Consider the following 72,089-nt stretch of genomic DNA (forward strand, 5'->3'; position numbering starts at 1 on the left):
TCAATATTAAACTGTTTTTTAAGATTCCTTTCGCATTGGTCAATCATACAGATGAAGTTACTTCTCTCCCTTGTTGAAATATCACTAAAAATGAGCTTAGAACAAGCCCATCACAACTAAACTGAACATGCCCAGTATTACAATCTTTCAAGCCATTCTCTTTCACTATCTTTCACTTTAACGCTATGATTTTTGCAATTCTATGCTTTACAATAAATTTTATCTCTTTAATAATATGCTATATAGTATGCACACTATCCTCCCAGTATGCTAAATTTCGAATCTTTCAAACCATATATACAGTGGCCATGATAGCAGTCATGCCCACCTGCCTCCTGAAACCAAACCTAGTATATGTATCTTTCAACCATCTGCACAACTGCATCAAATTCTTCCCATATCGCTTTATACAAATCCATGCCAATATCTGGATGCACCTCCTACTTAAAATACTCTCAAATAATAAGTCGTTTAAGTCTTCAGTCTGATGCATAGAGATGTAGCAGATATCATCATCACAAACTCCAATCTGCTTCAGCCTTTTCTTGGTTTTCAGTCTATCTTGAGCTGCTAACCAAATGATAGAACGATACTTAGGAATAGAGTATATGTTCCATACATATCTGCACCATTGAAGTTGTGCATTATATGCACATGAACTCTTATACACCTTTTTTATGCTAAAATTCAATTCATGCATTCACTGTTTGCTTTTGCAAATTCGGGCTCATTTTCATTCTTGTTGTTTTGCCATTTCAGGCTCATTTCATTATGGGCCTTGCATACAAACTTCCAAGCCCAAATAATTGTATTAAGAGCTTCATATGTACTCCAGTTTCTACATTTAATGTAGATACGGTTAACCCACATGTTTTCTTACTCTTGAACAGAATGCCAAGCTAAGCTAGCTTACAAACAACAGCAATATTCCACTTTTCAAGTTCCTGAAACCTAGACCCCTTATGTTTTTTTGCTTTGCAAATATTTGCCCAGGCAACAGCTCCTGGTTTGTTTTCATTATGAGTTCCATTTCACAAGTAGTGTAACACTCCGTTCATAGGTAAGACAAAATAGAGAAAATGTAGACATTTTATTAAAGAAAAGACGATAGCGGAAATATCGTCGAGACGGATATGTCACTCTATGATTCATAATAAACTGATCAAAATTGAAATTTAAATCCCAAATTTAATTTAAACCAAATATCCAAAAGGAGGCAATTAGGCAAAACGACCTCATAAACCCAATCTAACAAAAATAAGAAATAGAATATGATGTCTTATAAGTTTAGTAAGTCTTTCCCTCACAACCTACACCCCAAAAGAGCTACTCTTCATTTTTACCTACAAAATATAACATTCACAATCAGTGGGGAGTAACTAACTGCTCTCCCAACCCAATTAGGATTCCTATAAGAATTATAAAAGACTTAATAGTCACACAAAAGCATCTCAATAGTAAAATTCAGATAATCAAATAAAATACTTGACAAAGATAATATTGCATGCTTATTAACATAAATAGGGCAAAAAGAACCAAATAAACAAACTGGATAAATAACTATACATATAACTCCAGTATCAAAAACACATGACCATCAAAATTTAAAGTAATAAAATAATATAATTAGTTTGAGAGAGAAAACGTTAGTGGATCACAACCCACTTCCTGTGGTAATGTCAGATCGGAACCTCCAGGTTAGCCTATGGGTTACGTTCCCTACTGCCTGTGTCTACGAATGGCCATACTCCCGATGCGGTGTAGGATTCCGTCCCCACCGACATCTCGACCGACAAAAAAACCAAGGTATACCTAGGATTCCACCTTGTGGTTTGCATATTCTTCACCTTGGGATTCCGTCCCTCCAAGTATCTTGCTCTCAAACAAAAATATAATTAAAATAATACTGATAATCATCAACAAATCATTATAAACTCAAGTGAATACCCTTAAGGCCTTACACCAAAATCAGCAGAAATCTAAAATTGCAACCCAATAATTTCATTTAAAAATAACATTCTTTTCATAATAATAATAGTATTATTATCTCTGAAATATAACTTAGTTCTTCATGAAATTAGAAAATAAATGAAAATATTTGACTTAAAAATATTTCCAAAAACTCAAATTATAGCAACTCACCAATAATTTAGCCAAAAAAAAAAAATACCGCAAACAACATATAGACAAGTCTAGTTTATAACTTAGGCTATGTTTAGTTCACCTGAAATTTTCTGATCTGAACTTATCTGATCTGATCTGATCTGATCTGAACTTTTTTTCTTCTAATCTGATCTGATCTGATCTGATCTGAACTGACCTGATCTAATTACAAGATTTTATCTTTTAGATTTTTCTCAATATATAAGAAAAAATATAGTCATGTGGGGTCTTGTTTGATTCGTCTCAATGAGTACTTTATTAATATATAATTATTATAATTTTTACTAATATGTAATGAAAGATATTTAATGGTATTATGATTTTTAAATATAAGCATGATCTGATCTGATCTGATTAGATCTAAAATAAGCAAAAATAAGGTGAACTGAACATAGCCTTAGACAATCATGGAGATATAACCTTACTACTTCCTCCGTAACAAAAAGAATGCAACATTTGCCATTTTGGGTCGTATCAGAAAAAATGCAACATTTTAAAACTTACTACTTTTAGTTAAAAAAGTTCTACATATTTACAGAAATGCCATTACTAAAAAGTTCTAAATTATTATTATCACTCCCTAACCCACATTACATTACTAATCTAAACATACCTAACCCTTAATGATTCCCACCAAAATTACACCTATATCTACCTATACCATCCCATTTCAGAAATAAAACCCCAATCTCTTCAACTCCCCCCATTCATGAACTGCATTCAACTCCCCCCCCCCCATTTATTATCTTCCATAACTACTCTCAACTCCCAATTCAGAACTTCCCCCAACCCTAAAATCCGCCCCCTTTAAATTCTTTTACAAACCGAAAATGAGAAACCCTAGATCTAATTCCCTCTTCTTTTCTCCCTCACGCCACTTTCTCTCTCCTGTTCTTCATCTCTCACTGTTCTTCTTTCTCACTTTCCTTCATTGAAAATGGTTAATCTTGAGCCCTTAAGATCGGTCCTAGCAAAGGAAACTGATCCTGATAGAAAATTTCAGTTGAATCTCTACGCTCAACTTTTCGAAGAATCTCATTTTACTCACTTCACTCGCCTTTACAAAAGTGGGGAGGTTGTTAAGCGCATGAGTCCGATTGGCGGCTTTAGGGGTTGCAGTTGAAAGCATAAAAGAGGCGAAGAAATTTGAGTGGAGTGGAGTGTCGTTTGTGGGTTTCCAACGGTAGGTCAATTTGAATTTCAGTTCAGGGAACTTAGATCTGTGGAGAAAGGGAATAAACCAAAACTTGAGTCCCCAAAACCAACGCCTAGTCGGTTTTCTAGGTGTTCTTACTTTTGCAAAACCAGGGGGTTGGGGTGAAAATTGCAGATCCATCTTCACCATTGAAGGAGAAGGAGACGGTTAAAATGTGGGAATCCAGTGATGATTCCTCCATTCAAATTCTGGGACTTAGGGCTAATTCAGACTCTGCGGGTTCTGATTCTTATGGGTATGGTGGGCATGAACCTGTTTTTATTCTGTCATCATCTGATGATGAGTCCCCCAACAATTTAGACACCATCTGATTTTCTTTGGCAGAGGAACTCAGATAAGTTTAATATTGATCTCTAACTATCATCCTATTTTTAGTTGATTTTCTTTTTTTTTCCTGCTTTTTTGTTTGTGAAAATTGCATGTGGTTTTCATGTGTTTTGGTGTTGTTAATTGTGTATGATGGGTCGGCTAAAGAGGAATTTGCATGTGGGATTTGGTTGTTGGAATATCATTTTTTGTTGATGTTGGCTATTTGTGTGGGATTAGAACTTTTTGTGATGATCTTCGTTATTTGTGTTGGATTACAAATTCTATTATGCATGTTGGTGATGGATTAAGTTTGATTTTCATGAGTGAGATGGTTTTTTGTGATGATCTTAGTTATGCATGTGGAATTATCAATTCTGTCATGATGTTGGTGATGAATAAAGTTGGTTATGCATGTGGGATTATTAACTCTGTGTTCATGTTGGTGATGGCTAGAGTTGGATTATCAATTCTGTGGTTCATGAGTGAGATGATTTTTTGTGATGACCTTGGTTATGTGTGTTGGATTATAAATTATGTTATGCAAGTTGGTGATGGATTAAGTTTTATTTCATGAGAGATGGTTTTTTGTGATGATCTTGGTTATGCTTGAGAAATTGTCAATTTTGTATTTATTTGGGTGTTGGATTAAATTGTGGTTGTTCTGTTGAATTAAAAATTGGTCTGTTGGATAAAAAAAATGCTCTGCCTATGTTGGTTTGAGTCCTTCCTTTTGAGTTGGAGAAGCCCATTTTTGGATGATGAGTTTATGTGCATATAATAAAATAATAGACCCTCAATGACCATAGAGAGAGGTTATGCACTTTGGTGTCTCTGTTCCTTTTGTCTTAATATGAGTCTTGTATGTGTTAATGTCCATATAATGAATGGACTCAACACACTTGGTCATGATGTTTAATTTTCTTTGTTTGCAACAATGGACATTTACTGGTGCTACACCATTAATAATAGTCCTTGTTGTGGACGTTGAGGTAACAAACATCATTACTTTATTTGTGCAAAACCCTAAACCTGATGGACCTAAAGCTGTCAAATGATGAGACTTATGAGAACAATAAGCATGCATTCAATAGGATAATAAGATATCGTACTTTCCAACCATTGAGTCCCATTAACAATAGGCAAACAAACACATAACATACCTTCCATAAAAGTTGAGTTTCTTCAATTAGGATCAACAAAATAAGTGTGAGTAGTGGATGCCATCACATAATTACAAAAAGGACCTTCTAACCACTATAGTTAACCTAACAAAAAGAAGTGTTTGACTTGAAGGCTTAAAGTCTAAGTAAGTGAACAAAAAGGAGCTGACATTCTCATTCCATTTCTACACTCGCCCCAAGAAGATCTACTAGATCTCATACTCAGCAACATGGTTGAATGACTATGCCTGCACTATTATATCATCACATTGGTGCAACCTGGTTAGCTATGATGCATTACCTAAAACTTCTCAAGCCTTCATTTCTCGACTTTCTAAACTTACAGAACCTATTAGTTATCTTGAAGCCTCACAACACCAAGAATGGAGAGATGTTATGGCTAAATAATTAGAAGCATTAGCTTCTAACCACACTTGGCTTGTTACTAATCTTCCAAAGGGTAAAAAAGCAATTGGATGCAAGTGGGTTTTTAAAGTCAAGTTGAAGAAAGATGGATCATTGGAGAGGTACAAAGCTATGATGGTAGCTAAGGGATATACTAAGAGAGATGGATTAGACTATGCAGAAACTTTCTCTCTAGTGGTGAAGATGCCCACAGTTAGGTGTATTTTGGCTTTGGCAGCAAGCTTTATTGGGAAATACATCAACTTGACATCAACTACGCTTTCCTTCATGGAACATTGGATGAAAAAGTGTATATGCAGATGCCTGAGGGAGTTTCTAACCCAGATAAGAAGGTATGCAAGCTTGTCAAGTTCGTATATGGCTTGAAACAAGCAAACAGGCAGTGGTTTGCTAAGTTACACATTTAACTTGAATTGCAAGGTTTTGTTCAAAGTAACATATGACTATTCTCTTTTTCTCAACAAGAGTGGTCCCAACATTTGCATAGTAGTTGTTTCTGAGGATGATATCATCCTTACTGGGACAGATCTTACACTCATTTGTCACGTCAAAACTCGCATCCAGTTTTTAGCATCAAGGATTTAGGCCAATTGAGCTACTTTCTTGGCATTGAGGTGTCTAGGCTCTCTCATGGGATTGTGTTGAGTCAAAGGAAGTTCACCAAAGAGTTAATCTTATGCAGTGGAATCTTAAATTATTAGCAGAAGATGGAGCTTTTTATGCAGATCTATGTCAATACAGGTGTTTAGTAGGAAAACTGAACTTCCTAACATACACCAAGCCAGATATCTCATTTGTTGTTCAGACACTTAACCAGATCCTTCATGTTCTAAAGACTCATCATTTTCATGCTTTGCAACATCTACTGAGCTACATAGTTAGGACAGTTGGTCAAGGTATTTTGCTTCAAGCTTCCAGACAAATAGCCTTGCAAGGTTACTCTGACTCAAATTAGACAGCATGTCCACGAGGTTCATTACTGGCTATATCATGTTACTAGGGAATAGTCCTATTTCATGGAAATCTAAAAAGCAAACTACTTTGTCTAAGTACAGAGCTATGGCAGCTGCTGCATCAAAATTGACATAGTTGGTCAGATTACTCAATGAGTTGGGTGTAACTGATCTTACACTTGTCAAACTTAGCTGTGATTATCAATCAACTATTCACTTGGGTAAAAACCCTATTTAGCGTGAAAGAACCGAGCAAATAAAGCTTGATATTCATTTCACTACAGATAAAGTATTGGAAGGATTCTTGGAACTTGCTTACATTCCTACTAGTGAGTAGATTGCAGATTTGTTAACCAAGACATTTCCTTCACCTCAGCTCACTAAGTTGATGACCAAGCTAGGGATATCTAGCACACCCACCCCTAGCTTGAAGGGGGGGGGGGGTCATTAAAGATATAGTTGTTGCATCATAAGTGCCAGAGGAAGCTCTAGCAGTAGCTCACACTTCCTTGTCTAGCTAACTGATGTATAATTAGTTAGCTGAGCTGTAATAACTACTAGGGAAGTTAGTTATCTTAGTTAGAGAGAATCATTACATCATTTGTAATTTTACACAAGGTCTATAAATACCTTATTATTTATGTAATTCATTCAAACACTCACAAAATTAAACGAAAACTCTCTATATTCTCTCTATACTTCTTGTTGTAAATGCTAAGAATTACTCCATTTGTTTTTTTTTATTTGTACATTGTTCTGCACGGGTTTTCAAGACATTATTTAACCCTTAATATCTCTTATTTTGTTTAAGTGAAAATTATAAAAATTTGATATTATGAATTTACATGTCGAAACGAATCTAACAAGACCACATGACTACATTTTTACTTATAAAATAATCAAAATAATCAATCAAAGTTAGTGGTTTCATCCCCAAAGCAACAATGTAGCAAATAAAAAAACGGAGGCAGTATTACAATATTTTCTTTTAATTTTTTTTTTCACTTTTCAATTTATCTCATACTTTTGTACTTTTTCATTGATTCTCCCCCAACATGAAGTGATTCTCCCCCAACATGAAGTGAGTAGTGACTAGTGAGTACACTAAAAAGAAATACAGGGAGTATGATTGGACAGTAAACTTTTGCAACAGTAATGATTTTCTGCGAAAAAAACAAAAGTAAACACAATTGTAAACTAAGTTTTCTTTGTTTATTTCTGGTTAGAAAAGCTTGAAAGAAACGTAAAATGAAGGTGAGTGGATGGATGAGCAAAAGAAAATTGAAGGTAAATACTAAATGAAGTACTAATCAGAAAATGTGACACTCCATTCCAGAAGGAAAGAAAAATGTTTTCCGTCTTCAAAGACCATTCTCCACCAGTAGGAAGAATAATTTTCATTATTTACAAACCAAACATAAGAAGACGGAAAAATCAATTTTCTCCCAATTAGATACTCACTTAAAAGAAGCTTCCCATGTCAAGTGTCAACCACCGTACAACGAAAAATGATCTAAATTCTTTGAGTAATCCGATAAATACACACTTTGACCTCTCAATTACAGAGAATATAGCCGAACTTATCTTTTATACAGTGATTCTACTTAGACAAATGAAATGATGTAGTGTGTTAACTAAAAGCCCTTCTTAACAGACTAAGAAATCACATTACATGCGTCATCAATGGAAAAAAGAGAAAAAGATTGGTATAAGATTTGTTGAAAAAAGAGCAGAATCTTCCCCTAATCTTGCTGTCAGATATTTTAAGCTGAGCCAAAGAAATACTAATCTAAGCTCTTATTTCAGCTATCTCCCTCACCAGATGCGTTATTTTCTCCCAAGCTTTGTAAGCTATCTGGTCCACATATCTGTGTTAGCTCATCCTGTTTCAATACCAAAGTTATTCACCATAAGTCTCGGTAATGAGGAAACCTCAGAAATTACGAGCATAGTTCATACTATTATAAGTCTCGGTAATGAGGAAACCTCAGAAATTACGAGCATAGTTCATGCTATAAGAAGAAATACGGAGTAAAGCTTTCGAGAATATCAGAACAAAAAACTATGTTTTATCGTAAGAAAGTTGTTGTACCAGTCATTCAGCGAAAACAAGTGTGTTTTGACAAACCTTAATAGAATTGTTTGCAGAGGCGAGCTTCTCGCATTCAGCAGATAACCTATTGAGCTCCTCCCTGAGGTTGCTATTTTCATTACTCAGAGACTCAACCCTTCTTTGCAATTCTTCACACTCGGCCTGTGGAGACAGAATTCTGAAGTCTTAAAAGCTTGCAGAAGTGATATGAAGCAAATAAGCAGCACATAGACAAAGCCTTTACCTGCTTGCGCAACCTTGATCTCCTAGCTGATTCCCTATTAGATTGTTTCCGTTTCTGCCTTTTAAGTTCACGTTCATCCTGTCAAAGAGAAAATATAATGAATATTTATATTTCACCAGTAAAGGGGATAACTATAATAGCAAATACATGAATCTATCATGCTAAACCTAAGTCGTACTACTTCCATTTCTAGGTGCAACCTAAGTTAATGTTACTTCAGCTTGTTTTTACTTATACCAGAAATAACAAATTCAGATAAGTTGAGATAGATTTAAGGGTTTTTTGTCCCAAACTACCTTTAACTTTCATGTTTTTGCGAGAAACTACCTTATAAAAAAATTGTTGTCCCAAACTACCTTACTTTTACCATTTTGTTGTTGACAACTACCTTAGGCCGGTTTCCGACGTTGACTTTTGTTTTTTCTGCTTTTTTAATGTCACGTTATATCACTTGACCTCTTCAAACCCTTTTTTTAATTTTCCCCTCCCTAGTTTCCTCATTTTCCGGTGTGCGCGCGCTCTCTCCCTCATATCTATGTGGCACTTTGTACCACCAATCCACCATCAAATTCCTCTTCTACTTAACCTAAAATTGAAACAATCACCCTCCTCAATTCCCACAAAGGTAATTTTGTTTTTCCCACAATTTTGAACTAAAAAAACAAAAGTCAATGCCGGAAAACGGCATAAGGTAGTTGTCAACAACAAAATTGTAAAGTAAGATAGTTTAGGACAACAATTTTTTTATAAGGTAGTTTCTCGCAAAAACTTGAACGTTAAAGGTAGTTTGGGACAAAAAATCCTAGATTTAATATAATTTTCAATAAGTTCTAAACATAAGTTCCAATAATTTCAGAAAAGTGCCGATAACTTCAAACGAGTCATAATTTATTGAATAGAACACACCCTCAAGTGAATCCACAAAATGTATCATATCCGCAACTCTGAAGGTTTGTCAATAGATGAAACAAAACCAATATTGAGGAGTCCATATCCTCTAGAGTTTTAGTGAAACCCTACAAGATAGAGTTGTATCTAAGCCATGCATTTTAAACTCAATGGCTCATATTGGTGGAAGGGAAGATTTAGGGGTGGATTTTGATGAGATAAAATAGAGGGGATTTTGGAAAGAGAATATATGAGCCATTGATTTTTTATTCAATGGTTGATATTGCTCAAACTCTACCATGTAGAGTAATTTTACAACTCTAGAGGATCCAAACACAATACTAATAGGACTAAGAGAAACCATGGTGACCATGGTGAGTAATGATGCTGACTTGGCAGAAATTACAGCCATCATAGCATTAAAATGGATAAACAAGAAAGGATGGGATGACTAAATCCTGCTATCCTACTTTATGATAGCAGTGACCAACATCAATGGGGAAGCAAAAATCAAAGACAGATACACTAATGCGACAAGATGCAAGACGCTATTGCAGGAGGGTCCGGTGAAGCTGGTGCAAAAAGTTGAGCTGGATCAGACAAGGGAAGCAGATGTTTTGGCTAAAAGCTAGTTCGGAAGGGGAGCATCGAAGTTAATGTATTTCTCCAATTCTATAAACCACCTTGGAAGGAATTACATGTTAGCTTAGAGGAGATTACTTTTGAACAGTTACGTAGGTGTTGTAATATTGGGGCAGATGACCCCCTTGGTAATTTTGGTAATGTGTAAGAACAAATTTTAGCTTATATTGCTCCCTTTAACCAAAAAAAAAAGGAAGAATAAACGGAAATATTTTTGACAAGTACTTTTGTACATTACACACTTGCTAGATGCTGGAGATCAAGTCCATCCAATTCTCTACTGATCCCTTGTTTTTAATAAAGACCATGTATAACAAGCTATATTTACTAAAAGAAATTACCTTTTCTGACCAGTTTTTGCCCAAAAGAGAGAGAAACAAAGAGAAATATTTACCCTTTATCCTATTTGTTTTAGAGCTTTTCTCATTCTTCAATTTGAGGTGAAAATTATACAAGTAATCTATTCCAGTCTCCAACCCAACCCCCTCAACCACCACACATTCCCCAAATAAAAAAGAATGTTTTTTATCCAAGCACCATTAAAAGGGCACAGAAGCCTATTATAAGACGCATATAGAAAACCTACCATTCTCCAGTGCTCTATGGTAGGTCGTGGAACTTAACAAGAAGCATATCAAATCCTATATAGAAAACCATTCTCCAGTGCTCTATGGTAGGTCGTGAAACTTAAAAAGAAGCATATCAAATCCTATATCAACTTGCATTAACTGCTCAAGGTTTAAACAAGAACTACTGATATAGCCAATGACCAATTGACCAGTCTCAAGCTAAGATGAAAGCAAGACCACAATACGTCATTTCAATAAAAGTATATTTAACACACTCAAATGACATTACTTAGCACAGGACAGAAAATGGAATATATAAATGCATTACAACTGAAATCGTACTTGGACCCATTGGTGGTCAGGCATAAGCCCTTCTCGTCCAACCATTCCTGGAGCAACTGTGGATGCTCCAGTACTTGGTCTCATCTTAACTGCACCAGCAGCAGAGGAGTTCCACAAATCCATGCCAATATTAAGATTAGTAGCAACAAGAACTTGGTCTCATCTATATCAACTTGCATTAACTGCTCAAGGTTTAAACAAGAACTACTGATATAGCCAATGACCAATTGACCAGTCTCAAGCTAAGATGAAAGCAAGACCACAATACGTCATTTCAATAAAAGTATATTTAACACACTCAAATGACATTACTTAGCACAGGACAGAAAATGGAATATATAAATGCATTACAACTGAAATCGTACTTGGACCCATTGGTGGTCAGGCATAAGCCCTTCTCGTCCAACCATTCCTGGAGCAACTGTGGATGCTCCAGTACTTGGTCTCATCTTAACTGCACCAGCAGCAGAGGAGTTCCACAAATCCATGCCAATATTAAGATTAGTAGCAGGTACTGCAACCACAGGTTTCCCAGGCACTGAACCCTGACCACTTACAGTACCCGAACTATTCTGTGCGTTAGCCCCTGCAGAAGTTACCCAAACTCACACAAATGAGAAGTCACACCAACATGACTCAGACGGACGCGGAAACTATAAAAGAGAAAGGATGTTAACTAAACAGATACTATTTCAAGATAAAGCACATACCATCTTCAAGCATCAGCTCAAAGCTTCCTTTTTTAGCTGCAGAAAGATCCTGAAGAGAAGAACACGCTAATTTTAGTCTAAATCCTAGGGAACAAAGTAACAAAGTAGCAAGTTGCAGCTCAAACTCATACTACAAGAATTGCAATACAACTTCTTGCTTTGAATTTTAGATGCCAATAGGGGATCTCTGAATGTGTGAAATTGGAGTGCAGCCAGAAAAGACAAACCTGTTGGTTGTTGTCATCACTAGCATCAGATGAACCCTCACTTCCACTTTCACCACTGTTTTACAATAATAATCAGAACATAATGATTCGAACAGAGAATTAAAGTTGCTTGACTGACTAGTCTTCGTAATAAAACATCGTCATCAAGTCCCAGAAATAGTAAAAAAGAAAAATGATACCCACCTCTGCGAAGCACCCTCATTTCCTGAGCCTGAAGTTGCTTTGCCAGTTTCAACAGCCTTCTCATTCCCCACACCTGAATTTCCCTTTGATTTTTTCCCGGAATTCTGATCTTTTACATCTGAGTTTTTCCCTTCTGTATCTGCAGCACTTGCAGCATTCTGAGTCTACAAGGGAATATATGGAACGATAAGTTCAACGTTTAACATTTATCAACCATCAACCTTCATTTTAATAACAAATATCACGAGTTCTACAATTAACTTTGAGTGTTGTTTATATGTCATAAATTACCATTGCCATATTAGGATGAGCATACACGCCACCAGGAGGATATAAAGCTGGGTAATGAACTGGAGTACCATAAGGTGGCATCATAGGGTGCTGCGGAAGGTCAAGTGTCCACAATCCATATTAATATTTGAATAAGTTGAGCATAACTAAAACAACCACAAAACCACAGGATTTTGGACCCATTTACCTGCCCTCCCCACATATAGGGATGAGGTGCTGGAGCTGCAACAGTTGAGGCGAAAAAAGGAGGTGTAGCACCAGTACCATAATATGCCTGGACATTACAAACAAAGATATTATACATTAGGAAGATCCAAACTTGCTGACTTTCTTTACTTAAAACCTCAAGAAATGAAAGGAAACAGATAAAAAGAGGGTAATAGGACTAGGGTGCATTAAATTGCTAAGTACAAATGATATATCTAGAACAGACATAAGGAACTTCATAATAGAAAATGCCCTACGATTTCCATTACCAAGTCAAAAATCAGAGGGGGAAGTTTGATCATGTCCTCAAAATTGAATACTGTTTTGTGGGATTTGAACTTTCAAAGTCAGGTATCTCATGAACCAAGTTATAGATAATTTTCCCCTCAAAAAAAAAGTTTTTGATAATTTCATAAACACCAGGATTGCGCCGTCAAACACAAAAGGACTCTTATGCACATATTCACTGTAAAGTCGCAGTAAAGAATCAACTTTACACTCTCGTTCCCCAGGAGTAGTTTCCGAGCTCGCATGAGCTAAGGCACTTGCAAACCAATACCGCCTTTTAGTTTCCAGCTTTTTTGTTGTCAATTATCAAGATAAAATTGGTTTATATAAGTATGACTAGCTTTAAGTTTATTAAGTTAGCTATAACATGCAATTTTTAAAATCATAAAAAGAAAAAACTGAAATATAGTGATTCCAAATGGGCCCTAAGCTTCTTGTAATCCAAGAGAAAGATTTGAATATCTCTCAATGATCATAACAAATAAAAGATGCTTAAGTACTTGTGCCAGACAAAGGCAGCTGGATCAGTTTTATTACGATCACAAACCTGCATGGAGCTTGACCAATCAGGATAAGCTGGCATTGCTGTCTGAGTCTCCTACAAGAGGAAAAATTAAAATAATAAATTGAAACTGACACCAGGCTACATAAATAAAGAAACAGGAACAGCAAGAGACAGGAGAAGAGAAATGGAACCTGCGCTGAGCTTGTTGCTTTTGAAGGTTTGGAAGGTGTCTGCTCCTCAGCTGCCCCCATTTACATAGGTTCAATCACCACCAAATCCGGAAAGGTCTCAGCAAATATTGTGAGATATGAAATCCTAATATCCAATGTGATATGAAGGATCAAAATCAAGCCGATGTGATGCAAGCATGAACTTAAGTAATCATCATATGCGAAAACAAACAAGATTTGTGTACTTTCCTTCGGGAGAAATTTTGAAATCATATAAACAGGAAAATTCAATATCCTCATTGAACCAAATGTGAAGTTGGAAGCCATGATCACCTTGAAATGGTTATAAACTGCTTTATTACTATTAATGTCATATTCAGTAGTTAATCCAAAAATTCTAGCAAGTCTACACATTAAAAATTACACAAAACAGCAAATTGTCTATCAGCTATTCGAGTTCCAAAACTAGGAAAACTTGAACTATATTGTATCATATATACTGATATACACTAATTTATATTCTCAGCCACAACACAATTACAAGTGATTAATGGTGTTAAAACTATGAAACAAGGCCAATCAGTCGAATTTCATAATGCACTTGTTAGACTACAAAATGCCATTTGTTCCTGAATGAACAATAAAGATGAGGGCCAAGGAAGAGAGAAATAAGTGGCAGCCCAGAAGGAGGAATGTTCATGTAACCCACAGTGAACCCAGTCAAAGTATCCCTTCAGCAGCCAATACTCGAAAAAGGGAGCAATGAACAGGGATACTCTACAATACTAGAGAAATTTGTAAATATATAGAGATTACACAAAATAACCACCAAAACAACTCCCATGCTAGTCAAATAAAAAGAAATCATGAGGCAAAAATGGCAGTGAATAAAAAAGATGCGAGACGCAAGAAAAGCCTGAAGATAGAAGTAAGCGGGCAGGAAAAAGCACTAGTTATGACGCCACAAGACCACCAGATCTGCTTTTCGGTGCAGCTTCATTTCAACTTTTCACTTCCCTTTTTAAAGCTTTCTCTAATTGCTTTAAGGACTAGATCCTTTGCTTCCTGTAAATTTTCACTCCTTAAGGTGTTGTTTGGTTGGAAGTTATTTCCCTTGGAAATACAAATTTCTAGGAAATACATTATGGGTGTTGTGTTTGGTAGGAGGGAAATGGGAGAAGCATAGGAAATACAAATTTCAAGGGAAATAGAATTCCCCATGAAACATGGGAAATCACTCACCAAGCCCCCCCTTGGTGAGTAATTTCCTAGGAAATACAATTTCCTATGGTGGCAACCAAACAGTTTTGTCTAATTCCTAGGAAATTAACAAGGGAAAGAATTTCCCATGAAATGTAAATTCCCATGGGAAATTACTTCCCATGTGAACCAAACGACGCCTAAGAGTTAAATTCAGATAAATGATTGCTATTTCCATCTAAAAGCACCAATGAATGTGATATTCTTTTCGGATCTTTTACTAATAAAGCTTATTTGGGAAAATTGTTTCTATACTAACGAATATGCATCTTTAGTTCTCAAAATGACCAAAACAAACACCATCATCGGTCAAGCCATAACTCCAATACCCCCCCCCCCTCTACACTTCGTACCTTTGACCCACCACCATCACTACCTCCAATCTTTTACCCTCTTGGGACTAAGTTCATGGGTATAGTATGACAGAGTGGACAGAGGTAATTGCTCAAACACCAGCAACCTTTATGATCTTCACACAGAAGCGCATATACTGAATTTACCTCATAAGGGTTGAGTAATTAATGACCTAGATATGTAATTCAGATTTTTCCGCTTCAATCACAAACAAAATCATGGTCACCATTGTCATGAGCCTAACATATTTTGTCTCCTTTGTGTCAATTTCACACCAAAGTTATCAGAAACCCCCAGTTGAAGTCATCTATCTCAGCCAGAAATAATGTTTTTCTTTCTCAGCATCGGGATCAAACTGAAATCATTGGAATTTGGAAACCTTCCCTTAAAGCCATGTGCATCAATGTCGAATAATAACAAGAAGGACGGCGTCATGCTGCTGCTGGCATTGGTTACACCGATCTTCTTGCTGCGGAAGAGGTAGATTACTGCGAGAAATTTCTAGGCTTCTAGTCCTTGATGTCTCTTTTGTTAATAGGAAGGAACGGAAGTAAAGAAGTAAAACAACCATTGTAGACTGCAGGAAAGTTCTGACCAAATAACGAGAACTGTGATTGCGTTTGTTTTGGTCATTTTGAGAATTGAAATTGCACTTATCCCGATTATAACTGATTATAAATGGGATGGACTTAGCCCAATTAGCTAGTTTGGAAAACAATATTTCCTTTTCTTCCGATTTAAAAATGCGTCCAGCTCTTTCAGCAAATATCTTTTTACACTAAGACACTTGTGTACCAAAGATTGGTCACCCTAAGCCAAACCTCCATTATAAAGGACTCAAGGAGGCCTAAATTACACCAACAGGTATCTAAGCCAAGCTAGAATACTACATTTGTGAAGACCTATATATCTGCTTGAGCAAATGGGAAACATTCTTGTGACCACAAACCATGACTACATACCAAAAAAGTTGTTCTCCAATGAGAGTGGTAAGCATTGGATGCATGTAACATAAGTTCACCGAAAGAAAGTTAAGGAGTAAAGTCAGAATCAAGACTCTAGACATGGCAGATCAGCAGGCCAAGGTGAATAATTCCACGCAGCCAACCTAGCCAAATATGCTTAGATACAGATCATCTAAGACCATAATTGTTGTTGCTGGCCACAGAGAGAAACAGAAACTGGAGAAAATACCATCTCCACCAAAGGACTAGAAATGGGACTGTATAATGTCAAGAGACACATGTTGAATTGCAGGGAGGATGGGTATCTAGCATAGAAGCTGATATCCAATCTCTAAATTATCTAGCCCAGTCTCCAAATATTCTAGCCCAAGATATTGAGGAGATTCTTAGACTTAATAATAAGAAATGGTGACAAGACTCATCTTATCAGTGTTAACTAAAGTTGGACACCCAAGATTTGAAAAAAGAAAAAAAGAAACCCACACTGCCAACAGGAACATTTATGGATGTCGAGACAGCACATCTACCAAATACAAGATCCAGGTCACAGAAGTCTCAGAAGTGTTGGTTCAACAAAAATGATTGAAAGGGGAGCTCAATTATTCCACCAATAGGATCTTTCAAGCAATATATAGAATAAAGACCATTGATCCAAGACTAATTAGGGAATATTGGAAAGATTAACTATCAGGAACCAAATTTCCCCTTCAGTAGGGAAACCTTATATTATGCCAGTCAAGTGGGAGACTAAAACTAAAGCAATCAATTCTTCCTATAAGACTGGGATAAGCATTAGTACTTCACCTGTGACGTCATTGACGAGCCCAACTGTAATGGTGGGACTTGGGAGTGTCACAATATCAACAACAAAGTACCTTGCCTATTATAAGAGGATTGAAGATCAAATACTAGGGATGTATAAACCTAAAGTGAATGCCAGTCACCTAGTCTTTGACAGTAGTTGAACTCCTCACATAGAAATGAGACAGGATTGCGATCCTCAATATGAGATATACACAAACAGGGAATTCAATCTCCATTATATACCCTCAAATAAAAACAACCATACTTATCTTTAACAATTTCTAAAAATACAAACAAAAAATACAGGCCAAATTACATAGCAGTTTTATCAAATTTCAAGGCAATTCAACAACTTACTTGGCATGTTTTTCTTCATCGGAACTTTGTAAGCAATTTTTCTTACATGTTATTTCAGGTTATTAGATGTAATTACGCAATTAGTTATACTTTCTTTGCTTTCGCATGCATTGCGTGCATATAAGACTAGTCTACATTAATGAACACAGGATTGCCTGAATTGGGAATTACTACTCAATATGGGCTTGTAAACTAAGGAGAGACGCCTACTTCAAGCTGGAACCTCACATCAATCCACATATGAGCTAACACCTTCAACTTTATTTGCCAATCTCATAGGTAAGGGAATGTAGGTATCCAACAGCCTCCTGTGGGTCCAGAAGGGATACTGGATTTCACCCATTAGTTCAAAAGGCACAGCTAGCCTAGGCATGGGCCAGCATGACGCGGTGCCGGTGGTGACCCCTTTGCATCAAAAACACCGCAGTCGCGGTGTGTCAGTCTCAAACATGGGGACATATTTGGGGAAAAGAAAGGTAAATACCCACATAAACCCAAATCCAGAAAAGCTATAGAGGACCTTTTTAATAAAGAAAAAAAAAAGGTATACAGGACCAATATCTTTAGAGCTTGTGGGGTGAAAAAACATAACACAAGGATAAGAAAGAGAAGAAAAAAGATAAAAAAGACACAGAGAAAATCTTTTCAGGCAGCTTTTAATTGTAAGAAGCAAAAACTGAACATGGTGTTTTAAATCACCATTGGATTCAACCCCAACATGTTTGTACTTGTCATCCTTAGTTGTCTAGCCTAAATAACACCATAAAGATTCAAAGTAACAGGTTCAAAATCGAGTTGAACGAAAACGAAACTCTTTTCTTCTTGGGTCATGATGAGACACAAAGGGCAATATGCAAAGACAGTTCTAAGAATTAAGATCTGTTACAAACATTGGATAACTTATTAGTGATTGGTAATGAATGAAATAATCAATATGTAAACAATTAACGCCTAATTACTATCAAATTACCTCTAAAATCTCTCACAAAACTAACTGTACAAAGCAAATTGTTCTTTCCCTTCCCTTGTTAAACCTCCACTCAAGCAAAACCCCTCAATAAGGGAAAGTAAAAGTCAAAGCAAATTTATATAACTACAATAAAAACTTTCCTTATTAAATAATTCACAAAAAAAAAAGAACTTAGATCTGTAAGCGTCAAGATACCAACTTTCACAAGCTTAAATTTTTTATAAGGTCTATTAATGGCTACAATATCAAATTAACCTAGATATATACCTAAATCAGCCAGATTTTATTTCCTTAGTTAAATTCAACAACAGAAAAAGCAAAATTCTCCATTCAAAACATAATATATTCACTAAAAAAAAACCCATCTCAACCGTCAATTTAATCAAAAACAAAACTTTCATAAACCAGCAAATCAAAACACGAATATTAAACAATTAAAACGCTACAAAAGATTGAAAGAAAAAAAAAAACAACCCCCTCAAATAATTTACAATACCCATAAAAGAAAAAGTGGAATTACATATCTTAATATAGAATTAAAATTACCAACATTAACAATTTAAGAAACAAAGAAAAAGCGCAATTTAAGAGGAAAAAATTAGAGAGGAGAGAGAAAGAGTAGTACCTGAGAGAGAAAGTAGGCGGGCAAAGAATTAAGAAAGAAAGTAAGTGAGGTGGAAGTCCAACTCGGATAGAAAAACCAGAAATGACTCACTTATTTTAATTATTTGCCTCTTCACAATTTATTTCTGTCTGATTTAGTTAAAATGAAAAATTGACAAATTTAATGTTTAGAAGAAAAACAAAGTTGAGTTTGAGAAATGAGAATGAGTGAGTTTGTTTTGTTATTTGTTAATTTTGGGGTTTCTGTTTCTGAGTGAAGTGAGAGAGTGTTGTGATGTGGTAGAAGAAGTTGGTTTAAGTTGTTGGAGTGAGAAAAAGGGAGAAGACTGAAGAGGGAAGAAAACGCAATGAGTAGGGTTTTTTGGGGTTGACACGTCGAAGATGAATAGGATTACAGGTGTTGATATGCGAGTGGAGAGGAATGTTGAAAGCTTTATTATGTCATGTGGCTTGGTGACTCGCCCATAGATAGTGGGTTTCTTTATTTGGTTGGTTGGATATATTTTTTATTATTACTCATATGGTCATATTCTTATCTTCTACATTTATTTCTCACGTAAGTTTAGCGCTAACTAGTTATAAATCTGGCTTATGCTTCGCGAAAGGAAATTTTTTCTTTTATTAATATTATATTTTAAAAAATCGTTTGGTTCATTATTTTTGGGTTTCAAGAAACAGAATTAATTACTGATTCTCTTTCTTTTTATTTAGTTCAACTCCACGTTAATTTCTTACCATTACTTGATGGTAATGGATTCCCCCAATTTGTTACATTCTCATCCCCCTCAATTAAAAAAAATCAATTACTTTTTTTTTAAAAAAAATAACATTAATTCATTGATTCAAAGTCATACGACATCTACAATAGAAGTAAAAACTAAACAAATACATATCAAAATGAAATAAATGAACACCCTCATCTTTTACATCGCTGTCTGATGCAGCCTTCTGCAAGGGGGTCTATCGATCTTTTGTAGTTTTGAAGTAGAACTGGATTTAATTCAATTGATTGTAAATGAAGTCTTGACATTTGTTGTAACTCCGCACAAATTTCGATCAAAATTAACATCTAGAATTACACAAAAACCCAAAAACAATGTCTCCAAACTCTCACATGGAAAGAGATAAAACCCAATATATGGGTAGATATAACCCAATATATGGGTAGAAAAACTCTCCATTAGAGAGAGACTAAAGTTTATTAGAAACATAAACCTAAAAAACTAGTAACAAAAGGAGAAAATGGGGCTTACCACCGCCCAAAAGGGTGGTGGTAGCCCCTAGATTGAAAATTAGGGTTTTGTGGGAGAGGAGAGAGAAGAGAGAAAAAAAGTGAAGGGAGACGGCGATAAAAAAAAATCCATGATTTAAAAAATCTATGTTGTGTGCCCCTAGGTTGAAAAAAAAAATCATTACTTGAAGGTAATGGTTACCCTTCATTTCCATTACTTGGTTTGAACCAAACACTCAATAAAAGGTAACCATTTTTGTTACCATTCCCCTCCTCTATTTGTACTCAGTCCCTTTCCATTTCATATATTGAACCAAACGACCCCTAAAATGTTAATACTAAATACAAGTTGGTCTAGTGGTTAAAACTTTAGTATATATGAACTTGATGTCACAGAATCAAATCCTATAGTATGCAATTTCTAATTTTTTATTGTATACGAATTACATAAAGTAAAACTCCCCTAGGGAGAGTGTCACGTGGCACCGTTCCTTGCTTAGGAACACCTTTTAATATATTTACTAGTTTTTAAGCCCGTGCTATACCTCGGGTACTTATATTTTTTATCTATTAATAATTTAATTTTAAAAAGATTACACACATATGTCACTTGGTGTAGTGGTAAATGTATCTTAATTCTTATTAATAGAGCATTTGATCGATTCAAGACATCATTATTTTTCCAAAAAATATAATGACGAGTTTATTGTTAGTTAATTGCACACGCGTCAAAATTCTATTGCAAGAGGAAAGGTTCCATATGGCACATAAAAGCACAACTGAATTAAATTATATCTGCAATCAAGGAATTCGTGTTGTGATTAACAATTTCACTGACCTTCTTTATGGGCGTTGCCCTCTAACCTTGGAACTTCATCTCCTGATTCGTATTCTCGAACAACAACAATAAGATTTGATTAGCATCAAGAATAATTTATAACGCAACCCCATTAATTAATTAGGATGTAGAGGACTCTAACGATCATGGTGAATTTCGAAAAGAGAAATGGAGCAAGAGGATGACTGCAAAAAAGAAATCAAATTAGAAAGTAAACTCTATGGTTGTAAGTAGGCATTAACCGCCACATTACTAATCACAGCACATATCTATAATTTTGTGGAAACGTAAAATACCTAAAAGATATTAGATTAGATGGTCAATCTTTGGAAATCCTTACCTGATGTGAGGGGTTCGAGCCCAAGTTTCTGCATATATATTTTTTTAAATAATGATCATCTGACTTATTGTTGGTTAATAAACACATGGCAAAATTCTAGTGGCGGATTGAGGGTGCTACGTGGTGCATAGACGTTGTCAAGCACGCCTTTTATATATATATAGAGAGAGAGATAGAGAGAGATTTTTTTCAATCTCTATTGGGAACCCCATGGTAAAATGAAGGATCCTGTTAGACAGGAACTTCTCGCAAATTAATATGGCCTGGTTTTGCGGACATACTTTGAGAGTGGGGGTTATAAGGGGAAACCCTCTCCCGAAATTCCCCTAGCAAGGATCGAACTCTCAACTTTGAGGTTAGAAGATTTTTACTTATTTCCTTACCAATAGGCTAAATTTAGTGGTTATTTGGTTGATATTAGAAAATATGGGAAATAGAAATTCATAGGAATTGAAAACTTAGTGAGTTGTTTGGTTGGAACATAATAACAAAATGAAGGAATTAGGAAAAACTAGGAATTTTTGAGTTCACGCAAAATAGAGGAATTTACTTACCTAGGTCCCCCTAGGTAAGTAGAAATTCCCATGGGAATTCAATTCCCCCATTGTCAACCAAACAATTTAACCAACTTTCCATGAATTTGATTAAGAAATTTATTTCCTATGAATTGCAATTTCATGGGAATTTTGACTTCCCATGTAAACCAAACAACCACTTAGTATGGAAATTCTTATTGCATGCTTCACAAGCAAGCCTTTATTAAAGGTAATAACATTTCTTATGCTGAGCCCCCCTCCACCTTTCGGTAGTTAGATGATGTCTTTCTTTTTCCAATATATTGGTTTTTGATATGTCTATTTTATATAGAATTTTTACCCCCGTCCCTTGTGAATTTTTGGTCTTAATTGCGCTCTTCGGAGCCATTTTTAGTACTAATGTGCTCCTTGTAGTGTGTGTGTAGTCTCAGGTTGATTATTGTAGGAATTAACATGTTTTTGGCGCATATTCTATTATTTTATACCACTACAAAAGATGATGTATTTTTTGGAACACGATCATTTTGCATGAGTTGGATTATGTAGTTCAAGAGCTTCCCAAAGAGTGGTCATTTGCTTAATTTCGACAATAACTCAGAAGTTATAACACTTTGAAGATTAGATTTAGGACGTCAAAGAGCTGATGAATGCCCGATCGGGCAAAATCCGCCCGGGTTGGTCGGGCGAGACGAAAGCACAGGAAAAGAGGAGCTAGAATCTGCTCGGTCGGGCGTGATGAAGCGAGCAGAATACCTGATGACCCCCCGATCGGGCCGCTCGGGTAGGTCGGGCGGGATTTTTTAAGGTGTTTTTAAGCGCGTGTTGCGCCAGTTTTTGATGGGAATATAAATGCTTATCATTTTAGGATTGAAAGGACGTTTTCTTATTAGAGTTTCAGTTTATAGTTTTCTAAGCACTCATTAATTACTTAAGAACCCTAGTATTATTTTTTCTCATTCTTACTTTGAAAATTTCAATAGAAGTGTTGATTTTACAAGATTGGTTCTACAATTGGTATTCCTTCTCTTCTCTTATTATTCTTATTTAACTCTTGATTATTTATTCATCATGTTCACTTGTTTCACCATGAGTATGTTTGCTTCAATTATGATTGAGTAGTCTATTTCTAGGGTTGAGGGAATCCATGATTAATTATGAAGGGATGTTTATAAAGTATTGATACTTAATGATGTATGTTGATTCCTATTTAATGTATTATTTCTATTCAATCTGATTTGCCCGGATTTGATTGTTATTGTATTGCAATATTAGGTTATGCACTAAGAGGTATAAACTTGATATTAAGGCTAGCTTCAATAGGTAGAATTGGTATTAATAAATTGCGAGAGCCTGTTAATATCATTCTATGGTTAATTTCGATTCGTGAGAGCAAACCAACCTGTTTTACTCTATTATTAATTATTGATTGGTGTGGTTCATCCTGGAATATTTTTCATTGGTGAACCCGCACCCTAGACTCTTTATTATTAATGTTTTTGATATAGTTATTGTCTGGTTTAGCATAATCACCAACAACACTCGTTCCTTATAATTTAAATTTGATCGACAACTAGGAAAAGAACACCGTTTTCCCTGTGGATTCGACCCTACTTCCATGACTACTATTTGTTAGAGGACTTTAGGATTACTTTTGATTAGGTGATACGACTTTAGCCTGTCAAAATTTGGCGCCGTTGCCGGGGAATAACGGTTTTGTTCCATTTTCTTTAATTGTTTTAGAGACTAGATTATATATTCTCATCTTAGGGAACACTTGTTCTTTGGGAAAAATTCTCTTAGTTGTTTGTTCTTTAGTTCGCCTATGCGCAGAAGATTAAGTTCGGGTGGTCTTCCATTTAATCTTGAAATTGAAAGATCCTTTTATAGACAAAAGAACTTCTTCAGACAATTGCGAGATAATTCAGGGGGAGATAAACCCTTGGATTCTGATTCTGATTCTAATTCTAGATGTTATATATGTTCCTACTACTCCAAGAGAATCAGAAATGGCTCATAGACTTGCTGACTTTTCCCAGCCCTCCTTGGCTGAACTTCTTAAGAGCAATCAAATGCTCGAAATTGAAGCTGAGAATTTTGAGATCAAACCTGCATTGCTGAATATGATAGAAAGGAAAAAATTTGTTGGTGGACCTAATGAAGACCCTACATTATCAGGACTTCTGCCAATATTGTTCTACTATTAAGCACCATGGAGTAACACAAGATCAAATTCGGGAGATTCTTTTTTCCATTTTCACTTCGAGATAAGGCAAAGATGTGGTACAATGGGATTAATCGCACCACTCTTGGGATCACAAACCGGAATACACTAGTGGAAAAAGGTTGATTTATGTCGGACCCGAGACCCCTATTTGCGCCGGACTTGGGTCCGATGACACAGGTCTCGACGCAGATGACCTATCACTGATCTGCGTCAAATGCAGAAACGACGCAGATCTTCATCTATTTGCATCGCACCTTGTATACGGTGCGACGCAGATGGCTATCCCAGCCTAATTCACAGAGCTTCAGAGGGTAATGTGCCTCGCACATTGCCTAGGGTGCGACACAGATGAGTGATTTGCGTCGCACCTTGGGCTACGTGTGACGCAAATTGCTATTTTAATATAAAAAAAATTATTTTTAGAACTAGGCTATACTGCATTCGAGGAAAAACAAAAACGATTCTCGAACAGTAGATGAAGCGAATTGAACACAACAGAATAAACCAACAAAATTCCATAATTTCATAATTTACAACTCGAACACAAAACAATAAACAGCCAAAATTCCATAATCATATATAATATTAAAGCAAGAAAAAATTAGCTTACGTGGCAGCCTCTTATTCTCTTAAGCCTCTCAATGCTCCAAGGTTTTTCAACCCCTCTCATTTACTTGCCACGTGTCATTGATTGAAGTGACAAAATAGCAAATCGTGGTGATTGAATTATGTAGGGCAACCATATATATTGCAATAAAATTTAAGGAAATAAATCATTGACTTCTACAAGCTAATCCGTAATTATAGTAAACTGAATATTGATATACATCTCACACATTCTTAAAAGTTAAAAATAATAAGCTATGCTGATTTGTAAATCAATTGTTTCTAATAATAACTATCCCTAATTTCAGCACCATATATTTCTATCTGTATTATAAACCGGTGGCAAGTTAATTGCATAATGAATTCTTTCCATAATACAAACCCTAATTTAAGGGCAATAATTTATACCTTTGTAGTATAAATATTTGCATCACAATCAACAACGCAATAACGTAACAATGGCGACTGTATTCTTCATGGATCATAAGGACAAAAAAATCGGAGGTAGGAGCCCAACAGCGAGGAGCAGCGAGCCACCGAGACAACCACCAAGACAACAAAGGAATCAACTTTGAGTCACGATCAACAACGCAACAACTAACAACCTCAACACTATAGCAGCTGCGACGACGACACAACGACAGTAGCACCGACGGAACAATGGCAGCAGCGCCGGAAAGTCAGAGGAGCAAGAAAGAATTGATCCAGTAAAATGGGGGTTCACTAAATAATTAATAATCACGTTATTTGAATGTTTTTTCTTTCTTTTGCTTATAGTAGTTGTCTTGAAAGATATTTCAGATCAATTAAAAATCTAAATTACAATTTTAGTTTTTTTTTTCTATTTCTTATTAATAAATACAATCATATAATCTCTTATTTGTAATTCTAAGAAACATACAGAGGTATTTTTAGGCCCGTTTTGTAGAAAAGGCCATGAAAAAAAACTCCATGATTCATCATATGCTTAATTTATATCAACATGCAGCTTAGAACAAATGCAACGAAACAAACTACCACTTTGTTCCTATTAAGACCAACTATTCTTATTATATGATGAAATTAGACAAATTTGTAGGTATTTATGGCGATATAGTCAAGGAAAAACATTGATCAAATGACCTATGAGAATCAAAGTTTTGGGTACTGAATATCCATTGGATATATACACAATTACACATGCAAATAGGATTAGTGATTGAAATACAAGTTTTAGATTAGAAACCTAAAATGCATTGGAAACCTGTGATCAAAGCTTACTTTTTGATCTTTTAGAATGAACTTAATAGTCAAGACTCAATAACTCATTTTTCTTTGTATTTCTATCAACACATTCAAACCGAAAGTAACTGATTTTCTTCTTGTCATAGAAATTATTTTTGTTAATATTTGGAGAGATGATAGAAATTTTCACCACAAAAAAGAGGGTTAGATATTAGAGAATTTTTTTGGGGAGATGATGAGAAGTTTTTACTTCAAACGAGTTTTACTTCAACTGAGCTGAGGGCTTGAGGAGAGGGAAGAAGAGAAGACAAATGGGGAAAAGGCTCATGAAATGATAGCAAAAAGAAGATGGATGGAATTAACTAGGCAAACCAAAGTTACTACTATACATGCCATATTAAAAAATCCTAACTACAAATATGAGGCAGACAAATGCAACTATTGATTTACATTTATTTTGTGCATCATCATACCTATAATTCCTTTAGGTTGTGTTTTGAATCTTTTTTCGAAAGATAAACAATGATACAACATGTGTTAGCAATTGTGTTATCAATTAGTCCTTTTTGCTACAGTCAATTAGTCCTTTTTACTACACTAATTGAGAGGTGAATCAACAAAATGAGTTAATTATATATCAAAAGAGGGATTTATAAGTATTCACTTTTAGTTGGTCTATAAGAAGTAAAATTGTTGTTGATAGATTAGAAGTTATCGAATTAGAAAAGTTGTTAATTTGTTTATGCACTTTGTTTTGACAGCTTCTTTTTTCTTTGATGTAAAAGATAATATTGAATGTAAATCATATGGAGAACTTATAAAAACACATACATTATACAAGTACTGTGTATTTATAATGTTTACTATACAAAATTATCATTTTCTAAATTATTTTTAATATTAATTAAATTGTGGTGGCTTAATATATTCTAAAATTGTTTTTAGGAAGAAGCTAATGAGTAAGGATTATTTCAAGTAGCAACGGGGAATAAGGTATTTAGGTAAAAAAAAGTAAAGTGGGAAACCCCGTATGATACTCATTATGTCAGATGGAACGGGGAATAAGGTATGATACAATATATCATCGAAATTGTGGTAATTTCAGGTAGCAACGGGGAATAAGATATATATACCCCATATGGTACTTATTTCGTCAGTTGGAACAAAAAAATTCTTATGATGTTTCAAAAAATACACACAACTCGGAATTAGGTATGATACAATATATCATCGAAATTGTGGTATTTCAGTAGCAATGGGGAATAAGGTATTTATACCCATATGATACTTATTCTGTCAGTTGGAACAAAATTTCGTATGATGTTTCAAAAAAGACAGTTTTTTGGCCTTGTGTTAAAAGTCAAGGACAATCCCTATTACATGGTAGGTTTATCTCCCGAAACCAGTTCTTAGTCATGGCTAATTTTACGTAGCCATTTCTCAATCACGAGTAAAAATTGCCTAATAGTACTAATGTATGAGAAAGAACATGGAAAGTCCAACACTTTAAGGCCATTTCGAGTAAAAAATGAAGATTGTAATGTGGAGAGGGTTTCTAAGACAATTGACCCCTAGGTGGTTACTGGGATAAGACCAAGTTCGTGCAAGTTCTCTCCCTTTTTGAAGCAGTTGAGATCATTAATTTACCTTTGTCATCTCAACCCTTAGATGATGGCTTTGTGGGGATACTCCAAAATTGGTATATTATATTAAATCATGTCATCACTTTATTAATTTTTCAAAAAATTCCCATACATAAGTTGTTAGCGGTTCAATTACATCGAAAGTGTGGAGAAAATATGGAATTCCAAAGTTCCTCTTAAGGTGTTGTTGACTTTGCTTATGACTATGTATACAACTTCCGTTCTTTTTCTACTGCAACAATTGAGCTTTCACGTTTGCCAATACACTATTTTAACTATTGATATCTTTAATTACTTTTTAGTAAAATTATACAAAATTGATATTATGAAAGTATATATCGAGACAAATCTAACAAGACCCCACATGACAATATTTTTCCTTATTATAGAAATAGAACGGAGGAAGTAACTTCTTAATAAATTTCGTTTTGCATTAAAAAGAAGTCTTCCAAAACATATGAGTATCATGTATATGTTAAACAACTTTATAATTAATATAAAGGTGTATATCTCTTAAACACAAAGTTTTTTTTTTTTTTATCAAGTTAACGTAAAAATCATTTACATGTTTTCATTGTAGCTGATATATAAACATTGTTATTATACTAAATAGTTCCCGTGCATTATGCACGGACCTAAAACCTAGTTTTATAATTTACAACTCGAACACAAAACAACAGTATGCCAACAAACTTCCTAAAATTAAAACAACAACTAAACTGATTATGGAATAAGCGAAACCGGGAAGATGTAGAGGAGAGAGACATGTGCGAAGTCGAAACAAAAAGTACCTAACTTCAATTTCCTTCAATTTTCGACGAAGCAGACTTCTAGAAAAACCAAAAACAGATCTGCAAATGAAAATAAGAGAAAAAAGTCAATAAAAGAATCAGATATAAAAAGTAAAAAAACAGAAGAACATAATTTTCAGATGCATAAAACTCGAAGACAATGAAAAAATGAAAAATGAACATATTTTTTTACCTGGATGGCCGTTATCTTCGCGGTTGGCTCTGCCTCAATCCACTTTGTGAAGTAATCAATACCCACAATTAAGAACTTTCTTCCCCTTGACGCCGGTGTGAAAGGTCCACTGAGCGAAGGGGATTGGGTTGAGGATTGGCTGCAGATCATTTGCCAGTTGATTTATCACCTGTAACAGCCCGCTCTTCCGAGCTGCTAGCGAAACACACTTAACCACCATAAACTAGAATCTAAATCTTAATGAATAAAATCGCAGCGGAAAAATATCCTTAAATACACCAATATCTCCAATAATATTCCCAAATATTATACACCGAAATATAAACAACTATCTAGAATATAAACTTAATCCTTAAGCCACGACGACATCTTAATCTTGCTTCACTTCCATTCTCGAGCTCTTGATACCAAACCTGCGAATTCAGAGAAGAAATACAAAACAAACAAAATTCCAAAATGAGTGGAAAACTCGTAATTTACTTCAGCCCGTTATAAACATTTTATTTCTCAAATCATTTCCTTTTCATTACAACGCTGGCATAGCTCATTCTCTTAAACAACCAGTGGCAAGTACAGGCTTTGGACAAAGAACAAACACTGCCTCCAAGGTTCGTTATGGAGCCCAGCAATACTACCCCCAAGGTTCGTTATGGAGCGTAGCCGCCCGTATCAGGTCAAAAGAGTAACCATCCTCCACCATACCTTGCCCACCTTCTATTTTTCAGTTCATAAACTATGCCAGCAAAACATTTGCATATTCATATTCATATTCAATCAATGACATTTCATCATCACATTCATAACTATGGCCATAGTACGAAGTTATTTACCGAAAACATAACACATAGATTCACACATATGGGTATGAGTAGATGATTTTACTGAACATAAAAGTTACCTGAATCGCAATCCAGATTTGAACAATACAACCTCCTTCATTAATTTTCATCTCCAAATGAGATTCAATTCCATAATCGTTCTCTAACAATTCACCTCATAACAATAACGATAATTAAAAACCATCCTTAAACTAATCTAAACTACAAAGTGAATCCATAACCAATTCTCAATTTAGAAGTTACCTCCACTTATCATTCTAATTTCCTTTATCCTCAATCAAGAACTATAACTCTTAACTTAATCAAACTAAACAAACTTAACTCTACTAATAACATAAAAAGAAGACAAAACTAACTTAGCTCATAAAGAATTCGCAGGAACTTAGTTCTAACTTGAATTCACAATACTTAACCCAATGAATTAACAACCACCACCAAACCATATCAACAGAACAACAACCCAACAATAAAACAATATCAACCCAACTACAACAACAAACGACAGAGCAACAACAGCAATAACAACATCTACTTGGGATTAATTAACAAATAGAAAATCAGAACTTAAAGAGGAAAACGAAGAATAACTAGTCTTTACCTCTGCTTCAAGAGCAGGGAAGACACGTACGGCAGGGGAAGGGACTCGGTTCCGGCAGCGGCGGATAGCAGCGACGAGGTTGACGACGACACAGGGAGTGGCGGCGGCGTTCGCGACAGCGAAACTCCAAGCAGCAGCAGCGAACAACACAACAGGAGAAGAAAGGAAGAACGAAAGAAGAGAGAGAGAAAACAGCGAGCTGTAGCAGGCTCCGACGAGCAGCAAGGTGGGGGGGGGGGGAAACTCCGGCAAACTCGGCGAATCGCCGGCGAATTGAAGGGAAGGTGTGGCGAGGTTGCAGCGAAGAACAGGGGAAAGGAATGGGTTTTTACGGGTTTTGGGGTTTCAACTTTGGGGGTTTTGGGTTTTGATATTTTTGGAACCCACGAGACAGTAGATGAAAGTTGGAAATGGTTTTGGTTTTTATTTTCCAAGTATAACCGACAACAAGAAGGGATGGGAGCCCGACTTTGGTTTCGTAATCGGGTAAATACAAATCCATAAATTGCTAACTAAAAGCGATATATAAAATAATATAATAATAACTCCATAAAAAAAATATAACGAATATATTACAACAAGACAAATAAAAATAACACGCCACAATTCAAATGAAAATAAGAATTTTCGGAACATAATCAACTTAATAAATGTATTTAACGTTTAAATAAACGCTCTTAAAAACAGGGCTATTACATACTACCACCCTTATTTAAAGTTTCGTCCTCGAAACTTGAAAATAATAATTTAAATAAAACCAAAATCTCAACTTGTAAGATATCAGACATCCAACCTCAATTCTACCATCAGCTTCTGTATCTTCACTTCAACTCAATATCAAAATCGAGGAGCAAAGAAAACAAAAGGGGCAAAATTTTCGGTTCTCAGTCGTAGAGATCTCGTTTGAAATTTAGTTAAGCAAATCATATAATTTTCTCAAAATACATACCATCATAAATAACACAAGACACTACACCTTTACATAAACGAAATCATATAGCACACGCAAAAGTGCAACACTTACACACTCAAACTTCAACATTCCTAATTTCTTATCATCAATTCTCAACCACTAATAATCTATCCCAAATTGATTTCAAACTATCCCAAAGATCTTTTACCCTCGCTAGGTAGCCAACTAGGTATACGGTCGCAAGGTTGCTCTGATACCATCTTGTAACAGCCCGCTCTTCCGAGCTGCTAGCGAAACACACTTAACCACCATAAACTAGAATCTAAATCTTAATGAAAAAAATCGCAGCGGAAAAATATCCTTAAATACACCAATATCCCCAATAATATTCCCAAATATTATACGTCGAAATATAAACAACTATCTAGAATATAAACTTAATCCTTAAGCCACGACGACATCTTAATCTTGCTTCACTTCCATTCTCGAGCTCTTGATACCAAACCTGCGAATTCAGAGAAGAAATACAAAACAAACAAAATTCCAAAATGAGTGGAAAACTCGTAGCCTTTACTTCAGCCCGTTATAAACATTTTATTTCTCAAATCATTTCCTTTTCATTACAACGCTGGCATAGCTCATTCTCTTAAACAACCAGTGGCAAGTACAGGCTTTGGACAAAGAACAAACACTGCCTCCAAGGTTCGTTATGGAGCCCAGCAATACTACCCCCAAGGTTCGTTATGGAGCGTAGCCGACCGTATCAGGTCAAAAGAGTAACCATCCTCCACCATACCTTGCCCACCTTCTATTTTCAGTTCATAAACTATGCCAGCAAAACATTTGCATATTCATATTCATATTCAATCAATGACATTTCATCATCACATTCATAACTATGGCCATAGTACGAAGTTATTTACCGAAAACATAACACATAGATTCACACATATGGTATGAGTAGATGATTTTACTGAACATAAAAGTTACCTGAATCGCAATCCAGATTTGAACAATACAACCTCCTTCATTAATTTTCATCTCCAAATGAGATTCAATTCCATAATCGTTCTCCAACAATTCACCTCATAACAATAACGATAATTAAAAACCATCCTTAAACTAATCTAAACTACAAAGTGAATCCATAACCAATTCTCAATTTAGAAGTTACCTCCACTTATCATTCTAATTTCCTTTATCCTCAATCAAGAACTATAACTCTTAACTTAATCAAACTAAACAAACTTAACTCTACTAATAACATAAAAAGAAGACAAAACTAACTTAGCTCATAAAGAATTCGCAGGAACTTAGTTCTAACTTGAATTCACAATACTTAACCCAATGAATTAACAACCACCACCAAACCATATCAACAGAACAACAACCCAACAATAAAACAATATCAACCCAACTACAACAACAAACGACAGAAGCAACAACAGCAATAACAACATCTACTTGGGATTAATTAACAAATAGAAAATCAGAACTTAAAGAGGAAAACGAAGAATAACTAGTCTTTACCTCTGCTTCAAGAGCAGGGAAGACACGTACGGCAGGGGAAGGGACTCGGTTCCGGCAGCGGCGATAGCAGCGACAGGTGGCGACGACACAGGGAGTGGCCGGCGGCGTTCGTCGACAGCGAAACTCCAAGCAGCAGCGAAACAACACAAACAGGAGAAGAAAGGAGAACGAAAGAAGAGAGAGAGAAAACAGCGAGCTGTAGCAGGCGGGCGACGAGGCTCCGACGAGCAGCAAGGGGGGGGGAAAACTCCGGCAAGCTCGGCGAATCGCCGGCGAATTGAAGGGAAGGTGTGGCGAGGTTGCAGCGAAAAACAGGGGAAAAGGAATGGGTTTTATGGGTTTTGAGGTTTCAACTTTGGGGGTTTTGGGTTTTGATATTTTTGGAACCCACGAGACAGTAGATGAAAGTTGGAAATGGTTTTGGTTTTTATTTTCCAAGTTTAACCGACAACAAGAAGGGATGGGAGCCCGACTTTGGTTTCGTAATCGGGTAAATACAAATCCATAAATTGCTAACTAAAAGCGATATATAATATAATATAATAATAAATACATAAAAAATATACGAATATATATACAACAAGCAAAAAACACCACAATTCAAATGAAATAAGAATTTTCGGAACATAATCACACTTAATAAATGTATTTAGCGTTTAAAAAACGCTCTTAAAAACAGGGCTATTACATACTACCACCCTTATTTAAAGTTTCGTCCTCGAAACTTGAAAATAATAATTTAAATAAAACCAAAATCTTAACTTGTAAGATATCAGACATCCAACCTCAATTCTACCATCAGCTTCTGTATCTTCACTTCAACTCAATATCAAAATCGAGGAGCAAAGAAAACAAAAGGGGCAAAATTTTCGGAATAGAATTCCAATCATCTCAGTCGTAGAGATCTCGTTTGAAATTTAGTTAAGCAATCATATAATATTCTCAAAATACATACCATCATAGAGAACACAGGACACTACACCTTTACATAAACGAAATCATATAGCACACGCAAAAGTGCAACACTTACACACTCAACTTCAACATTCCTAATTTCTTATCATCAATTCTCAACCACTAATAATCTATCCCAAATTGATTTCAAACTATCCAAAGATCTTTTACCCTCGCTAGGTAGCCAACTAGGCATACGGTCGCAAGGTTGCTCTGATACCATCGTGTAACAGCCCGTCTTCCGAGCTGCTAGCGAAACACACTTAACCACCATAAACTAGAATCTAAATCTTAATGAATAAAATCGCAGCGGAAAAATATCCTTAAATACACCAATATCTCCAATAATATTCCCAAATATTATACATCGAAATATAAACAACTATCTAGAATATAAACTTAATCCTTAAGCCACGACGACATCTTAATCTTGCTTCACTTCCATTCTCGAGCTCTTGATACCAAACCTGCGAATTCAGAGAAGAAATACAAAACAAATAAAATTCCAAAATGAGTGGAAAACTCGTAGCCTTTACTTCAGCCCGTTATAAACATTTTATTTCTCAAATCATTTCCTTTTCATTACAACGCTGGCATAGCTCATTCTCTTAAACAACCAGTGGCAAGTACAGGCTTGGACAAAGAACAAACACTGCCTCCAAGGTTCGTTATGGAGCCCAGCAATACTACCCCAAGGTTCGTTATGGAGCGTAGCCGACCGTATCAGGTCAAAAAGTAACCATCCTCCACCATACCTTGCCCACCTTCTATTTTTCAGTTCATAAACTATGCCAGCAAAACATTTGCATATTCATATTCATATTCAATCAATGACATTTCAATCACCATTCATAACTATGGCCATAGTACGAAGTTATTTACCGAAAACATAACACATAGATTCACACATATGGGTATGAGTAGATGATTTTACTGAACATAAAAGTTACAACCTCCTTCATTAATTTTCATCTCCAAATGAGATTCAATTCCATAATCGTTCTCCAGCAATTCACCTCATAACAATAACGATAATTAAAAACCATCCTTAAACTAATCTAAACTACAAAGTGAATCCATAACCAATTCTCAATTTAGAAGTTACCTCCACTTATCATTCTAATTTCCTTTATCCTCAATCAAAACTATAACTCTTAATTAATCAAACTAAACAAACTTAACTCTACTAATAACATAAAAAGAAGACAAACAACTTAGCTCATAAAGAATTCGCAGGAACTTAGTTCTAACTTGAATTCACAATACTTAACCCAATGAATTAACAACCACCACAAACCATTATCAACAGCAACAACCCAACAATAAAACAATATCAACCCAACTACAATAACAAACGACAGAGCAACAACAGCAATAACAACATCTACTTGGGATTAATTAACAAATAGAAAATCAGAACTTAAAGAGGAAAACGAAGAATAACTAGTCTTTACCTCTGCTTCAAGAGCAGGGAAGACACGTACGGCAGGGGAAGGGACTCGGTTTCCGGCAGCGGCGGATAGCAGCGACGAGGTTGGCGACGACACAGGGAGTGGCGGCGGCGTTCGTCGACAGCGAAACTCCAAGCAGCAGCAGCGAATAACACAACAGGAGAAGAAAGGAAGAAGGAAAGAAGAGAGAGAGAAAACAGCGAGCTGTAGCAGGCGGGCGACGAGGCTCCGACGAGCAGCAAGGGGGGGGGGGAAACTCCGGCAAGCTCGGCGAATCGCCGGCGAATTGAAGGGAAGGTGTGGCGAGGTTGCAGCGAAGAACAGGGGAAAGGAATGGGTTTTTACGGGTTTTGGGGTTTCAACTTTGGGGGTTTTTGATATTTTTGGAACCACGAGACAGTAGATGAAAGTTGGAAATGGTTTTGGTTTTTATTTTCCAAGTATAACCGACAACAAGAAGGGATGGGAGCCCGACTTTGGTTTCGTAATCGGGTAAATACAAATCCATAAATTGCTAACTAAAAGCGATATATAATATAATATAATAATAACTACATAAAAAATATAACGAATATATTACAACAAGACAAATAAAATAACACGCCACAATTCAAATGAAAATAAGAATTTTCGGAACATAATCAACTTAATAAATGTATTTACGTTTAATAAACGCTCTTAAAAACAGGGCTATTACATACTACCACCTTATTTAAAGTTTTCGTCCTCGAAACTTGAAAATAATAATTTAAATAAAACCAAAATCTTAACTTGTAAGATATCAGACATCCAACCTCAATTCTACCATCAGCTTCTGTATCTTCACTTCAACTCAATATCAAAATCGAGGAGCAAAGAAAAAAAAGGGGCAAAATTTTCGAATAGAATTCAATCATCTCAGTCGTAGAGATCTCGTTTGAAATTTAGTTAAGCAAATCATATAATATTCTCAAATACATACCATCATAAATAACACAAGACACTACACCTTTACATAAACGAATCATATAGCACACGCAAAAGTGCAACACTTCACACTCAAACTTCAAATTCCTAATTTCTTATCATCAATTCTCAACCACTAATAATCTATCCCAAATTGATTTCAAACTATCCCAAAGATCTTTTACCCTCGCTAGGTAGCCAACTAGGCATACGGTCGCAAGGTTGCTCTGATACCATCTTGTAACAGCCCGCTCTTCCGAGCTGCTAGCGAAACACACTTAACCACCATAACACTAGAATCTAAATCTTAATGAATAAAATCGCAGCGGAAAAATATCCTTAAATACACCAAATATCTCCAAATATTCCCAATATTATACATCGAAATATAAACAACTATCTAGAATATAAACTTAATCCTTAAGCCACGACGACATCTTAATCTTGCTTCACTTCATTCTCGAGCTCTTGATACCAAACCTGCGAATTCAGAGAAGAAATACAAAACAAACAAAATTCCAAAATGAGTGGAAAACTCGTACCTTTACTTCAGCCCTTATAAAATTTTATTTCTCAAATCATTTCCTTTTCATTACAACGCTGGCATAGCTCATCTCTTAAACAACAGTGGCAAGTACAGGCTTTGGACAAAGACAAACACTGCCTCCAAGGTTCGTTATGGAGCCCAGCAATACTACCCCAAGGTTCGTTATGGAGCGTAGCCGACCGTATCAGATCAAAAGAGTAACCATCCTCCACCCATACCTTGCCCATTTACTATTTTCAGTTCATAAACTAGCCAGCAAACATTTGCATATTCATATTCATATTCAATCAATGACATTTCATCATCACATTCATACTATGGCCATAGTACGAATTATTTACGAAAACAAACACATAGATTCACACAATGGGATGAGTAATGATTTTACTGAACATAAAAGTTACCTGAATCGCAATCCAGATTTGAACAATACAACCTCCTTCATTAATCTTTCATCTCCAAATGAGATTCAATTCCATAATCGTTCTCCAACAATTCACCTCATAACAATAACGATAATTAAAAACATCCTTAAACTAATCTAAACTACAAAGTGAATCCATAACCAATTCTCAATTTAGAAGTTACCTCCACTTATCATTCTAATTTCCTTTATCCTCATACTCAAGAACTATAACTCTTAACTTAATCAAACTAAACAAACTTAACTCTACTAATAACATAAAAAGAAGACAAAACTAACTTAGCTCATAAAGAATTCGCAGGAACTTAGTTCTAACTTGAATTCACAATACTTAACCCAATGAATTAACAACCACCACCAAACCATATCAACAGAACAACAACCCAACAATAAAACAATATCAACCCAACTACAACAACAAACGACAGAGCAACAACAAGCAATAACAACATCTACTTGGGATTAATTAACAAATAGAAAATCAGAACTTAAAGAGGAAAACGAAGAATAACTAGTCTTTACCTCTGCTTCAAGAGCAGGGAAGACACGTACGGCAGGGGAAGGGACTCGGTTCCGGCAGCGGCGATAGCAGCGACGACCACAGGGAGTGGCGCGGCGTTCGTCGACAGCGAAACTCCAAGCAGCAGCAGCGAACAACAAACAGGAGAAGAAAGAAGAACGAAAGAAGAGAGAGAGAAAACAGCGAGCTGTAGCAGGCGGGCGATGAGGCTCCGACGAGCAGCAAGGGGGGGGGAAACTCCGGCAAGCTCGGCGAATCGCCGGCGAATTGAAGGGAAGGTGTGGCGAGGTTGCAGCGAAGAACAGGGGAAAAGGAATGGGTTTTTACGGGTTTTGGGGTTCAACTTTGGGGGTTTGGGTTTTGATATTTTTGGAACCCACGAGACAGTAGATGAAAGTTGGAAATGGTTTTGGTTTTTATTTTCCAAGTATAACCGACAACAAGAAGGATGGAGCCCGACTTTGGTTTCGTAATCGGGTAAATAACAATCCATAAATTGCTAACTAAAAGCGATATATAAATAATATAATAATAACTACATTAAAAAAATATAACGAATATATTACAACAGACAAATAAAAATAACACGCCACAATTCAAATGAAAATAAGAATTTTCGGAACATAATCAACTTAATAAATGTATTTAGCGTTTAAATAAACGCTCTTAAAAACAGGGCTATTACATACTACCACCCTTATTTAAAGTTTCGTCCTCGAAACTTGAAAATAATAATTTAAATAAAACCAAAATCTTAACTTGTAAGATATCAGACATCCAACCTCAATTCTACCATCAGCTTCTGTATCTTCACTTCAACTCAATATCAAAATCGAGGAGCAAAGAAAACAAAAGGAGCAAAATTTTCGGAATAGAATTCCAATCATCTCAGTCGTAGAGACACTAGTACAGAATAGACGATTTGCGTCGGATGTGAGGCGCCTATTTGCGTCGGACATGGGTCCGACGCCACAGGCCTCGACGCAAATGACTCAGACCTGATCTGCGTCGTATGCTGAACGACGCAAATATATTAGCTATTTGCGTCGCACCTTGTATACGGTGCGACGCAAATCAGTAATATGCAACGCCCATGTCCCAACATACGACGCATATGGCCCATACAGCAGCCCATCCAACAGTAATTTGCGTCGCACCAAAAGCCACATGCGACGCAAATTACTGAAATTTGTTTTTATTTTTTATTTAAATTTCAGCCTTTATTTTTGCAAAATTGCACAGAAAATCCCAAAACTGATGTACACATATAGATCTTGTTCTTGCTAGAGATAAAACGCACAAAACAAATAATTCTTGGACATGATTCCCAAAAGCAAATACCACAATAGGACTTAAAATAGCAATCGAATTTTTGCATTAATATGTAAATATTAGATACAAGCAAATACAAACATATGTAAAACATATATACAATATATACAAAACAAATTACATTGTAAAAAAATTAAAACTGAATCTAAAAAGGAACATTGCAACGGTTCGATGTATTCGAGGGAGACGACTTCGAGAAGAACCAATTCCAGATCTGAAAATTAAAAAGTAAATTCTAAATCAGAAAATAAACCCTAAAAATGCTAAAAAGTACTATACATCGAACTAAATTTTTAATTTTCGTTTTTATTTCTGATTTATAAAGTTCATGCAAATGCTAAAAAGTAAACAAAAAAAATAGATATAAAAAATAAAAACGAAAGGATCAGAGTAATTTTCATTTGCATGAACTAAATTTTTATTTTTTAGATCTGAAAATGAAAAACGAATTTTCAGATTTGAAAACTAAAACGAAAATCAGATCTAAAAATGAAAAAATATATCAAATTTAAAAATTGAAACAACTTCGAACCTGTAAAAGCAAGAGAGTGGTTCGTTCGTTTCGTTCGCTGAAATCGTGTTCGCTGATGAAATCGTTCGCTGATGAAATCGTCTTCGCTGATGAAATCGTCTTCGCTGATGAAATCGTTCGCTGATGAAATCGTCCAATATGATAAGAATTTGAGAAGAAATGTCGCTAATATGAGTGATTTGTTCGCTAAAATCGGTGTTGATGTTCGACGGAGATGGAAGAGAATCGGTTGAGTAGAGAGAGAGAGAGAGAGAGAGGCGCTGAATTGAGAGGGCGCTGATAAGGGAGAGGCGCTGATAATGCTAGGGTTATGAAATAAAAAGGGTGGTAGTGGGTCTCGTGGACTATATGCGTCGCACACTATGTATGTGTGACGCAAATTACCTTTGTGCGTCGTACCCAGCTCTTAGTGCGACGCACATTATCCTCAATTTCTCCCTCTGAGACATAGAATATGCGTCGCACCAAAGCAGAATGCGACGCACAAATACAATATGCGTCGCACCCTCAGTATGTGCGACGCATATTAGTCGTATCCTGATATAGTTGTTGATGTTTTACGTCGAACGCTCTTTGGCATGCGACGCAAATAGGTTTCTTGCGTCACTTCCGTGTTTGTGCGACGCAAATCAGGGGACGCAAATCGTCGTTTTTCTACTAGTGAGATCTCGTTTGAAATTTAGTTAAGCAAATCATATAATATTCTCAAAATACATACCATCATAAATAACACAAGACACTACACCTTTACATAAACGAAATCATATAGCACACGCAAAAGTGCAACACTTACACACTCAAACTTCAACATTCCTAATTTCTTATCATCAATTCTCAACCACTAATAATCTATCCCAAATTGATTTCAAACTATCCCAAAGATCTTTTACCCTCGCTAGGTAGCCAACTAGGCATACGGTCGCAAGGTTGCTCTGATACCATCGTGTAACAGCCCGCTCTTCCGAGCTGCTAGCGAAACACACTTAACCACCATAAACTAGAATCTAAATCTTAATGAATAAAATCGCAGCGGAAAAATATCCTTAAATACACCAATATCTCCAATAATATTCCCAAATATTATACATCGAAATATAAACAACTATCTAGAATATAAACTTAATCCTTAAGCCACGACGACATTTAATCTTGCTTCACTTCCATTCTCGAGCTCTTGATACCAAACCTGCGAATTCAGAGAAGAAATACAAAACAAATAAAATTCCAAAAGGAGTGGAAAACTCGTAGCCTTTACTTCAGCCCGTTATAAACATTTTATTTCTCAAATCATTTCCTTTTCATTACAACGCTGGCATAGCTCATTCTCTTAAACAACCAGTGGCAAGTACAGGCTTTGGACAAAGAACAAACACTGCCTCCAAGGTTCGTTATGGAGCCCAGCAATACTACCCCCAAGGTTCGTTATGGAGCGTAGCCGACCGTATCAGGTCAAAAGAGTAACCATCCTCCACCATACCTTGCCCACCTTCTATTTTTCAGTTCATAAACTATGCCAGCAAAACATTTGCATATTCATATTCATATTCAATCAATGACATTTCATCATCACATTCATAACTATGGCCATAGTACGAAGTCATTTACCGAAAACATAACACATAGATTCACACATATGGGCATGAGTAGATGATTTTATTGAACATAAAAGTTACCTGAATCGCAATCCAGATTTGAACAATACAACCTCCTTCACTAATTTTCATCTCCAAATGAGATTCAATTCCATAATCGTTCTCTAACAATTCACCTCATAACAATAACGATAATTAAAAACCATCCTTAAACTAATCTAAACTACAAAGTGAATCCATAACGAATTCTCAATTTAGAAGTTACCTCCACTTATCATTCTAATTTCCTTTATCCTCAATCAAGAACTATAACTCTTAACTTAATCAAACTAAACAAACTTAACTCTACTAATAACATAAAAAGAAGACAAAACTAACTTAGCTCATAAAGAATTCGCAGGAACTTAGTTCTAACTTGAATTCACAATACTTAACCCAATGAATTAACAACCACCACCAAACCATATCAACAGAAAACAACCCAACAATAAAACAATATCAACCCAACTACAACAACAAACGACAGAGCAACAACAGCAATAACAACATCTACTTGGGATTAATTAACAAATAGAAAATCAGAACTTAAAGAGGAAAACGAAGAATAACTAGTCTTTACCTCTGCTTCAAGAGCAGGGAAGACACGTACGGCAGGGGAAGGGACTCGGTTCCGGCAGCGGCGGATAGCAGCGACGACACAGGGAGTGGCGGCGGCGTTCGTCGACAGCGAAACTCCAAGCAGCAGCAGCGAACAACACAACAGGAGAAGAAAGGAAGAACGAAAGAAGAGAGAGAGAAAACAGCAAGCTGTAGCAGGCGGGCGACGAGGCTCCGACGAGCAGCAAGGGGGGGGGGGAAACTCCGGCAAGCTCGGCGAATCGCCGGCGAATTGAAGGGAAGGTGTGGCGAGGTTGCAGCGAAGAACAGGGGAAAAGGAATGGGTTTTTACGGGTTTTGGGGTTTCAACTTTGGGGGTTTTGGGTTTTGATATTTTTGGAACCCACGAGACAGTAGATGAAAGTTGGAAATGGTTTTGGTTTTTATTTTCCAAGTATAACCGACAACAAGAAGGGATGGGAGCCCGACTTTGGTTTCGTAATCGGGTAAATACAAATCCATAAATTGCTAACTAAAAGCGATATATAAAATGATATAATAATAACTCCATAAAAAAAATATAACGAATATATTACAAGACAAATAAAAATAACACGCCACAATTCAAATGAAAATAAGAATTTTCGGAACATAATCAACTTAATAAATGTATTTAACGTTTAAATAAACGCTCTTAAAAACAGGGCTATTACATACTACCACCCTTATTTAAAGTTTCGTCCTCGAAACTTGAAAATAATAATTTAAATAAAACCAAAATCTCAACTTGTAAGATATCAGACATCCAACCTCAATTCTACCATCAGCTTCTGTATCTTCACTTCAACTCAATATCAAAATCGAGGAGCAAAGAAAACAAAAGGAGCAAAATTTTCGGAATAGAATTCCAATCATCTCAGTCGTAGAGATCTCGTTTGAAATTTAGTTAAGCAAATCATATAATATTCTCAAAATACATACCATCATAATAACAACAAGACACTACACCTTTACATAAACGAAATCATATAGCACACGCAAAAGTGCAACACTTACACACTCAAACTTCAACATTCCTAATTTCTTATCATCAATTCTCAACCACTAATAATCTATCCCAAATTGATTTCAAACTATCCCAAAGATCTTTTACCCTCGCTAGGTAGCCAACTAGGCATACGGTCGCAAGGTTGCTCTGATACCATCTTGTAACAGCCCGCTCTTCCGAGCTGCTAGCGAAACACACTTAACCACCATAAACTAGAATCTAAATCTTAATGAATAAAATCGCAGCGGAAAATATCCTTAAATACACCAATATCTCCAATAATATTCCCAAATATTATACATCGAAATATAAACAACTATCTAGAATATAAACTTAATCCTTAAGCCACGACGACATCTTAATCTTGCTTCACTTCCATTCTCGAGCTCTTGATACCAAACCTGCGAATTCAGAGAAGAAATACAAAACAAATAAAATTCCAAAAGGAGTGGAAAACTCGTAGCCTTTACTTCAGCCCGTTATAAACATTTTATTTCTCAAATCATTTCCTTTTCATTACAACGCTGGCATAGCTCATTCTCTTAAACAACCAGTGGCAAGTACAGGCTTTGGACAAAGAACAAACACTGCCTCCAAGGTTCGTTATGGAGCCCAGCAATACTACCCCCAAGGTTCGTTATGGAGCGTAGCCGACCGTATCAGGTCAAAAGAGTAACCATCCTCCACCCATACCTTGCCCACCTTCTATTTTCAGTTCATAAACTATGCCAGCAAAACATTTGCATATTCATATTCATATTCAATCAATGACATTTCATCATCACATTCATAACTATGGCCATAGTACGAAGTTATTTACCGAAAACATAACACATAGATTCACACATATGGGCATGAGTAAATGATTTTACTGAACATAAAAGCTACCTGAATCGCAATCCAGATTTGAACAATACAACCTCCTTCATTAATTTTCATCTCCAAATGAGATTCAATTCCATAATCGTTCTCCAACAATTCACCTCATAACAATAACGATAATTAAAAACTATCCTTAAACTAATCTAAACTACAAAGTGAATCCATAACCAATTCTCAATTTAGAAGTTACCTCCACTTATCATTCTAATTTCCTTTATCCTCAATCAAGAACTATAACTCTTAACTTAATCAAACTAAACAAACTTAACTCTACTAATAACATAAAAAGAAGACAAAACTAACTTAGCTCATAAAGAATTCGCAGGAACTTAGTTCTAACTTGAATTCACAATACTTAACCCAATGAATTAACAACCACCACCAAACCATATCAAACAGACAACAACCCAACAATAAAACAATATCAACCCAACTACAACAACAAACGACAGAGCAACAACAACAATAACAACATCTACTTGGGATTAATTAACAAATAGAAAATCAGAACTTAAAGAGGAAAACCAAGAATAACTAGTCTTTACCTCTGCTTCAAGAGCAGGGAAGACACGTACGGTAGGGGAAGGGACTCGGTTCCGGCAGCGGCGGATAGCAGCGACGAGGTTGGTGACGACACAGGGAGTGGCGGCGGCGTTCGCCGACAGCGAAACTCCAAGCAGCAGCAGCGAACAACACAACAGGAGAAGAAAGGAAGAACGAAAGAAGAGAGAGAGAAAACAGCGAGCTGTAGCAGGCGGGCGACGAGGCTCCGACGAGCAGCAAGGGGGGGGGGGAACTCCGGCAAGCTCGGCGAATCGCTGGCGAATCGAAGGGAAGGTGTGGCGAGGTTGCAGCGAAGAACAAGGGAAAAGGAATGGGTTTTTACGGGTTTTGGGGTTTCAACTTTGGGGGTTTTGGGTTATGATATTTTTGGAACCCACGAGACAGTAAATGAAAGTTGGAAATGGTTTTGGTTTTTATTTTCCAAATATAACCGACAACAAGAAGGGATGGGAGCCCGACTTTGGTTTCGTAATCGGGTAAATACAAATCCATAAATTGCTAACTAAAAGCGATATATAAATAATATAATAATAACTCCATAAAAAAAAATAACGAATATATTACAACAAGACAAATAAAAATAACACGCCACAATTCAAATGAAAATAAGAATTTTCGGAACATAATCAACTTAATAAATGTATTTAACGTTTAAATAAACGCTCTTAAAAACAGGGCTATTACATCACCGGTGCGAACCTTTGGCATTTGTCGCACTTTTTGACGTAGGTCTGTGCGTCCGTTAGCATGGTCGGCCAATAGAAGCCGGCTCGTAGAGTCTTTAGTACCAGTGTTTTTTCGCTGATATGGTTCTCGCAAACTCCCTCATGGATTTCTTCAATTATTTTTGTGGCCTGGTGGGCCATTACGCACCTTAGGAGAGGGAATGAGAAGCCCTTTTTATATAACTGACCTTGGAAGATGCATTACCAGGGCGAGTCTCTCTTAAACTTCGTGGCCGCCATCTTATCCTCCGGGAGAGTCCCTACCAGCTTATAAGGCAGTATGTCGTCATACCATTCAATGCTCTGGTTGATGGTGTTTATGGTGGTGGGGGGTTGTCGATGCTCCTCTCCACCAATGTTTCCACCATCACATTCCGCTTCTTGTCGTTGGTACTAGAGATTGCCAACTTAGATAGGGCGTCTGCCATCATGTTCTGTGCTCTCGGCACTAACTTGACCTCGAAGCTCTGCAATCCGGCCATCATGCTTTTGACCTTGCTCAGATACATGACGGGCTCTCGTGCTTCATATGTGCCTTCGATCTGACTTGATATCAGCTGAGAGTCTGTGATCATCATAATCTTCTTGGCACCAATCGCAATGCTCAGACTTAGTCCCTACCAGCTTATAAGGCAGTATGTCGTCATACCATTCAGTGCTCTGGCTGATTGTGTTTATGGTGGTGGGGGGTTGTCGATGCTCCTCTCCACCAATGTTTCCACCATCACATTCTGCTTCTTGTCGTTGGTACTAGAGCTTGCCAACTTAGATAGGGCGTCTGCCACCATGTTCTCTGCTCTCGGCACTAACTTGACCTCGAAGCTCTGCAATCCGGCCGTCATGCTTTTGACCTTGCTCAGATATTTTTGCATGACGGGCTCTCGTGCTTCATATATGCCTTCGATCTGACTTGATATCAGCTGAGAGTCTGTGATCATCATAATCTTCTTGGCACCAGCTGCAATGCTCAGACATAGTCCGACCAGGGCTGCTTCGTATTCTGCCTCGTTATTGGATGCCTTGAAGCCGAACCGGACGACATATTCAAATATTTCCCCTTCTGGGGATGTCATCACCACTCCGGCCCCTGCTCCACTTTGAGTAGCTGAGCCGTCAACTGATATGTGCCAGATGTCGGCTGCTTCTGATATTTCCGCATAGGTTGTTTCGACGATGAAGTCTGCCAATGCTTGGGCCTTAATGGCGGTGCGAGGCCGGTATTCAATGTCGAATTCTGATAGCTCGATTTTTCATTTTAGCAGCATAACAGTCGTGTCGAGTTTATGGAGGGCCTTCTCTAAAGGCTAATTAGTGAGGACCTGGACGGTATGTGAGTCGAAGTATGGTCTCAACTTTCTTGCCGCGATAAGTACGACATATGCCATCTTTTCCAACAACTCATAACTTTGTTCCGCCCCGGCCAGGACATGTCTTATAAAATATATGGGGCTTTGCTGCCCCTGCCTATCTACCAGTAATACCGCTGCTACCATCTTCTCAGGCACTAAGACGTATAATTGCAGCCTGTCCCGGAGTTTTGGTCGGGTTATCGTCGGCAGTTTCTTGAAGTGCTCCTTAACCCCCTCGAAAGCCTGTCTCTGCTCATTCACCCCATTCGAACTTCTTATTGCCCCTAAGGATTTTGTAGAATGACAGTGCTTTGTCGGCCGACTTCGAAACGAACCTAGTGAGGGCAGCCATCCTTCCTGTTAGCTTCTGGATGTCCTGAATGCTCTTTGGCTCCGGGAGGTCGTTGATGGCCTTTACCTTGTCGGGGTTGGCGTCTAAGCCCCGCTCGATCACCATGAAACTTAGGAATTTCCCGGACCTGACCCCGAATACACATTTCTTAGGGTTCAGCGTCATCTGGTGCTGCCCGAGTGTGGCGAAGGTTTCCCCTAGATCGACGATATGCCCCTCTTCTGTGAGGCTTTTCACAATGTTGTCGTCGACGTATACCTCTACATTTCTGCCCTTTTGATGCTCGAAGATTTTGTCTACCGGCTTTTGATACGTAGCGCCGCCATTCTTGAGTCCGAAAGGCATTGCCTTGTAGGCGTACACTCCTGCATCTGTGATAAACGCCGCTTTGTTTCTATCAGATTCTAGCAAGCTGATCTGATGATATCCGGAGAAGGCATCCATAAAGCTTAGCAAGGTGTGGCCACTAGTGGAGTCTACTAGTTGGTCAATTCTGGGCAAGGGATAGAAGTCCTTGGAGCAGGCCTTGTTGAGGTCGATAAAGTCGACGCACATCCGCCATGATCCATTGGCCTTTTTTACTATTACCACATTGGCCAACCATTCCGGATTATCACAGGGTTCGATGAAATCCGCCGCTAGCAGTTTATCAACCTCTTCCTTGATGGCCGCATTCTTTTCTGAAGAGAAATTCTTCTTCTTTTGCTTTACTGGTCATACATCCTCGTTAACATTCAGCCGGTGGACCATAAATGCTGGGTCGATTCCCGCCATCTCATCTGCAAAGAAGGCGAAGATGTCGGCATGATCTCGCAAGAGGCTTATCAAGTTGATCTTGACCTCTGCCACCAAGTCTGCTCCAATCTTCACCGTTCTTTCCGACCTTTCCAGCTCCAGGCTTACTTCCTTTGTCTCACCTTCCGGGATAGGTCGCGGTTGACTTGTCGGCCTTCCCTCGAAGTTTTACATCGACAGATCTCTCTTAGTTTTGTTTTCTGTCCTACGCCTTTTCCTTGTGGACGGTGGCGACTCTGCCGGTCGCGACTCTGCCGGTCGCTTATGGTCTGAGTTTCTGAGAGCCATCAGATAGTAGTCCCTGGCCGACTCTTGGCTTCCTCTAAGCCTTTCTGGCTTACCTTCATTTGACGTATAGATCATTGTCAAATGGTAAGTGGAGACTACTACTTGCGCGTCCTGGACCAGGGGTCGTCCGATGATGGCGTTATATGCGGTCGGGATGTCGACAACGAGAAATTTCGTCATCATGTCCCTGGAATGGGATCCTTCTCCCAGTTTTACTGCTAATTTGACGGTTCCTTCTGGGACGACAGATGCTCCTGTAAAACCGATGGCCGGGTATGAGATCGGCTTCAAACATGCAGCTTCGAGGCCCATCTTTTCGAATGTCTCTTTGTACAGGATGTTGGCGGAACTTCCACCATCCATTAATACGCGATGGACCATAATTGCCATTGGTATTTGCATAGATACTACCAAGGGGTCATCATGAGGGTAGATGATTCCCTTAGCGTCTTCTGACGTAAACGCTACAAACGGCATAAATGGGGGTGCTGAGCATTTCCTGGTGTTGTGATAGTTTACTTGGTGCCTCACTTCTTTCAAGCTAGCTTTGACACCATGTATGCTTCCACCCCATGTCGGCCCTCCAGAGATAACATGGATTTCGGTGATCCTGTCTTTCACCGACTTCCTGTTGCCGTTTTCATCCTCCCTGGATGGAGACTTTCGGTCGATTCTTGCCTGGTATTAGGTGAAATAGCCCCTTCGAATGAGATCTTCGATCCCGGCCTTCAGGTCCTTACAGTCATCTGTCACGTGAGCATAGTCCCTGTGGAACTCACACCACTTCGATTTATGCCGACCCTTGTAGTACATCTTTTTGGGCCTCTGCCACTTTCAGCCTTTTTATGCAGCTCGAATATCTCCGCCCTAAACATTGTTAAAGGGGTGTAATTGCGATACCGGTCGGCTCGCCCTTCTTGACCCTTCTTTACATAATTGCTTTCTTCCCTCCTGTTGGAGTTTTCCGGTTTTTTTATCCACTAGTGGAAAAATGAAGAAGGGCTGCGCTGAAAAAGGCCTGTAGGGCTGCGCTTTTTGACAGCAGCCCTTTCAGTAGCATCCCTTCACTTTTTAAGTAGGGCTGCGCTAGAAAAGCGCAGCCCTTAAGCTAGAAATGGAAGCGCTAGTTAGGAAAAAGCGCAGCCCTACCTTGAGAAGGGCTGCGCCTTTTAAAAAGCGCAGCCCTTCACCTTGAGAAGGGCTGCGCTTTTTAAAAGGCGCAGCCCTTCCAATTGAAGGGCTGCGCTTTTTTGAAAAAGCGCAGTCCTTCTTATTTGTAGGGCTGCGCTTTTCCAAAAAGGCGCAGCCCTTCTGTTTTTTTCCCCTAGTGATCTTTCCGGTATTTATCCTCCCTGCGATCTTTTTCCTTATCTCTTCTATCTCCGGCCGGCCTTTTAGCAGTTGCCGCCTTATCAAACTCCTCTCCTCGGATGAAGTCATTTGCTTTTCTCAAGACTTCTGTTAGGCTGGTCAGCTTTTTGCAGCCCAGGTAGCTTCTGAAGGCAGTCCCTTCTCTACGGCCTGTCATCAGGGCCAACACCGCTACTTCCTGCTGCAAACTGGGAATGGTAACGGCTTCCGCATTGAAGCGTCCTACGTAACCCCTCAAGCTTTCAGAGTCTCCTTGCTTGATGGACATCAACTCGCCGGTAGTTTTCTCCCTGCGTTTGTTACTGACAAAGTGGGTAACAAACATAAATATGAGCTGGTGGAAGTCGAACACAGTTGCCAGCGGTATGCTCTTGAACCATGTTTGGCGGAGACCAACCAGCATTGACGAGAACACCTTACACCATACCGAGTCGGTATCAGCGTACAACAACATGTGTCCCTCATAGGCCGATGTGTGGTCCTCCGGGTCCGTCTTGCCGTCATATTTGCATTTCTGCATTTTGATCTTCTCCATGGGCTCCTGGAGGATGACCGTGGAAAAAGGAGAATTTTGCAACGATATCGGCACCCTGCGTCTGTACTCGCTTCCCTTTCTGGGTTGGGAAGATAGTTGGACCTCCGTTTCCTGAGCTTCCTCTTCTTCCTCCTCCCTAACCTGCTCCGTGGGGGTCTTGGAGTTGGCCACCTGATCCTGGTCATTCCGGCCTCGTTCCCCCTGGCGGCCCGTACCTACTGAGCGCATCTTTCTCACTAGGTTGTGGGCTATGCTCAGAGGTCGTTTGGCGGGTGGACCGGTCGGTGGTGTCTTGCTGGCCATGGCCTGGAAGACCTTTATTGCAATCCTAAGTTGTTCTAGAGTGAACATGTTTTGGAGTGTTTGGATGAAATTTTCTTGAGGGGTTTCAGGAGCTTTCCTCCCCTTATCAGTGGGTGGCCGGGTCAATCCTGTCACCGGTGTCGGGTTGAGAATCCTAGTGGTGTTTTCTCAATAGGAACATTGTTTTCGTCAGTTTTCGGCATCCCACAGTGCTGATTAGGATCCATCAGAGTTGTTTTGCTGGTAAAAAATGGCTTAGACTCAAAAGTATAGTTCACCCCTCCTTCTAGCGCCAATTGCTCCGGTATGGAATAAATGGTAGGGTGTGAACCGGTATCTCCTACGTATATATAAGCCGGTTCGGAGTCCTGCAAAACAAAGCACGTAAACTAACCTCGGGGGTTGATCCGAGGAACACCCCTCTGATGCCTAAGTCAGTAATGGGTAAATCAGTAACTCTCAAGTGGAGTATGATTATGTTTGTGAACGTACCTTATGACTCAGATCAACGGGGTATTTATAGGAGCCGGCAAGAGTCCTTGTTCAGGTAGGACTCTGCTCCTATTGGTTGGACGCAGGTATATTCCTTTGGGATATACTTTTATCCTCTATTGAAGTTTTATCCTTAGACCCGTAGGCGCATGTAGATAGATACTGGATCAATCTCAGGCCCATGGGAAATGGCCCAGGGGAGATACCGTCTTGGTATCTTAATGAAACCGGTAGGACGAAGTCAACGGTTCTGTAGTGAGTGCATTGACCAGAATGATTTATATCGATCTGGGAGACCAATATGGAACTTAGTCATCCCCCATATAACTTGTTTGAGCTTCACCTAAAAATTCCATTACATACACCTTTATTTTAATAGAAGGTATTGCGTCAGACGCGTCTGACCATAATATTTGGCCGGACGACTTTCAGTTGGTTTCAATTTTTTTTTCAGTTGGTTTTAAATTTTTTTCAGTTGGTTTTAATTTTTTTTCAGTTGATTTCAGTTTTTGTTCAGTTGGTTTCAACTGAAAGAAGACAATAATCAACTGAAAACATCAAAAAATCAAAGAAAAACAAAATCAAAAATACCAAATGAAAGGTAAAATGTCTAAATGAAAGAAAAACAACATCAAATGAATGGATAAACCAACCAACTGAAAGAATAGACCAATGAACTGAAATAATAAATCAATTAACTGAAACTGTAAAAAACAAGTTAAAGACATCAACTGAAACATTATAAGCATTAAATGGAAAAAAAAATGTCGTCCAAAAACGAGCCAACATATACATCTTTCCTACCTCTCTCTAACTATTCTGAGTTCTCATCATCAACCTTCATTTTCTCTCTCCTCTCCTTCTTCCAGAGTTGTTTTAGCTTTTGCTCACTCTTCCCTAAGGATTATGTCATGGAGAAATACGAGTTAATTAGTCTCTGGCTGGCAAAAGGCTATCTTGATCCAGTTTATGAAGGTCAGAGTATGGAAGATGTGGGTGAATACAATTTTTTCATGTTGGTGCATATATCCTTCTTCCAAGACATTGAACAGGATGAAGATGGTAAAATTCTCAGTTTCAAAATGCATGATCTTATACACGATCTTGCTCAACAAGTAGCAGGAAAGGAGATTTTGATGCTCAGAGAAAGTACAAGCCCTTCCAACACCAAAATCCGTCATTTATCTGTTGTTGATTGTACAAATTTGTTATACGGCCTACGGGTGGGTGTGTGAATATGGAGGAGAGAGAAAGCCCGTCTGACAGTAAGTATTGGGTCATCAGACGGTCTGACCCAATACTTTCACTTATTTTAATTATATCTATTTTATCAGTAAAAATTATTGAGCGACCATGACGTGGAAGGAACATTTTTGGTGAACATGATTTTATAATCCTATATTTCCAAATTCTAACAATGATTATGATAGATAAAATTATAATTTTCTTCTTGATCCTCAAATGGTGATTTTGTTGATGTTGATAGCGATGTTGTTGGTGTTAGGGGTGATGCTCCTATTGTGAATGATTTTAATAAATATTTTCATTGACTTTTCCTATATTTTCTTTTCTTTAGGGTTGTTATTATTAATACTAACACATGTTTTTTTTGTTATCTGTTATATTTCTTTTAATACAAAATCTTTTATATTAATCACAGAAGAAATTTAATGATTTGGTTGTTAGAAACGATATAGGATAAGATAAGGTGGATCTTTTGATTGATCCAACCTTGACTGTAGAAGAGTATATATGGCTGGAAATTATATTCGACTCACCCAAAACAATTTACAGATTCTTTACCCCAATCCTCCTTCCTATCATCCACTCATAATCCATTTTTTCATATCCAATGTCAGAGATATTGAGCGCACCCATTCAAACCCAGACCAAAATTTTTTGATCCCCATCCGGCCTCTGCTATAAGTGGTTCACTAGACATGAATCAGATGAAATTTTTAAAATTGCAACTTTTAGGGGTGGAGCTACAGTGTAACAAGGGGTAGCACGTACCCCTATTTTTTTATCCAAGTTTTTTGAAATTTCGATTTTCGATTCGGACCACAAATATATATTATATCAAAAAATTATTATTAAATTATTATTAGTTATATTTTTTTATATATATTGGAGAGAATGGAGAGGTGTGAGAGAGATATAGAGATTTAGTGTATCAGAGAAGATGAAGGGACGAGAGAATTGAAGAAATAAAATGAAGAGGTGAGAAAATTTTGCAAGCTAATTGGCTTTAAACTAGAGAATTCGAAATGACATGATTTAATTTAAAAATTCATATCTATTATGTAATGTGCACTTTTATGTTGATTTTTGGTTTTAAAGTAGCTTGATTTGAGGTTTTTTCTCGAATGTCATCTGTCTGTATTGACCCTTGACAAAACATTATGAAAGTTTTCTTATAAAATATCCGTAATAACTATTGAGAACTATGATAACCATTGAAAACATTAACTTGTTTGCTTTTACTCATTAACTTGTGTCTTACGTTCAATAAACTGACTTATAGCAAATTATTGTGATTGTGAATTTGTTATGACGTTGGTTGCTCATATTTTTTTATGAGTGATCATATAAATCATGGTTTACTGATTGAGCATTCTTATAATATGCTACTATCTAATTTAATTTGTCTACTCATTGAGGATTAACAAAAGTTTGTTGATTTCAATAATGAACTATCACCAATTTTCGAATATCAAAAGTGTCATTTGAAGCCTCGGTATAGACAAAACTACGGGTTGTGATCAATAATCATCAATGTGAGAGTGAACGAGAATTTTGCTCATTTTCCCAATATGAGGAAGTGCAATTGAAGAGGCATTTGCTCGCATGGATATAATTGAGTTCTAACCTAAGTTCATTTCAAGTAAGTTTTCTACCAAGTTTAATAGTGTGAGCACTCTAAAGATCATTTTAAGTGCTTCTACATTTCATGATAATTATGAAAGTGCGTACAATCTTAAGGAAAAATATCAAATTTTAATGGAATTTTATCTCAGATAATCCTGATGTATATACCTTTTCTTTTTCCAAATAACCCCCACATTTTCACCCACTCACCCCTATCGCAGATAACCCTAAATTTGTAATATGTCATTAAAAATGATGAAATTACAAACGACGTTAACTTGGTGTGATTTGGATGGCTTTGTGCCCATTTAAGAAGGTGTTTGATGAAATTAAATGCGAATAAGGTGGTTTGGCGACCTATCAATTGTCTGCTGCCAACAATAACACCCTTAAATTGTGCATCAAAACTAATGAACATCCTTTTGATAACCATCAACCACCTTCTTAAACGGCACCAAACCCATCCAAAGTCAAACTAAGTTAATGTCGTTTTGTATTCTATCATGTTAACGGCAAATTACAAATTTAGGTTATCTGTGATAGAGGTGACAATGTAGGGGTTATTTGGGAAAAGGGCTATATGTCAAGCTTATTTGAGATAATATACCGATTTTGTTTGCGCTACGTCATTTTCAAATTGGTTATAAGACATTTAATTGCCACATTATTGTATTTTGTCATATATAATAAGTCTTTGATGTTTTTTTAGGAGTTCAAGAAGTTGTCCTTTTACTGTCATATTGATCCAATAAAATGATCTTTTAGCAATCTATATTCACTAAAATATCTACAATACTAAGATAAAAAAAATAAAATGAAAGGAAAATCCTTATGTCTACAGTTCTATGCATAAATATAAGTTGATCATCAATCAATTAAAAATTGTTGTCGCTGGCTCTATAAGAAATAAAAATTCACTGCTATATATATTAATTATGATTAAATGACTTGCACGACCTCCACCTAAAAAATTATTAACAGATTATGATGTAAGTTGTGTAATTCTACCTTAGGACCGTTATAGTTACGGCCGCCGTTCACCGGGGCTTCGGTCGCCGGCTCCCCTGTCATCAGGTCACCAACTTCCTTGACCTTCCGGCACTGGGCAGACGTCAGCCCCCATACATGGTCTTACGACTTTGCGGAGACCTGTGTTTTTGGTAAACAGTCGCCCGGGCCTGGTCACTTCGACCCCCTTTGTGAGGGGCACCCCTTCTCCCGAAGTTACGGGGCTATTTTGCCGAGTTCCTTAGAGAAAGTTGTCTCGCGCCCCTAGGTAACCTACACCTTTAGTTCAATTATATCAATTTTACCAGTAAAGGATTTGTCTATACTAAATATACAAATGTTATTCACCTATACCATTGAAATATATTCTAGCTCACACATCTTGGCACTACAACCCGCTTTTCTTAGCGTGGTTTAATATGTTTTTCTGAGAATAAAACACGAGTTGTATAAAATCAATCTTGAGATGCAGTTCCTTTAGGCAAATTAAGTGACGTGTGTGAACACCTTAATCGATTACTTTTTCACATAAAACCAAAATTAGAAGTGCAAACCTCAAACATCTTATAACAATAGCTTCATATTCAGCATACTAACTATATCTAACCTGATTCGAGTATCACATATACACCATTTTGGGGTGCCGCGCGCGTAAGCATGCGGCGCAACAACTAGTATAAATAAAAAAGTGATTAATTGCCTTAAAGTCGGAGTTGAATTTAGATGTCGATCCTGTTTATGAGATTCGACTCCGACCCACCTTCGACTAGAAGTCCGACTTTTTAAACGGAGTCGGATTTTTTTTTTTTTTGTCGGAGTCAGAGTCAGAGTCGGATACGAATTATCATCATTACACCAGTTCTCTAATCTGTGGCAATTAAGTTGAGTTTGTTTTATCCTTACCAAAATGTCCCTCATCTCATCTCGTCTCTTACCAAAACGCACCCTAATTCTGAATGCAAAATCCCCGAAGTACATCTGAAACAACGACGTCGTCACAAGCAACTGAATATCCGAGTTCAGAAATTCAGTTTCAAAAGAAGAGAGAGACGAAAGTTTCGGATCCGAAATTGGTTATAAAAGCGGAAAGCTGCTCATCTCATCTCGTCTCTTTGTCTATCTGTCAATCTGTCATCATCCTACTCATATCATATATTCATCCATAATCATCAATTTAAACGCGTGATTTGCTCTAAATTCCATCAAAGTCAAACCACTCCACTTAAAAGTTAAAACTCCCTTCTTTAATCATCATTCTCTTCACTCTTCAGTCTTCAACAAAGAAAAGAAAACACCCAACATTTCCAACAAATCTCCCGTCTTTTACTCGAAATGGGAAAAGGCGGCGGTTGCGTACCCAGCAAGAAAAAACACCCCGCCGCCGTCGCTACCACCGCCGGGAACCGTCAAATTCCTGCACCAATCGACGGAAATAAATCTCCCGTAGCTTCCTCCTCCTCAGAACCAATACCCACATCCCAAAACGACGCCGTTACTGACCCAACACCCACCCGAAAATTAAAGGTTTACATAGTGTTTTACTCGATGTACGGACACGTGGAGGGTTTAGCGAAGAGGATGAAGAAGGGGGTGGACGCCGTTGACGGAATTGAAGGGATTTTGTATAGGGTGCCGGAGACTTTGTCGCCGGAGGTTTTGGATCATATGAAGGCGCCACCCAAGGACGATTCTATCCCTGAGATTCCGGCGGCGGAGGAACTTTCCGGCGCCGATGGGTTTTTGTTTGGGTTTCCGACAAGGTATGGGTGTATGGCGGCTCAGATGAAGGCGTTTTTTGATTCTACTGGGCAGTTGTGGAAGGAGCAGACACTCGCCGGAAAACCTGCCGGATTTTTCGTTAGTACCGGTACTCAAGGCGGTGGCCAGGAGACGACTGCGTAAGTTTTCGGAACTCGTTGATTATTGATTGTTTTTTTGACTAATGGGTAGTGTATATTGTGTTGAGTTTTGTGGACATGGTTTGACTGTTTTGTGGTGGAAGTTGTTTAGGGTGTGTGATTGGATTGTGCACTGAAACGAGACGGTATTCGGATTTTGGACAATGCAGAATAGGACTTTGCAAGTTTGAGTAATGAGTAGTGTGTAATGTGTTGATTGTGATTGTTGTTTTGACTAAGGAGTAGTGTGTAATGTGTTGAGCTTTGTGGACATGGTTTGACTGTTTTGTGATGGAAGTTTGTTTTGTTTAGGTTAAAAGGTTGTGTGTTTGGGTTGTGCACTGAATCGAGTCGGTGTTTGGACAATGGAAAATAGGACTTTGCAAGTTTGAGTGATGAGTAGTGTGTTTGAGTTTTATGGACTTGGTCTGTTTGGTTTGATGGTGGGAGTTGGCTTTTTAGGCTATGTTGTGGAATTGTGATAGGCTTACTCATTGCAATTGTTTGACTTGGTTGCGTTTATGTGGTGATCATGATGTGATTGAAAAAATGGTTCCATTTTTAGATGTTGTGATTAGAATGTAGAAGTACTTGGTCAAGAAATTTCGGTGGAATTTCCCTTTTTCCTTTTGAAGTGTCTGGGGGTTTCAGTAGACAATGTGTTAGGATTTAAACATTAAACTTCTCTTAGCTGCATCTGTATTGATTGGGGTTTGGCTATAGATTTTGATTTTTTTTTTCTTTATTATATTTTTTAGGTGGGAAGGGTGGTCGGAGAGAAATATTGTTCATTGTCTAGTATCAACCAGCATATCCGTTGTTTTGATGCTAGAGAGTGATTCTAGAGTGATGGGTTTAGCTTAGAATTTTATTGGAGGCAAATGCCACAAATGTTCGCTACAAGAAGTGTTTTGTTCTATTTGAGCGATACAGGAGATGCCAAAAGGGATGATCATAGTATGTGATTTAAGCCTCATAGGTTAGTTGCCTTTGATAGGAATTGTGCTGCGTGTTTAGTCTTTACTTGAACTGGCTTTGAGGTTGATGTCAAAAATATAGCTCATACACTTTGGAATCTAGATTGCTAGATAAACAGTTATGTTATGAGATTTTTTATGCCTTGTCTTGACTCAGAGCTTACTCCATGAGAGAGTGAATGGAGTGGCTAATACGAGGGATTGAGGTTATAACCCCTTGCAAACCCCGTTTGAGCTAATGTTGAACATGCAATTATTTTCTGACTTAACAAATTTATCCGGTTAATAGACCAGAACCACCAAGGATGATATCTGAATCTTACATCCAGTTCATCTTGTCAAGCACTTCGAGGGAGTTGCTTTTAAAGAGGATTGTGGAAATATTTGAAGTCTGATTGTGTTCACAACATGAGCATCACACGGCTACCAAAGAGTTTATCTTCCATTTTACTAGAGAACCTTGATTAATAGAGAACATTACTTCAACTTTCATTACTTGAGCATTTAAAGATGTCATCAGAGCTGGCTGGACCTGAATTACCAGGGAAGAGCCATCAACTTTACACTTCCACCCTACCTATTTCCATAAGCTACAGCTTTATCTAAAGCTTGTGAATTTAGTCTGATTTTACATACAGCATATAGCTAAAACTGATGGAGGACAAGGGTAGTTAAGCCAGAGGTTGACTTGACCCACCAGTAACTTGACCGTTGGGTCCCTTAATCCTATGAACTTCTCCTGTCCCATGGCTATGTGAAAGATTTTTGTTAAAATTTGCGCATCTGTGCCGAGTCTGCCTTTTTTGGGCTGAAATTAGAATTACGCTGTTTACCAGGAGTTCTAAAATGTTTGACCTGACAATTTCCTTGATTTGTCTTTCCTGAGAATCCATGAGATGAATGGTTTAGCATATTTCGGTCTGCTACTCGAGGGGGAACTAAGATACTGATAGAAGTTTGAGAAATATACATTTTTGTTTTGTCTTGATGAGTAATTAGAAGTTGCTTGTGTTGTCTAATTTGCCAGTACTAAAAGCAAAATTGGATAGTTCACCCATCATGCTGATGATTCCCTTGGTGGGACTAAGGCAAGGGAAGGTGGGGAAGCTATTAGTGAACGTTTTTGAGGTCTCGCAATGGTATTGATTACTGATGAGTGGTGAGAGAAATTGGAGCACAAGAATAAGAAGCTAAAGTATGGGAGGTTATAGGTTAGGTTGATGTTGAGACTGTATAAGGGCACCATGTGAATTTTGGAAAAAAGAGTGTCCACCTAATAGGAGAATCTAAAACGCTAAGGTACTGCATAGAACTATCTTAATAGCTCGTTTGACGTGGACCTCTATTTTCTTCTTGCCTTCTCAACTTAGCTATTACCAAGATTTGATGTTTGGTACAGTGTGTCCCTAGTTTTATGTTCCTATTTTTCATGCAAAAGATCTGAATGGTTCCTGTCAGAAAACAAAATGCATGTTGCATTATGTTTTTTTGGGACTTGCTGATATTAGTGTTACTTATCCTCTTTCTGTCATTTACTTTTGCAGTTGGTCTGCAATCACTCAATTAGCTCACCATGGGATGCTCTTTGTTCCTGTTGGATACACCTTTGGTGCTGGAATGTTCAAGATGGACACCATCCGAGGAGGTTCTCCTTATGGTGCTGGAGTTTTTGCAGGTGATGGCACTCGAGAAGCTAGTGACACTGAGCTAGCACTCGCAGAGCACCAGGGCAAGTATATGGCTGCAGTTGTTAAGAGGCTTGCCCAGCCTTGAACTTCATTCATCATTCAGGTTTTCACTGTCTGATAGATCCAAATGGTGAATGCTCCCCTCTGGAAGTAAAAGTGTATATGTCCAGCAATTATTTGATATTTTCATGTCCAGATACAGCCTTTCGTTTTTCAACACTGCAAAGATATAGGCCTTATTCTTCTTTTTGTTTTCTTATTTCTTGCTTCTGCGTCATTTACCTGGTGTTTCGCTGTATTGATGGATTTAATTGGTGTACATGTTTTGAACTCAGTGCTCGATTATTTTGTTTTAACGATGACATAATAAATAATGTCTTAAAGAGTTTGTAAAAAGACGTTTCCTTGGCAAAGCGTATCTGTCTTTGATTTCAGTTTGCTTTTCTTTTTGAGCTCTTATCAGTAGGTTGCTCTTCTTTCTGAACTGTAATCAGTGTTATTCTGAAGCATCAAATAACAACTTTAGTATGGTCAAGCAAGAAAGACTACGTCCATATCCATATGGATTATATAGCACTGAATGCTTTTATTAACACCTCAAGCTGGCTATGCATCGTCGTCCCATATGCTAGTTGGTCTTGGAGCAGGATTCTTTTGCTTGTTCAAGTACAGGTTTACAGCAATGCCTTCTTCTAAATTTAATCAGTAATAACCCTCCATCCTCAATATTCGGAAAGCAACGAGTTAAAGCATGCTTTTCAACCAAGCATGCTTTATTCAAGGAAAGGCATTCGGTTTCAAACTCCAGAAACGTTTTCTTTTTCTGTTATTCATGTACTTGTCCATAGTTCAGATGACTAGACTCCTTTTACTTTCCATGTGGCTTACAGTCCCTAAACTCTAAAGGCCTAAACTGCTTTTTGTGAAGGAAAACAAAATTGATTTTATAGTAATTCATTAATTTTGAGGAAATTAAAAGCACAACCGTTTACTGGTTTAGAGGTCCTGTACGAAAAAAATCCCTTAACGTGCAGCTCCCATTCCGAATCAAAGAGAAACTCTAAGGGGTCATTTGGTTCAAAATAAGGAATGGAAAGGGAATGGAATGGGATGAAAGGATGGAATGGAAATGGAATGTGTTACTTTAGACACTTATTTGTTTTGATGTAGGAATGGAATAATTGGCCTAATGACTCCCTTACTTTTTGTTTCCTATGGTGTGAGGAGGGTTTCAAGATGGGGGAATCAAAATTGGGCTAGTAAGGGAGTGACAAAAATGGATAACCCAACCAAACATAAAATAAGGGAGTGTGTTACCTCAATCCGTTTCCAAGCCTAAAATATTTCCAACCAAACGGACCCTAAGAGAAGACCATGCTACCAGTCCTAGCTGGCACCGAAGCCAAGGGAAAGAGAAACGATATTTGTTTAAAATATTGAGAATATAAATATAACTTTCGGATTCTAATATGCAACCACTAATATGATTTTCAACAAAAATATGAGTAGAAAATTATTTACTTTAGGCAAACACAATTCACATTCATTATGCAATTGAAGTCCAACTAACACATAGCATTTCATATTTTTCTTACTTATATATTGACTCACACAGTTTGAGATTCCCCTTTGAGTGGGTTTAGGGTGGTCGTCCCTCTTGGCAATTGGGGGGGGGGGGGGGAATTCCTGAACTAAAATCACATGTTATTTGATTTAATCCAGCTCGTCTTTGCATTATGAAAGTTCAAATTCAATTATAGGTTCAGTCATAATTGGATTTTATTTCATATAAATTGTTATGAAGATCAATAATTTTTATTCATATGATTCTCGTATCATATTGCGAAAATGCGATTTTTTCATTGCACCTTCAAGCAACTTAATCTCATGCGAGCCGAGATAGGATCATGTGATCTTGGCTACAATTATAAATTTATGACCGTGGGTAATAATAATCAGATCTAATGAGGGAGTATAAGTCAAGTTTAATATATTTATAAAGGTGCATCCTCTTCTACTTTAATAATAAGTTATGTGTAAATTGCAATAAGTTAAGATCAATTTAAAAAGTTTCGACTACTTTTATTGAAAAAAATTCTAAAAAAAAAGAAACCTCAAAAGAAGGAAAAAAAACACTTCTAAAAAAAAACTAATCTTGTTAGCCCTTAATCTCTTATGTTTATCCAAGAGACCCAGATTGACACTCCAAAAGCTGCATCAAAGACTTGCTAGCTCAGACTCCTGCTTACATCAAAAGAGCTTTAATCAGATAATGATATAAATAGGAGTACTAAATATAAAACAATATAGTACTAATAGAGCTTCTATCATACGACTAAATAAATAGTCCCACAGTTCTAGGATACTGTACCCTTTAAAGTTGATACTTCCGTCATACTTTGTTCATTCACAGTTTGGTATCAATAGCAAAAAATGGCGGACAAACTCTCAGCTTTGAGAACTTTAATGGCTTCTCACTCTCCTCCTCTTCATGCTTTAATCGTTCCTTCTGAAGATTATCATCAGGTTTCTTTCTCTCTCTACTTCACACTAGTTATAATTCATTAGTTTTTTTCGCCATTGAAATCCTGTTTTTTTTTCCGCTTTTTATTTGATGTTGACTTTACAATTTTAGTTGTTTGTGTAAAATACTGATCGATATCGAATTGCAGAGCGAGTATGTCTCTAATCGTGATAAAAGGCGGCAATTTATTTCAGGATTTTCCGGAAGTGCTGGTAAGTATAATTGCATCTTAAAGTCAAATTCTCTATTTCTTCAATCATTGAATATTTAGCGTGACAGATTGGATTCCCTTGTTTTTCTGATTGATAATTGATTAAGCAATTCAAATGAGGTTTCTTTGGAGTTCAATTGTTTTGTCATTGTTTAATAGTGATTTATTGACTGATGATGATGATCAGTAGGTCATGCCATTAATTTAATAGGAAAAAAAGCGTTCGTCTTGACTCTTGATTGGTGAATTTCTACTTGCTGTTTTAGCCATTAGCATGAACATGTGGTTTTTGATTCATCATCAATGCCTCACACAAGTTTCCTGTTGGCATTGTGTAATTATTGGTGGTATTGCCGTTTTTGATTCCCTAGGTTGAATCTGGGAAGTAACAAAATAAGTTGCTGGAGCAATATATTTCATTTTTATTATCACACGACAAGGATTTAGGCTGATCATGGTTTATGATGATTTAAAATTCGAAACGAGCCCTAATTTTAGGTGCCTTGTACCTTTGAGAGCTCTTTTTACATAGCACTTTCTTTCTCACTCTTTATCCAGATTGATATAGGTATTACAAGTAGTTCTGTCATTGTGGAAGTGTAGTTGCTCTTGTTCTGAGCTTCTGTTGTTTGTCCCTGTTCAACAGAAATATTAGGCAGTGGGTCTGGGTTGGATGAGCCATGGAGATTCTCCAAGCTTCTAATTGTTGTGATTTCTTTTATGTCTTGATGAAAGAGTTGGTTCTGTTCTGTCTCAGACTCTCAGTTATGTTGTTCTATTTTATACGACTTTTTAGGGAGGGGAACTCATTCGTGCTACTTTGATATTTGTTGAACTTTTTAAAACAGTGTATACATAATGAAACTAGTTTGACCTGTGACTTCACGAACATCTTCATTTATAGTTATGTTAATGCTTGCATGGGCTTATTCTTTCAATTGAATTGGATTGGATTTTCTAGATTTCTCAGTAGTTCTCTTTTTTTCCAGGTTTGGCCCTTATAACAACGAACGATGCACGGCTTTGGACCGACGGGAGGTATTTCTTGCAGGCGGAGAAACAGCTGAGTACTCAGTGGAGGCTTATGCGTATGGGAGAAGATCCTGCAGTAGAAATCTGGATGGCAGATGTGAGTGTATTATTTCATTGTATCATTTTAAATAGTAAAAAATGATAGGAGAAGACTGGGAATTGTTTTTAGTTGCCTCTCTTCATTCTAATTTACTTAGGTTTTGATTTCTCCTCCTTTCCCTATGCGATGAACCTTCTTGCTTGCTGTTAGGATTAAGAGTTAAATTGGAAGCTCCATTGATTATATATAATGCTGTATGGACTGATTTATCTCAGAGAGTAGGCTGCAAATGCTGAAGTGAAGTTGCCTTTATTAATTAATATCTATTGTCTACAGAATCTTCCAGAAGAAGCTGCTATTGGCATTGACCCCTGGTGTGTATCAATAGACACTGCACAAAGATGGGAGCGTGCACTTGAGAAGAAGCGACAAAAGTTGGTTTCAACCTCGAATAATCTTGTCGACCAAATATGGAAAGACAGGCCAGAAACTGAGGTAAAACCCGTCAAGGTGCAACCACTGGAGTTTGCTGGACGCACAGTTGCTGAGAAGTTACAAGATGTAAGGGGAAAACTTACGCAGGAGAAAGCACATAGTATTGTTATCACTGCGCTTGATGAGGTAATTAACTTACTGTTTTGTGTTATATATGTGGATTCCCCTTTGTTTATTCTGAAATAAGCTTAACTTATTTATATATGTTTACTAGGATACTCCCTAACTAACTTGCGCAGGATTTTTTTTGTCAGAAAGGACCTAATAAAATGCAAGTTTTGTGGGGAAGGACCTAATAAGTTTTTTTTTTTGTCAAAAAGGACCTAATAAAATACTTCTGATTGTGAACATGAACTACTTTATGAATTTCCAGCCAAATTTACCATTTACTGGCGTTGACCCTTTTTTTTACCCCTAGTCGACTCTTTAATGTTCTGTTTCTATTACCGTAATATTAGGAGGAGAAGAGAAATTACCGTAAAATTAAGAACCCTAATTTGCGATTTTGGGAAAAACGTATAATAGGAGCCCTAAATTTCAAAAACCCTTAAACATTGAGAGAGAAAAATTTGAAGAGCAAAACATACTTTGGATTTGATGAAGGTTGCAGGATAAGATCGAATAGGTTGATGCTTCCCTTCAATGGAGATTGCGCTGTTGGGAGGAAAGTGTGAGAATTCAATATGTTTTAGTTAAAATAGGAACAAAACATTAAAGAGTCAACAAGGGGTAAAAAGAAGGGTCAACGTCGGTAAATGGTAAATTTGGCCGGAAATTCATAAAGTGGTTCCTGTTCACAAACGGAAGTATTTTATTAGGTTCTTTTTGACAATTTTTTTTATTAGGTCTTTCCCCACAAAATTTGTATTTTATTAGGTCCTTTCTGACAAAAAACCCTTTGTTTATTTCCCCTTGTTTTCCTTGTTCATATATACATTATTACTTGTCTCTGGTGCTGTGCGCTTAGTTGTTCAGTCCTATCAGACACAACATCTCTGACAAAGTTCCACAATCTAAGAGGGGACTTCAATTATCATTAGATTGTTATTAAAAATCTGTCAGGTTTCTGATGTTTCTGGTGAACTTGCATGCAGGTTGCTTGGTTATACAATGTTCGTGGTAATGATGTTTCATATTGTCCAGTTGTTCATGCTTTTGCTGTAGTAACATCAGCAGCAGCATTTTTCTATGTGGACCAGCAAAAAGTATCTCCTGAGGTTAGTCTCTGCTTTGAGCAGTTTGCAGCTAAGATATGTGATGGTAGGATCAATAAAGATTGTGAATATCTGATCTCACAAACTAAAAAATTACACTACCTATTTGAAAAAGAAGGATAAATAGTAAATAGTTACATCCCCACCTACAGGGAGTAACTTCATAGTCTTGGGCTCTGAGTCAAAGATCATCATGTTGATAAGCGGTATGATCAACTTAACTCTAGGATATGTTGAAAGTTTTTGGAACAAGCTGTTTCATGTTTCCTTTTGGAAATGATTAATGTTTCACGTGCATTAAGTTGCGCCTAATTGGTCATATAGAAACCCAACTCACCAAGAAACAGAAAGTTAGGAAATAGCAATCTTTTTCAGATGGAAGGAATATCAATTTGTTTTTTGTTTTGCTTTTTTTTTTTCCTTGGGGGGGGGGGGGTGTATGGTTCCTGGAATCAAGGACCATGATTCCTTTAGTGTTTGGTTTACCTTTTTTCTATTCTTCTCTTCTCTTCACTATATCTAATCTGATGAGTTTATATCAAGACTTGTATTTGATGTTGCCTAAAATGTGGAGCTTTTTGCTGCAGAAATTGAGTGAAAGAAAAGGGGTTACTTGTCCTCGTGAAATGCGCAGACAGTAGGTGTAATAATTAAAAAAAATGATTTATCTCCAGAAGATACTTTGAACCTTTTTATTCTTTTCTTTTCTGGGGACAACCTACGAGACTTTTTTGGTTGCACCACAATGCCACTCGCCAGAATACGATGGTTTGATTCTATATTCTCGCGCATCATGCACACAGTATATATTGTTTTCCTCCTTTTGCTCGAGCTTTTCAACACAATGCTCACCTTCATTACAGTGCCATATTTCCAGTTTCTTTTTGCCACCTTCCTTTCTCTCTAGTCTTTTCATTTTAACTACTTCAAGGACCTCCTTGGCTTTCCCTTTTCATCTCTAGAAACCAATCCACCTCTTACGTGTACGATTCTTGCGTGGTCATTACTACTTTCTTGTTTTTATCCAAGTGCAACAAATTTTATGCTCGAGCTCTCTCAAGTTCAAGTATTAGATTCTTAAAAAATTTGTTTTGACTCTTTTTTGAGGAATTGGATGGCATAGAAGATTCATTTGTTGAATAGCCCACAAGAAGGCACATATATTTAGGGGTTTTAGAAAGAGATTTTTTGGGTTTGGGGGGTGGAAAAATGGAACTTTTTGTGGTTTTGGTAGCGTGACGAGAAGACAGTCTTGATGATTGGCTGAGGGATAACATGATTATTAATTGGGAGCACTAAATGTACACGTATATTAAACAACCATTACCTTAGAAAATACAAGTACAACCTGCAAGAGGAGCCAGTCAATTACACCCCAAAATTAAAGGCTAGGCAATTTGAGCATTTTACAAGAAAGAAACATTGAAAACCCAAAAAACCCTAACCTACAACTAATTCTGAAACTTAGTCTTTAAACTATATAAACCTAAAATTAGTTAAGCTACTCGAGGTTGGTGCCAATTACTTGATGGACTACAAAGTGGTTTACTTGATGCTGTAGAGAAGGGAACAAAAAGTTATGATGGTAGTAGAGGAAAAGGCACAGGAGCCCAATAAAGGGATTTTAATATAAAGCAGGAAAAAAGAGGGGAAAATCACACATACGTTGCATGCAAGGAGTCAACACAAGTAAAGTGGGTTAAAGCCTTGGATTTTGGTGACTGGTATTGTGGTACAACTAAAAAGGTCTATAAGTTTCCTTGCGGATGAGGTTATAAAGGGTAGATCCGTAGATTTCGTAAAACATCACTAGTAAAAAAGGTTCATAAACAAACTTTCCAATAATTAATCATCAGCCATTGCGTTTTTCATTTAACCATCCTTATGGTGTAACATGCTATAAACAATGAGTCGGTATTTAACTAATACTTCCTGTGGTAACGCTTTTACCTATTTCTTTTGGGCATATAAATTAAGGAGGACTGAAGGAGTAATTTTTTGTCGAGGAGACAGAAAATGTTGGTTTGATTGGATATACCGCGTAATATAGTATTGAGGAAAGAGAAAAAGTATCATGATTGGTGACAAGGACCGAAGAGAGGGAAAAGGTAGATTTAACGGGGAATAGAGAATGATTTCAACCGAGGATAGAGAACAAGTAGAAAAGTTGAGATATGATCCCAACCCAAAAAAGGAAATGAGTGAAGTGTTTTGAGACATCACATGATAGAAAAATGGCTAAAGTTCTATAAAAAGAGGTAAAAGGTAGATTTGTTAACATAGTGGGAATACGATTAAATTATTATGAAAGTGTCCAGTAAATATTACCTTAAAGTCTAATGCAGTTAGGAAAGGAAGAAATTACGTCATAGGATAAATTGGCAATAGTGAAATAGTTTCAATTAATTTCAAGTCAATTTCCACTTAAATTGTGTCAATTTAAAGTTTTATACCCGTATTCTCGTATTCAATTTCAATATCCATTCTGCGTTCCATACTTGAATGGCTTTCAGGTAATATCTCAAATGAAGAAGAACAATATTGAAGTCCGAGACTATGACGCAGTTAGTGCAGATGTTGACCTGCTTGCATCCAATCAACTTGATTCTTCCTTGTCAGTTAATGCTGCTGAAGATAAAGCTGTGTCTGGTACAACACCAGAACATAAAACTGGGGACATGCGAAAAGAATGTAACTTCGTTTGGATGGACCCTCGCTCATGCTGCTATGCTCTATATTCCAAACTCAAGTCTGATCAGGTCTTTTTGCAGCAGTCTCCTTTGGCTCTTGCAAAAGCTTTGAAGGTAACACTTTTATCTTGTCTGTATGTTTGATGGAGGTATTAATGCTTACTTTTCTTGAAAGAAGTGCACAGGGATCCCAGTTTGTTTGGTGCACTGCACGTTATTTATTAGTTAAAATTGTATTAATGGTTTTAATAGCAAACCTAAGAGTGCAATGTCTTCAATGGTTGTGGATTCAACTCCTCCAGAAGGTTCACTTCCTCTCGTATTTGATGGGATAGAGGTCTAAAGGGAAAATTCCTATTCTTATTAAGTTTCATATAATTATTTATGTACAATTTTTTTCTTACATTTATAAATTCTTCTCTTGTAAAGAGGATCTTTGTATCCATGCTAGATTGCTAGTCAAACTATTAGGTACTCCCTCCAATCCAAAATGAACTTCACACTTGCTTTTTACTATCTCTATGACTAACTTTGAAGTGAATCTAACAACTAAAAGATCCCATTGGTAATGTGTTATGGTGTCTTGTTAAAGTTGATGAAGTTTGACCTTAAGAAACCAAGTATGAAGTTCATTTCATGAAGGAGTGAGTGGATCATAGGAGCCATACACATGATGCTAGTCATTTCTGTGAACTCTCTTGGTTTTTGCAAATTTGTTTCAAAACCGTTTGAGAAGTATGAAATTACAAAAAAAAAAAGGAGAAAGATGGAAGTGGAAGATAAACAGATGGGGATGTAATGGTAAAATCCTGTCACTAAAATTTTAACTGGGATGGAGAAAGGGCATAGAGGATTTGATTTTGATGGCAGTCTCTTGGTGAACTCTTAAATCTGGCTTTGTTTGATTTCCCTTGAGTAAAGTTGGGTCAAGTAAGCGTTCTCTTCCATTCTTCTTTGAGCTTCTGCTGCATTAAATTTTTTCATTCTCATTCTGAAATGTATGTTTCCATATACATATATAAAGGATCTTGGGACCATAGAAAAAACCACTGTAGTGTTGTTGCATAAGCTGCACATTGCGGGCGTTACAATGCGCTTCTTGTTCATCGCAGCGTGAATTGAAAAAAACACACAATCCACTTTATCATTGTATTTCATTCTTGTTCTGAAATGTATATTTCCCATATACATATATAAGGATCTTGGGACCATAGAAAAAACCACTGTAGTGTTGTTGCATAAGCCGCACGTTGCGGGCGTTACAGCGCGCTTCTTGTTCATAGCAGCGTGAATTGGAAAAAATAAAAACAATCCAGTTTATCATTGTATTTCAAGAGTTTTGGAGAACATTTTACTGATTAGGGAAGTATAGTTTGATGTGTACCTTTTCAAACGCTATCTTGTTATTATGTGTGCTTTTTTTTTTTTGAGGGGGTCTTGTTATTATGTGTAGAAATTCTATTATCTAACCGTTTATAGTGACTAAAATATGAGTACAATGTTATCTTAAATGTGCATAAGAGCATCCACCACCATGAAAAAAAAAAGTTCATTCCCCTCTCTCTACAACTTTCTCTCTCATCATCCAAAAAAATGTCATGGCTCATGACCAAATTCACAAAATCATCCCACCCATGACATAAAAAAAGTACATCAGTTTTCTCTCTCCTACTTTTTACTTCAAAATTTTTTTTAAAGTGTTTCCTAATATGGCAAAATGGATATCATTTTATAGATCTCAAAAAAATATGACCATTGGTATTTTTTTTATTTTTTAGATTTGTATGTTTTAAAATATAGCCATTTTTATTTGGCAAATACATTGATTAAACAATTTCCCACCACTTGGTGGGGCGCCCACTTTTTTCATGACATAATTTTTTTTTGTTCACCATGTGACTAATTCCTTGGTTGGTCACAATGTGACCAGAAATGTTTTGTAGCTTGTTTATGATGGGGGTGATCTTTTTTGTTTTTGATTTTCATGAACTATTTTTGTTCATGGTGGTGGTCTGGTGGATGCTCTAACAGTTTTAGAAACGGGTTATAATGACTAATATGGTAAATAAATGGTCTGTAACAGATGTAGCGCCATAGTGGTGTAATGAAAATAATACTTTACATTACAAATTCGTTAAAGAATGGTTTATGTAATGAAGCGTCTAGGTTTAGATGTTTATTTTAAAATTTTCTTTTGAAGCAATGCAATCATATTCGTAATTTAGAAACTTCTCTATTTTCCCCATTTCCTCTAGGAACCAATTTGGTGATATACAAACAAAGCCTAGTTTGCTTGGTTAGTTCGTAATGAACTAATAAGATCAATGACAAATTGGGGTTTTCTAAACATTGAATGTTACCATCTCGTATAATCTAGTCATACTTCTACTCTTAGAGCCTTCAATTATTAGCCTTTTTAGATTTTAGACATGTTCTTGCTATTTGTAAGACGACTTTTTGCTGACTAATGCATAGAGAATTTCAGAATTCTGCCGAAATGGAAGGTTTGAGGAATGCGCATATGCGGGATGGTGCAGCTGTTGTGCAGTTCCTTGTGTGGCTTGAGCAGCAGGTAGCTGGTTGCAAACACGCATATCTTTTGTACTTAAATTTATAATGAAATATATTACTAACTTTTTAGGAGCACATCATTAATGAATTACTGAAAAAGAGAACCATGTTATTTGATAGCTGGTTTTATTAATGAACCATTGAACCTACTTATTACTTGTGATAAACCTGATTTTGCAAGTAACGGATTTACTTGAGTGTAAATAAACATGTGAAATGGAAAAAGACAAAAACTTGTATCACTTTATGAACATAAATAAATGGACTTCTATGGTTCAGGAGCTTATTATAACTGATGAACTAAAATGTTTAATTGATGTACATGTATTTCAGATGATAAACGAAGCTTCATATCTCTAATGAACTTGACACATGCCTAATGAACCCATTCTTAATTTGTAATGAACTTGTTATATTGTGTGATAAACGGACAAACCTGCTTTAAACATATTTTTTAATTGTTCTCTAGCCTAGGTAACCCTAAGGGGCTGTTTGGCTCGGGGTAATCAGGAAAATAAGAGGGTATTGTTCCCTTACTTCACCTTTTAGGTGTTAGCCAATCATCTATTTGTTCCCTTTCTCCAATTTGTTCAACATATCCATTAATCTTGAATCTTCACCTCTCTGAATACCCAGTTTTTTAAAACCACAAATCCATTATTCTCGAATCCATTTAATTATCATTCTGTTATTCCCTCCGTTCTTCCCTGTTTGATTTCCACGCTTATAAAGGAACAAAGCAAAGATGATAGGGTGATAGTACTGTATGAGTAGTTGTTGGGAGGATAAGAGCAAACGAGGGGAAGAAAAAAAAAGATACACACCAAAATTGAAAGAGGGAAGACCCAAAAAGAGGAAGTGTTTTTACAAGATATGGTAAGCGTCCTTTTTATGTTTCAAAGAGCTAAAATTCAAAATTTGCAGATGCAGGAGCTTTATGGGGCTCCTGGTTATTTCTCTGAGGCTGAGACAGAAAGGAAAAAACCTTCGTAAGTAGTCTATTTTTCTGTCAATGCTAAATTCACTTTTACTTTTTCCTAGTATAAAATTATTAATGATTGATCTTAGCATAAGAATTTGGGAACTATATCATGTCATCATTCATACAGATCTTAGTGAAGGGGATGATTTATTTCTCACTCTATATTGGGCTTCTGTGCATGTGAAATGAACATAACGTGGACATTTGGATGCATGCCTGCACTCTATGTCTGTTTCTCATGCACGTTCTCCACTACATTAATTTTTTTTTGGTCTTTTTCTTTTGCTGATTTGGCATGTTTGATTCGTATGGCTCACCGTTTTTCCATTCCCTCTTACTCCTGGGAATATTTGCAGGGAAGCACAGAAACTGACGGAAGTCTCAGTAAGTGACAAGCTAGAAGGTTTTCGTGCATCAAAGGAGGTAATAACTTTCACACTAGATTGTAGTTTTTATGGCTTATGCAGTTGATTGCTTATTATGGTTGAGCCAATAGTAATTGCTGCTGCTACATCAGAATCTATTTATGAGAAAACTTGGATTTTTATTGTTCTATTTCAATTCTTTGATCCATTAAGCAAGATTTTTTATCAACCTTGTATACTGAACTGATTGACCCACGATTTTATAACAAACAAATGGCAGATGACAGTATATAGAGGTATCTGATTTGGTCCTATAAATAGTCTCTTGGGAAAATGAATATTCTTTTAATTCATTGCATCTTCAGCATTTTAGGGGGCTGAGTTTTCCTACCATCTCATCTGTTGGTCCAAATGCGGCTATTATTCATTATGGGCCTGATCCTGAAACTTGTGCTGAGATGGATCCAGATCGAATTTACCTGTTTGATTCAGGAGCACAGGTAGACCAACATCTTTATTTAAGCAGCTTGTATGATCATGTTGGCTGATACTCAAATTATCCTTGTTTATGATATTTTGTTTTGTATTGACATGGTTGGGTGGCCTGTAAAAGTATCAAGATGGAACAACTGATATAACTCGGACAGTGCATTTTGGGCAACCTTCTGCCCATGAGAAGACATGCTACACAGGGGTATGTATCTATAGTGCATAATGCTGAACACCTTGTTTCTTGATCCACTTTATAACTATGAATGGACATGACTATTAGCATAGTGCATAGGATACTTGATTTAATCCACACTGATAATTTGTGAGTTGGCCAGATGTTTTCTACATTTGGATATATGATCTAAGTGAAAGTGAACTCTCATATATGATGTTACTTCCTATTTGCCAAATCAACTGTAGCATGCACTTTTCAACTTGGAATGATTTGAAAAAATTGCTTTCTCTGTCTTTCCCCCCCTGTTTGATAACAGTTTATTCTCTGCTATCTCACACACAACACTTATATGAAAGCTTTTCTTGCAAAGTGCTGCTTCATTGTATAAATCATCATTTTGTCTGAAAACTCTCATATAATGTCTCGTGTTATATTACGGCATTTTGTGTCATTTTCCAAGTATAACGTGTCATTTTTATATGTGCCATGACGATCTGCTCATTTTAATGTCAATTTTCAGAATTTCAGTTTCATTTTTATTATGTCATTTATACAGTATCAATTTTTTATTTTTATTTTGTGTCATTTTCACAAATGTCATCTGTAACACACACACATGTTGGAGCTTCTCTAATTTAGAAGGGGAGATAGTTTGTTTAACATCAGAGGATAAAATCAAGGCTAATCCCTGAACTATTTTCTTATGCTGAATTTTGTAAGACTCATTTGGTTATCATTGACTCTTATCAAAGAAGCTAGATTATAACCCATTGGTCAATAGCTTTTTTGTTGTTTGGCCTGACAGGAGAAAGCCATTGATTCTATGTGATAGGTTC

At 37.0% G+C, this 72,089-nt stretch overlaps 4 protein-coding genes and 2 long non-coding RNA genes across 9 annotated transcripts in view; 3 read left to right on the top strand and 3 right to left on the bottom strand.

The window, feature by feature from the left end:
• Positions 1–7,655: 7,655 nt before the first annotated feature.
• Positions 7,656–19,232, bottom strand: LOC104884708 (G-box-binding factor 1). Of its 4 annotated transcripts, none has more exons than XM_048645841.2 (11): positions 13,607–13,749; positions 13,458–13,508; positions 12,603–12,689; positions 12,416–12,505; positions 12,125–12,288; positions 11,942–11,996; positions 11,715–11,763; positions 11,370–11,590; positions 8,564–8,641; positions 8,356–8,481; positions 7,656–8,110 (listed from the first exon to the last, which is right to left on the bottom strand). In XM_048645841.2, exons 1-11 carry the CDS (start codon positions 13,664–13,666, stop codon positions 8,030–8,032), a joined length of 1,062 nt encoding a protein of 353 aa, XP_048501798.1. In that variant the 5' UTR covers positions 13,667–13,749; the 3' UTR covers positions 7,656–8,029. The 4 variants fall into 4 exon arrangements, 1 of the variants encoding a protein (XP_048501798.1); XR_007274966.2 differs by lacking the exons at positions 7,656–8,110; positions 8,356–8,481 and adding exons at positions 11,005–11,186; positions 18,921–19,232 and having other exon boundaries at positions 13,607–13,730; XR_008969811.1 differs by lacking the exons at positions 7,656–8,110; positions 8,356–8,481 and adding exons at positions 11,005–11,186; positions 18,296–18,841 and having other exon boundaries at positions 13,607–13,730.
• Positions 14,534–15,078, top strand: LOC130591749 (uncharacterized). Its single transcript, XR_008969812.1, has 2 exons — positions 14,534–14,672; positions 14,991–15,078. It is a non-coding gene; the product is annotated as an uncharacterized LOC130591749 (long non-coding RNA).
• An 8,802-nt stretch (positions 19,233–28,034) lies between the features above and the next one.
• Positions 28,035–30,444, bottom strand: LOC104884707 (uncharacterized). Its single transcript, XR_007274964.2, has 3 exons — positions 29,983–30,444; positions 28,546–28,958; positions 28,035–28,412 (listed from the first exon to the last, which is right to left on the bottom strand). It is a non-coding gene; the product is annotated as an uncharacterized LOC104884707 (long non-coding RNA).
• An 18,202-nt stretch (positions 30,445–48,646) lies between these two features.
• LOC104884712 (uncharacterized) lies at positions 48,647–49,456 on the bottom strand. The gene has a single exon (XM_010669398.1). The coding sequence runs from the start codon at positions 49,454–49,456 to the stop codon at positions 48,647–48,649; it is 810 nt and encodes a 269-aa protein (XP_010667700.1).
• A 5,537-nt stretch (positions 49,457–54,993) lies between these two features.
• Positions 54,994–58,858, top strand: LOC104884705 (probable NAD(P)H dehydrogenase (quinone) FQR1-like 2). Its single transcript, XM_010669392.4, has 2 exons — positions 54,994–55,797; positions 58,319–58,858. Exons 1-2 carry the CDS (start codon positions 55,232–55,234, stop codon positions 58,545–58,547), a joined length of 795 nt encoding a protein of 264 aa, XP_010667694.1. The 5' UTR covers positions 54,994–55,231; the 3' UTR covers positions 58,548–58,858.
• A 1,934-nt stretch (positions 58,859–60,792) lies between these two features.
• The window catches only part of LOC104884704 (aminopeptidase P1), a 14,866-nt gene continuing 3,569 nt past the window's right edge, over positions 60,793–72,089 (top strand). The window contains exons 1-11 of the mRNA XM_010669391.4: positions 60,793–60,988; positions 61,135–61,198; positions 62,187–62,326; positions 62,606–62,890; positions 63,859–63,981; positions 66,492–66,782; positions 69,154–69,240; positions 70,164–70,228; positions 70,578–70,644; positions 70,952–71,086; positions 71,200–71,280. Of these exons, the coding sequence (XP_010667693.1) occupies positions 60,896–60,988; positions 61,135–61,198; positions 62,187–62,326; positions 62,606–62,890; positions 63,859–63,981; positions 66,492–66,782; positions 69,154–69,240; positions 70,164–70,228; positions 70,578–70,644; positions 70,952–71,086; positions 71,200–71,280 (1,431 nt within the window). The 5' untranslated portion in view covers positions 60,793–60,895. The remainder of the gene's footprint in view (positions 60,989–61,134; positions 61,199–62,186; positions 62,327–62,605; positions 62,891–63,858; positions 63,982–66,491; positions 66,783–69,153; positions 69,241–70,163; positions 70,229–70,577; positions 70,645–70,951; positions 71,087–71,199; positions 71,281–72,089) is intronic.

This window comes from Beta vulgaris, chromosome 6 (assembly GCF_026745355.1).
Source record: "Beta vulgaris subsp. vulgaris cultivar EL10 chromosome 6, EL10.2, whole genome shotgun sequence".
Classification (NCBI taxonomy): domain Eukaryota; kingdom Viridiplantae; phylum Streptophyta; class Magnoliopsida; order Caryophyllales; family Amaranthaceae; genus Beta; species Beta vulgaris.

What these genes read in the sequence shown, in the direction of transcription:
- LOC104884708 (XM_048645841.2), bottom strand. Translation starts at nt 13,666, where the DNA reads ATGGGGGCAGCTGAGGAGCAGACACCTTCCAAACCTTCAAAAGCAACA. An exon ending in CTCATCCTAATATGGCAATG is followed by an intron (nt 12,289 to 12,415) that starts GTAATTTATGAC and finishes ATTCCCTTGTAG; the next exon opens with ACTCAGAATGCTGCAAGTGC. An exon ending in GTGATGACAACAACCAACAG is followed by an intron (nt 11,764 to 11,941) that starts GTTTGTCTTTTC and finishes TCTTCTCTTCAG; the next exon opens with GATCTTTCTGCAGCTAAAAA.
- LOC104884712 (XM_010669398.1), bottom strand. Translation starts at nt 49,456, where the DNA reads ATGCGCTCAGTAGGTACGGGCCGCCAGGGGGAACGAGGCCGGAATGAC.
- LOC104884705 (XM_010669392.4), top strand. Translation starts at nt 55,232, where the DNA reads ATGGGAAAAGGCGGCGGTTGCGTACCCAGCAAGAAAAAACACCCCGCC. An exon ending in GGTGGCCAGGAGACGACTGC is followed by an intron (nt 55,798 to 58,318) that starts GTAAGTTTTCGG and finishes TTACTTTTGCAG; the next exon opens with TTGGTCTGCAATCACTCAAT.